Source organism: Lactuca sativa, chromosome 2, assembly GCF_002870075.4.
Source record: "Lactuca sativa cultivar Salinas chromosome 2, Lsat_Salinas_v11, whole genome shotgun sequence".
Classification (NCBI taxonomy): domain Eukaryota; kingdom Viridiplantae; phylum Streptophyta; class Magnoliopsida; order Asterales; family Asteraceae; genus Lactuca; species Lactuca sativa.
The window spans coordinates 220,262,751-220,334,839 of record NC_056624.2 but is presented as its reverse complement, the minus strand read 5'-3'; the positions used below and the strand labels follow the sequence as shown (position 1 = coordinate 220,334,839).

General features: G+C 36.5%; 1 long non-coding RNA gene across 6 annotated transcripts; it reads left to right on the top strand.

Annotated features, from left to right (window-relative positions):
- The first annotated feature begins 31,624 nt into the window (after positions 1-31,624).
- LOC122196799 (uncharacterized) lies at positions 31,625-39,754 on the top strand. Of its 6 annotated transcripts, XR_008230461.1 has the most exons (5): positions 31,625-31,821; positions 31,939-32,432; positions 32,558-37,083; positions 38,367-38,432; positions 38,639-39,753. It is a non-coding gene; the product is annotated as an uncharacterized LOC122196799 (long non-coding RNA). The 6 variants fall into 6 exon arrangements; XR_006188866.2 differs by having other exon boundaries at positions 32,558-32,662; positions 35,232-39,754; XR_008230460.1 differs by having other exon boundaries at positions 31,939-32,237; positions 32,316-32,432; positions 32,558-39,752.
- The last annotated feature ends 32,335 nt before the right edge of the window (positions 39,755-72,089 follow it).

Genomic DNA, 72,089 nt, shown 5'->3' with positions numbered 1-72,089 from the left:
TAATTCTGAAATTTATTTCTCTACAAAATGGCCATATTTTTTTTGGATTTTTTTTTAATTTTTTATATTTACAAAAAAAAACCCAGAAAAAAATTCTCCAAAAATTATAAAAATTTAAGAAATACTTCTACTGACTATTCTAATGACTTTGTAAAAATATTCTTTCATAAATAAGGTGTTTTAGATACCAAACTTGATTTTAAACGATTAAAAGTTAAAAAAAATGTTGATCATAATATAATCCAAATAGAGATGATTAAAAATATTTATGATTCAATATGTTTATGATCTTTAATTTGTTATTATCTAAAAATATTATGATTCAAATATTTAACGATCCTTAATTATTATATTTTTTATGATTCAAAAAATATAATGATTCAAATGTTGTATTGAACAAAAACTTTATTTAATTCAATATATTATTATTATTATTATTATTAGGGGTGAGATCCTCAATCTTCTAAGGATCCCGGATCTCAAAGAGCACTTAGGATCCTAAGCCACTTCAGGATCCTGACTATTATTATTAGGCTAAAGGAAATGGAGGTGTCAATGGAGGTGTTAAGGAAAGTGCTAAAGGTGCTACACCACTCTCTACCTTATACCAATGAGGATGCTAAGAAAGAAATGTTGTGGGTGTAGCGAGAAAAGAGAGGAGAGAGAAAGTATGAAGGTGTGTTGTGATTGGTTGATTTGTATTCCTTTATATATTTTATTTTTTTTCTCCTCAATTGAACTTATTAAATTGTCACACTTCTACTCCCTATCTTTTTTGTGCTAGACATGCTAAGCCTAGGTGTCATGAAAAAAACTTAAAAATCCTATATGGCAACATGCTAAGAGTGTTACCACTCCCTTTAGCCTTACCATTATTTAATAACACCTATAACAATTATAATCTCATTTCTTATTGACACGTGTTCATAATTAGTCAATGGAAGACTTATTCTCAACAGAGAATCGTCTCAACTAAGCTTAAGACCCGGAATACCAAGTCAAACAACGTTCCCATGCTGATCTCTGGAGAAACTCTCAAGACTCCACCTCATGCTTCACTTCATTCCACTTCGGATGATGAACCTTTCGAAGAAGTGCTGCTGACTGAAGATGGTGCAAATGTTGTTGATACAAATGTGCCTTCTTCTATTCGTTTTCTCTCTAAGCCATCCTCATCCAAGTCTACATTTGATTTCGGATCCTCCTCCTCCACTCCTGACAATGAATCTGATTCCACTCAGAAACTTCATGATGACGCGAACCTAAAATCCTAGTCCTTCAGTTACTCCACTCAATCTTGAATATCACAAGCACAAGCCTCAACACTCCAATTCTGACTCCGGATCCTCCGCAGGTAAATACATTGACCCGTTTGCTCTCCTTGAAATCCAATCCAAGACACCATGAAGAAAGTCAACTCTATTCAAACCTTTGTAGCAGGGCTTAACTCCAAGCATGATGAGAAAGTATTTGGATTGGATTCCAAGCTCGATGCCATCCTTAAATCTCTGTCCGAAGCCAATAATTACGGACCTACTATTGCGGAACATGAAGCCCAGCTGGATCAACTCATCTCTATACGGCTCAAGCATACCATTGAGGAAGTTAAAAAGAAGTATGATGAAAGTGTCGATCACTACCTTGACACGATCACAAAAATGTTGAAGGTCCATGACATTATGTTGAATGCTTCCAATGAACTTATAAAGCAAACACATATTCATCATGAGAAGCAGATCCAACGCCTGGAAAAGGAGATCCAGAAGAAGGATGAGATGAACCTCATCATGCAACAAGTCCTTCTCAAGCTGCTGAGAGCCTGTTGGAACATTATCGATGTTCCGAATCACAAATTCAATGAGATTCTTTCTGTTCTTGGTGCCTTATTCGATCATCTCAAATCCCAAGCTCCCACTGCTGAAGCCTACGACGCTCTCAACCTTCAACTCAACACCAACTTCCAAAAGGTGTTCAATAAGTTTTCTGATATGAAGGATACACTCTTGCTTTCACCGGTTCTGCGGGATACCGATGCAAGAGGGGGAGAAGGCCCAAGCAAAATCTGGAAACTTGCCTCAGAGTTTACACTCCGAGATGAAGATGAAAATTCCGATGATGAAGTCCACGTTCTTTTCGGAATTCTAGGAAATAATGATAATGATGATTTTGGGAGCAATGAAGAGGAGATTGAGTATGTCACCAATGCGGTCATCAGAATCCCAACTCCAAAGAAATTTTCTACAAAGGTGCTTACGGAGAAAGAGCGGAGAATCTGGTCCGCGGTTTCAAGGCCATCCACTTTTTCGGATGTACTTCAAAGAAGTATCCAAATGGCCAAAGCTAAAACAAAGTTAACAATTGATGCCTTCTGGGCCACCCCATCTATGCTGCCATCGATTCCGGCCCCAAAAATTGCTCTAATTGACGAAGGTTCTCCCCTTCGGACTCCCGACAACATTCCGGAAGAACCTATTCAATCCTCTCCTCCAAAGTTCACTATTGATGAGAACATGATGCATGTCATCACGATTCTCAACAAAGACAAAGGTAAGAAGCCCATCATGGAAGAACATCAAGATCTACACTCCGGACCTCCACCAAAGCAAAAAATTGGATGGTCTCAGGAGGAAATCAACAAAGCCTTATAGGATCGCATCCATATCCAAGCTCTCATAGACAATCCTGATCCAATGCGCGGTATCTATCCTCTATGCCGTGAAGGCATTCTTCGTGATTCAGACATAGTACCTTTCATGTACTACGATGATCCTACAATTGATTCGGAACAACCTGATCTGCCTCTCTCTCTCTATACAAAAAATTTTACATTAAGTTTGCTCCCCTCCACCCCAAATGACGATCCGAAGATGATCATCTGGACAGAGCGTGAAAGATTGAAAAACTTCTACTCCAAGAACGCACAACCGCAAAAGGATGCGTGGACAAAGAAAAGGATAACAAAGATCTCTGGGTTCGAAAAAGATCTTGGTGAAATATGAACTCAATTGCCCGCTATTCTGATATCACATCGTCAGGAACAAGCCAACATACCTGACCATTACTGATGCTGACTATCTTGCAATCAATCTGAACGATATTCTGACCATTACTGCTCATCTCCGAAGTCTCCAAAAAGATGATATCACCATGGGTGCTTACCACACTGCCTTAAGCTTTCTCAAGGACTATGTCGCGGAATTTCTTCGATGTGACTATAAGTCAACTCACTTGTTCGGAACTGAAGACTTTGTTGCCAAGATTGATTATGTGCTTCCTGAAGCTGAACTGTTGGCTGAAGGACCTATTGATGATCCGGTTCTAGGGTTTGTGTACAAGACAAAGAAGACAAACAAAAAGGAATTTTTCAGAGTCCTTGACAAACACCTAGTTCCAACAGGAGCCCTCAAGAAGTTTATCAGTCGAGCATCCAGGTCCGAAGCTCCTGAACATGTCAAGGCAAAGTTTGTAAGTTAGTTGTAGTGGTATGTTGAAGTCAAGGATTGGTTGTTCAGATCCTACACCTTCATCAAATAAGAATCAAATTGATCTGATTTGATTGCTAAGTTCACTTAGGGGAGATTGTTAGAACCTGAAAGTGAACCTCTAGCAATCTCAATCACCTTTGAAGATCTGAAGTCAGTCAGAGTTCCAAAATGAATAAGTTGGTGTCTGGACTTGAAGTCTTGCTTTGGAAGTGAAGATATCCGGAAGAGAAGATTGGTTTTTATGTTTCGAACCATATGAAGGCATTCCGGAATGGATGTTTTGTCCGGAATGTTTACTTATCTGAATCAATGTTTTGTCCATGTGCATTTATTGTATTTGTCTTTTATCTTAATTTAACTTGTCATAGGACTCACTCTATTTTGTCAAACATGGATATTCAGAGTGTTAGATGTAACTCTTTTATCCAGTCCTATGTTTGCAAGTGGTTTGTACAATGTAATATGTTCTCCTATTTATAGGAGCTTTCAATGTTAAATCAATGACAAATCATTTTAAAACATATCTAGCAATATTCCAGCTTACTTCACTTTCTCTCTAAAACATTCTTCTTTTTCTTTTTTTATTGTCTTTACCTTGATCATTATCTTCACTCTTCATTAATATCTTGAATACTTTGTTGATTACATTAACTTATACCTGACTGGTCTTTCCAGTCTTGACTAGAACATTCCCTAGTAAGCAAACATTGATCTTAAACATTAACTCAAGGTTTGAGTTTTCAAACCTTTTCCCTGCGCATCAGATCATCCTTGTTCTCACATATTGTATCATCACATTTGAATATAACTGAAAACATAGCAACCAACATCATACTTTAAAGATACCAACATACATTATTTACAAATTGTATTTGTTCACAAATTTACACAAAACTGACAATAAATATGATGTTCCAAAATTTAGTAAATATCCAAAATCCATAGCCCGGATACCTGCTCACTGAGTCCCTGAGAATACAAGTCGTTTAGAAAAGTGTCAACTAAAACGTTGGTGAGTTCATAAGCATATTTGTATAAAAGCTTTGTAACATCTTCGATTGTAATAATTTGTAAGACTCCAGAAAATCTAATATTTTATGTGAAAATGGTTTGTAAGTCTCGTTTCAAAACTGTGAATAATTGCATGTGTGTTCTTTGTTTTCTTTTATTCGTAATTGAAAAGAGTGTGTGTTCCCATAAAATCCCATATTTTTCTGCTTTATGAAAATTGTAGTCTTAAAACCCTAAGACCGGGATAGTGATAGTAATGTACAAAATGATTCGTAGTTTTATAGTTTATAAAACAGTAAAGTGTATAATTTCGTAAATCCAAAATAACATTGTTAATCCCTATGCGAGTCGTTATGACCATGCTTAATATGACTGATATGCCTGTCATGACGTTCTTAAGGCGTCAGTTTCGATAAGATATTTGTCACCCTAGACTAGCCCCGTCTAGCTGTAGCGAACAACTCAGGTGTGGGGGTGTCAACCATGTATAGATCTATACATAATTACCTCGCTCTCCCTCCAGGAGACTCTGGTTGTAACTACAGGACTTACAGTGTACGCTAGGTAGGTACGACAAAGGAAAGTGTCACAAGTGCCTTAATAGACTTACACGAAATTTAACTCCCATTATTGAATAATGAAAACAACATTACTAGTGTAAACTCATGACCGCATTTTTATGACACGCATTTTACAGCTTTATGACATACAACTTATAACTTGTTCTTTTAAAAGCTTTATGACGGATAAATTATGACACACACATTTTTTTGTCACGACTAGCATGTTAGCTAGGAAATTCTGCTTTCATTTAACATCAACTATTGTAAGACTTGTACTCTAAACATATATCATAATCTATGCAATTAAAAACATCCATTTGGATCAAAACTCCTGAGTGAAGTTCAAAACCTAATGCAATACATCTCATATACTTAACTATGGGTCTGAAACCCTAAATACCCTGGTTTGAATTTAATATGGACTAGGATTCTCTTATTGGGCCTAATAGGCCAGTAAACCTTTTATTTGATGATTTTGGTCTAATGAAACCCATTTGGGCTCTGGTTGGGCCCACATTCGTCAAACCATAGCAATTAGGCCATGTTGGGCCTAAAACAACTTACTTATTCTCATGGGCCTTTATAGGCCATGAATCACCTTAAGGAACTATGATGGGCCATAAACCCCACCCCTTTACCACCTTTGGGCCGTGAACCCTCAAGAAGAGCCCAATGGGCCGAAAATTCTCAACTTGGGCCTCATAATGTCAAACATGAGCTAGTATGGCCCAAAGTTTTCCTCTCTTCTTTTCCCCTCTCATTCTTGACCCACTATAAAAAAAAGGAAAACAAATGAGAGGGAAATAGAGTTTGACACCTCAATATTACCTTGTGGATATCCATGCAAGATTTCATGTATCCATGTAAACCTCTAATCACTCTCTTCATAAGTTAACTCTCAACTCTCCCACCTCTCTCTATCTCTCGGCCACTCTTTCCCTCTCCACCCTCATTCACCATTTAAAATCTAACTTACTCTCTCTCAACCTCCAACATCCTCCGACCTTCCACCTCTAAAATTTTTTGAGTGTGTGTGTGCTTCTAGAACTCCTCATCAAAGGTCATAATATTGGTAATTTATTCTCACATCTAAGTTTTTAACTTCATTTTATGATAATCTTCACTCCTTAACACTTCATTTCATGATCCATGCTCTTAGAGCTTCATAGATCTCGAAAATCACTTCAAGAATGCTTGTTAAAGCCGAATCCTCTCCAAAAACCAAAACCTTCAAAGCAAAGTGAGTTCATACCCCCTATTTTTGGTTTTCACTATGTTTTGGGGTAGAATACAAGTTGTTGTGTGTTGATCTATGTGTTTATGCATGCATATGTGTGTTTTCATGATATATGTTGTGTTTATGTTATAAAAACATGCTAGGTCTTTACTAAACTCGAAATATCTACTATATTTGGTGATGTTTATAAACTAAACCATCTTATGTGACATACTATGTGGTGGAAAGATTAAACATCTTAAAAATGTGTGAAAACTAACCAAAATCGTATAAAGGACCATTTTTGACAAAATAACCAAAAAGTGAGGTTCTTATGTAACTCACGGTTTTGAGAGGACCAAAAGAGTCATTTTTATATCAAAATGGATCTTTATGATATTCATGGCCTTAAAGGGGGCCAAAAGTGCAAATTTTCACAAATGGGCTTCTATATGGGCCTACATGGCTTCAAAGAGGCCAAAGATGTCAATTTTCACATAAATGGGTTATTTATGTAACTCACGTTTAGTAGGGGTGTCAAAAAGGACTTTAGCTAAATATGGTTAATATCGACATTTGAGACCTTATAAGGACCAAAAATGTAAACATTTTCATAAATGGGCCTTATTTGGGCTTCTCACGATTTTAGGCAAAAATTTGTAACTTTTTGGACTTTTATGGGCTTAAATGTCATTTTTAACAAAGTTGTGCCAAAAATGTAAATTTTTTATAAGAAGGATTAAAGATGTGAAATTATAAAAATTTGGGCCAAAACGATGAAATTATCTATAATATGCCGAAAATACACATTTTTATAAAAATCAAGCCAAAAATGATATTTTTGACAAAAGTAAGTTAAAAATGTTATTTTTACAAAAACTAGCCTTAAATGCAAGTTTTTTTCTAAATAGGGACCTAAAATGTTATTTTTACCATAAATGGGCCTTAATTGCAAGTTTTTGGCTTAATGGGCCAAGAATGTCATTTTTATAAAAGATGGGCGTTTTATGTCATTTTGGTAAAAAGATTGAACTAGAACAAACAATAAAATAACAAATGGGTTAATTTTATCAGTCTCATGTTATTGGGCCTTAGTAGCCCATTTATATGCTTGATAGGTACTGAATACTCTTTATATGTTTATTGGGGCTTATTGACCCACTAACATGCTTGACGGATCTTGGATACTCTTTTCGTATTATTTGGGCCTATAAATAACACACATGTGAGATGGGCCTTAGTGTCCTTTTATATATATTTTGGGCCCATGTTATATAATCTCATTCCTTACGAGCCTTGAAATGACTTACATGTTTAGTGAGCCTTAGTTGTTCACTTACATGATTCATTGGGCCTGGAGTGTGCTTTATATGTTTCTCTTCGCGTAAATTTTGATTAAGGATCTAGTGAGACGTGTCGGTTGACATCTATTGTGTGTACGATCATAGCCTATGGTTATAACCAGAGTCTCCTGGAGGGAGAGCGGGAGTTTGTGTATAGATCTATATGGGAGTGACACCCCACACCTGAGTTGTTTGCTATAGTTAGACTAGGCCAGTCTAGGGTGACAAAAACCTTACCTTATTCCGTCCGCATCCGAAAAACGCCATGATAAGCGAAATTGTCATTATCTAGTATGGTTATAGCGACTCACTTAGAGGAATTAACTGTTGGAAAAGTGTCTAAGGCTGCAACTATATTAGGCAAGTATTTGACCCGGTTGTGCATGGTCCTTTTGGGTTGCCTTCACCATAGCAACTTGATAGGATGATTTATTAAGAGAGAGTAAATATTATTAGTATATTATGAGAATAATATAAAGAATAATATATTGTTATTTGATTAATATAAGTCATAGAATTAATTGGAATTAATTTGGTGACTTAAAGAGATTAATTAAATAAGAGGGTATACACTGTCAGTTGTTTGATAGTTAAACTTTAGACTGTAAATCCATATAGATATGGATTGGACGGATTCTAGAAGCTAAATGATAGCTCAAATCGTCCAAGAGTTATCTAAGGAATGGATTTGGATAGCTTTAAGAGAAGATTATCCAATTAGGGTTTAGGTTGTAACCCTTAAGGAGTCTACAAGTATAAATAGACCCTATGGCATAAGGAAATCGGTACTTGATCTAAAGTATAGAAACCCTGGCCGATTTCCTCCCCTCTCCTCTCTCCCAAATCATCCTCCTTGCTATTTGGTGTTTGTAAGCCATTAGAGGAGTGACAATTGTGACTCTAGAAGCTCCAAGACAACAAGATCAACAAGGAATTCAAAGGTATGATTCTAGATCTGTTTCAATATTGTTATTACACCTAAATAGTCATTAGAAGTCTTGGATTCAAATTATGTTTAATTAGAAAGCCTAGATCCAAGCATTAGGGTTTTGCATGCGCACATAGGAAAGTTCTTATGGCTAAAACCCATCATTAACATTATAAATTTACGGGAGACCATTCTATTTTCTAATTGGATTACTCGGGAACATACTCGCGCCGGTACTCAACCTCGGGGATTGGTATACCAACATTCTCTTTTACAGACAACATAGGGTTATCTGGGGGCATTTTCTGTACATTCTCTTTCATTTTCTTCATTTTCTTTTGCATACTAGTAAACAATAACACACATGCATTAATACAAGATTGAACACAAATATACTGAACTATTTTCAGAAAATATAGGATTTTCTGGTGATTACAAAATTAAACAAATCATTTTCTCAAACATGCTTAAGAACTCACCAACATTTTTATGTTGATCTTTTAAATTAACTTGTATTCTCAGGAAACCGTTGAAGCAGGTTGGGCAGAACAAACTAATGGATATTTTGTATATTTTGTTTCATCATACTTTAATTATTTTGGCATGTAATATTCAAAAAAAATACTCGATGTAAACAATGTATGTTGTTATATTACATGTGTGATGATGATGATCTTATGTTTCAATTATATACTATGTGATGATACTACAAGGATGAAGTCACTAACGAGCCCCCGGATGTTTCCGCCGTCTGGTTCGGGGGGTGACATTTTTCTATCGTATTATTTCTGTTTTGCACACCGTTTTAGTTAAATTATTTATAACAAATTTTATAAATAATCATTAATGTACTTATCTACTTGTAATATATGTTGTGTAATTAGCAGAATCTTTCAAGTTTTTCAAACATTAAAATGATGACAACATATTACGACTATTTTACTAATAAAAATAGTTTTTTAGTAAAATAATCAAGTTTGTACTTTGTTTAACACACCAAAGTTTAGTTTAGGGTTTTTGTAACACAAAATATACCATTTTGTCGTGACTCTAGCATGTCACGATTTTTTTTACAAAATACACATAAAATCTGGAAACTTGTTACATCAAAACATTTATGTAAGTAATAGTGTTAAAAGATATATGTCCCAAAAGTTAACATATTTGAGTATAAACCCATATTCTTGTCATTTTTGAATGTACAACCCATATCCACAAGGTTTAATACAACATACATGTGAATAAACACATTTCTCATGATTTTTATGAAGATGCATAAGATAAACTTCATGTTCATGTAACTACCCAAGGTTAAACACATTACACATTGGTCCATGCAATTATCCAATGGTTAAATGAGGTTTGAATTGTATCCCCCCCCAAAGAGTATGAAACACATGAAAAATAGTGGGGTATGAATCTCACCTTGGAGTTTTCGAGTGGTAGAAGAAGAAGAAAAAGGAAACTTCGAGCCTAGCTTGTGTTCTTGGTGGGATTCTTGAAATGGTGATGTTTCTAAGAGCTTAACACATAACAAAAGTGTGTGAATGGAATGTTCTTAGCATATACATGTAATAAAACACTTTGAGTTTGACATGGACTTACTAAGAAGCCTAGGATCGATCTTTGATGATGATGAACTCGAGATTTCTGAGAGAAGAAGGGTGATGTTCTTGAGAGCTAAGTGAGAACTTTGAAGTTGTGAAGTGTGTGTGTGTGTGATCGGCCGTACCTAAGGAAGAGAGAGGGAAGGAGAGTTGACCTTCTTCAAGTTGATGGGATATATGATTTGATGCATGAAGGTTAAAGGCTTGGAGGCATGCTAGACAAAAATGAGGTGGCAATGTTTATTACCCAATGCTTTTTCCTTTTTTTTTATTAACCGATAACCGACCCATATGGTTCTCGGACCAAAAAGGTGGCCCAAAAAGAAATGGTTTTGATTTTTGGCTTGGCCAAAAGAGTTTTTGGCCTAATAGAGGTTTTCGGCCTAACAAGGCCAACTGAAGTGTTTTCTGCCCAATGGAAGGCACAATAGTGGTTTTCGGCCCACTAATGGTCAATAAAAGTTTTCGGCCCAATAAGGCCCAATGAAGGGTTTTTCGGCTAAATGTAAAGCCCAATAAAAGTTTCTGGCCCATTAGGGCCCAAAGAAAGGTCTTTGGCCCAACAAGACCAATTGAAGAAGTTATCGGCCTAATAGGGCTCATTGAAGAAATCTTGGTCCAATAGGGGTTTTGGAATGAGAATTCTTGGGCTAAGGCCCAAAATTGATTGGACTTAGCTATTGGATCGGGTTTTGAACTTGCATGAGGCTGTTTCGACTTGAATCACAATGTATGAACGTATGAACTTAAATAGCATTGTAGTTTGAATTTCACTAAATGAAATGTTGCAAGGTTACATGGAGGAAATTGTCTTGTAAAATGATCAAAATCTTAACCCTAATTTGCTAGTTGTGACATATGGTCATTTTGAAGTTTAACATCAAAATCTTAACTTGAAAGCACAAAATAAGATCTGATCATTTTATTGCATTCAAACACTCTCAAATACTCGAACACAAATGTTCCCACTATCATCACTAACTACCACCATTGCCACCACCCATCATCGGCGTCGCTATAGACCACCATCGCTGCCATAAACGATTCTTTATGCCGCTTCTTACCGTTGTCATCATCGTAGACCACCACCATCTTTTTTCTTTGTTTTTTTCGTGAACCATCACCAGATCTACATCAGATTTGATGTGTTTGATGTATTTCAGGTCTAGATCTGGAGTGTGTGGTTCACTTTATGGTGACGAACGGTGGTTCCACCACCACATTAGATCTGCTCCACCACATCCTCCTCTTCTCATCAGTGAGGCCAGATCTACAATTTCTGTCGAATCTCTTTCCTTTTTTCTCCTCTGACGACTTCTTTCGTCTTCATCTCCCCCGACTTGAATAGGTGAAGGTGTAGGTGTGTGTAGTATTTGTGCAAACATGATTGGACAAAAGTGTTAAAGGTTTTCAATTCTCCATATCAATTGCTTCCATGTCATACGAAAACACAAACAAAATGACCAGGTATACATTTTTTTTATTGTTTACAATTCACTAGTCTGACATATATAAATAAGTAGGAATAGTTCTTAATATATAAACATAGAAAGTTTTAGGAAAACATAAACACAATAATGAGGTATATAATTTTTTATTGTTTACATTTCATTAGTATGAGATATAAATAAGTATGAATAATTCTTAATAAACATACAAAATTTAATCGTTTCATAAATATATTATGATAAAGAATTTTTAATATAAGATTAATTAAGTTGAATTTAAAAATGAAATATTATCTAGTCTTAAAATTGGAAAACAATGTTTGATTAAACGTCTCAACAATTTTATAAGTTATTAAGTTGTATTAAACTGTAAATGGTAGTCCTGAACTTGTATTTCAAATTCTATAAATGAGAGTGTTGAAGTGCTTTATTAAATTATGAATGAAAGTCTAAAAATATAAGTTTTAAGTGAATGAAACTCTTAAAATATAAGTTCTAAGTTGAGAATATAACTATGAATGCATAATTTTGGTATATTAAAATTTGAATTATAAAGTTAGTGATTTTTTTGTATTAAACAGTGAATTGACTGTATTTAGTTGTGCATTATTTTTTATGAATTTTGTGTTTCTTCTGAAATATGAGATGAAAGAAGCCTTTATACACATATGATTTTCTATAATTTTGAATAAAGCATATAAAGTTTAAATTTTGAACATTGTATAAATTAAACTTTGAAAGAAACATTAGCCTCTATATCTAAAAGTATATGTAAATATATAACTTTTGTGTATTAGAGTGTGAATTTGTTATATTAAGTTGTGAACTGTTGGGTCAAAAATATGGTTTATACTTTACTTTTTTAGAAAAATGTATTTTTGTGTCTTGGACCGTAAACAATTTGGTGTTTACGGCCCATGTTCCCCTTGTGTATATATAGGTGTTAGGGGTGAGGAGTAGGGATTGATGAACAGTAAGGAGTGTACGGCCAAGAGATAAACTAGAGAGAAGTTTTGTGTGTGTGAATCTTTTGTATCCAGATCTTCATTCTAATCAATTCATACATAGATTCATATTATTCTTCTTCTCATTCTCTTCTATTTGATCTGACATCATTCGTTTGATTGGGATTCCGCACCATCAAACGGATCTGATTGATACACAGGCAAATTAGGGACTTACAATTGGTATCAGAGCTTGGTTGTATCAGTCAATTTTGTCAGATTTGGAGCATAATTTGATCTTATTTTTGAAATATTCTTGCGTTTTTGGATAGATCTTTGAAAAATAAAAGGGGTTTGTTCTTCGCGTTTTTCATAAAAACAGGTTTTTGATCGAGTTTTGGAGCAAAAGGGGCAAAAATTGGTGTTTTTGGTCGAAACCTGCGAGGGTGTGGCGGAGTTTGTGGCCGGCGGCTAGGGTTTCGGAGTTCACGACCCGGAGTTTGCGGCCCAAGGTTCACGGTCCGAGTTTGACGCCTCGGAGTTTACGGCCTAGCAACACATCAGCCCATAGAGTGCGGCCTATACTAAAAAAAAAGGGGAGGAATTTTCGAGGCTCCAAGGATTCGAACTTGGGTCTCCTCCAAACACAGCCACACACTTTACCAATTCCTCTAGCACAACTGATGTTCTATTACTCCTGGATTTAATTCTTAAACACTCCCTGTCGTCTTTCGCATTTTTTACACTTTTAACCCAAAATTCAATTTCTTTTAGTTTTAAATTCTATTTTCATCCAAAAAATAAAATAAAAAATAAAAATAATAATAAATAAATAAATAAAAAATAAAAACAAAACAAAAATTAGAAAATTTAAAAAAAATTAAAAAAAAAACATTAGAAAATCAGAAAATTAAAAATATGGTTTATACTTTACTTTTCTAGAAAAATGTATTTTTGTGTCTTGGACCGAAAACAATTTGGTGTTTACGGCCGTATACGTGTTTACGGCCGTAAACCCATTTACGGCCCATGTTATCCGGCCCATGTTCCCCTTATGTATATATAAGTGTTAGGGGTGAGGAGTAGGGATTGATGAACAGTAAGGAGTGTACGGCCAAGAGAGAAACTAGAGAGAAGTTTTGTGTGTGTGAATCTTTTGTATCCGAATCTTCATTCTAATCAATTCATACATAGATTCATATAAAAAAAAAAACAAAAACAAAAATCAAAAATCAAAAAAATTCAAAATCAAAAATAGTGTTATTTCTGTTTTACTTTTTGTTCTAAGTTTTCTTTTAGTTTTTTTTGTCTTGAAAAGTGATTTCAGGTGAAGATGAAACTCATGGAGACTGTATCGAAGATTTCTGAGCCAAGGCTTCGTCCGTGAGCATCGAAGAATTCTCATTCGAAGGAGCACGAAATGAAGACTATTCTTTCAACATTCAATCCTTCAACCCCAGAAGCAAGGTGAAGCAGAAATTGAAGATTATGTGACGGATTGCGTTGAAGCCTCCTCAACCAGTCTGCTGCTATCTTAAACCTGCTGAAGCGATCCTGAAGATTATTTCTCTCTGATGTTCTCTCTGAAGATTCTCAAGCTGAAAGCGCCATCTTTCAAGAATCAGTACAAGAAGCCTCCTCACAATGTGCGTTTAGAGTCAAATCTTGAAGAAAAGCTCAAGTGCTCAAGATGAAGTGATTCATTGAAGATTCATCAAGTACATCTTGAAGTTGTGAAGAATTTGAAGATAAATGCTGAAGCCAATCTCCCAATGAAGATTAACAAGAAATGCCAGCTACTTTTTAGGGGGAGCTTGTTGGGTCAATTAAGAAAAGAAAGTTATAAACCAAGGGGGAGATTGTTATGTCAAAAATATGGTTTATACTTTACTTTTCTAGAAAAATGTATTTTTGTGTCTTGGACCGTAAACAATTTGGTGTTTACGGTCGTATACGTGTTTACGGCTGTGTTTACGGCCGTAAACAGGTTTACGACCATAAACCCATTTACAGCCCATGTTATCAGGCCCATGTTCCCCTTGTGTATATATAGGTGTTAGGGGTGAGGAGTAGAGATTGATGAACAATAGAGAGTGTACGGCCTAGAGAGAGAGAAACGAGTGTGTGTTGTGTGTGAATCTTGTATTTGGATCTACATTCTAATCATCAAATAATACAAGATTCATCATCTTCTTCTTCTCCTTCTCTTCTATTTGATCTGACATCATCCGTTTGACTGGGATTCCGCACCATCAAACGGATCTGATTGATACACATGCATTTTGGGGACTTACATGAACTTTGTGTACTAAACTATGGACTGACTGTATTAAGTTGTGAATCGATTGTATTAAGCTAAGATTTGTTTTTAATTTCATATTAAATTGTGAATCGATTGTATTAAACTGTGAATTCTTTTTGAATTTCGCGTTAAACTGATGAGAATTGTAATCGAGATTTAGAAAGCAATCATGATTTAGATGAATGAGTAATGAATGATATGAACACCAAATGTAAATATTAATCAGCAAGTTTTTTATTGAACAAAGAATTCGAATACAATACTGATTACAAAAATAAGCAGAAAGACTCGTATCTCTACTTCTATCCTCATCTCCTATTTATAGGAAACATGAGTGAACAAAAAATATTAAGTCTAGACATTAGGCTTCGATACAAAATGACTTAGTAAATAAACATGCGAAATAGAATAAACAAAACTTTGACTTTTACAACAAAATGACTCAACATTCCCCCCCCCCCTTGTAAACAGTTGAAGTCACTCAATTAGTGAGAACTTGAGCAACATAGTGCATTGTCCTTCGTATTTCTGAGTACCAAGTAATTATCTTCTTCAGCTCCTTCTTGTCTCCATCATTGTTCTTGGTGCAGTTATTCATACGAACAATAAAGTTTGTATATTGCGAAGTTATATATCTTTCAATATCAGTCACTTGAAACAAGAATCTCTTTGCCTTTCCCTTGTGTCTTTCCCAGCGAACACCATGCCAAATGGTTTAAGACAAATTTCACCATCAGCATATTTCATCAACTCCTGTTGTGGCTTCGTAGGTTCCATGGAAACATTAACATTTCTTCCAACACCTGAAGCAAGCTCTTTATCAGTTAAGGCCAAGCAATCATAGTAATTATCTATGAATATCTTGAGATGCCCGAAACCAAGTCTGAACACATCTAAATCAGTTTCCTTCAGTTGGTTTTCTTCCATATCCTTCAAAATTAGGGCAACTTGAATGAGATCATTGAGTTTCATCAAAGGAAAGTCGGCAATTGAGAAATCAAATGGTTTGTTGTCTGCTCGAACTACAAAGTAACGAAAGTTCAGAAGCAGATTCTCGAACATAACATCTTTCTTGATAGCTGTCACTCTTTTTATCTTTATCAAAGACCAAACTTCATCTTGATTTTTCCTTAGCACATCATGAAACCGAATTTTCAAGTAAGTGTACTTATCAGGATCTTTGAATCTTTCACTGAATTTGTATTGTGCCGTGATAAACATCATTTCGTTAATTGGGAAGTCTAGTTGACACATGTCTGAGTTCGAAGTGGCATAGCTTTTCCTTGGCTTTTTCTCAAATGCATACATGTGATTCCCCAACACTCTGGATTCAATTGATTCGAATGAGTATAACTTTGTAGGATCCCCTTTGTTCATTGTTGGTGGGTCATTTTCTCTTAGCCTCATTATGCTTTGAATATGCCTCTGTTTCTCTATCTCAGCATCGATTTCAACTTTCTTCTCCTCCTTCGACTTTTCATAAGCAATACCTTTTCCTTTCCCAATATTTGAAGTATCAGGCTTCGCACTTGAACTTTCTTTATCTGTTGAACCAATTTTAATTCCTTTAGGAATTACTTTTGTAATTGGTTTTGATGTTACTACTGTTGAAGAAATTGAGCTGGTATTCAAAGGTAATGTTGTTTTCAGTTGAGTCGAATATATTTTCCCAACAACTTTTGCATCCTCCCCTTTACTTCCTTTTACTTCTCCCCCTTGCACCCCTGTGAAAGCAGGTGGGGAATTCTTCGGTAAAAGCGAAGTAAAATTTGTTATGGGAGCCAAAGCCTTCTGAATAGTCTGTTCCAACGAAGTCACTTTCAGCGTTAAAAATTCAGGAGTTAAAATTTTCTGAGAAGTAGGCTTCGACATAATGGCTTTTAGTTCAGCTAACAACTCAATGAGCTTAGTAAACTGCTCCTTGTCATCTTTGCTCTTGGCTTCGATAGTTGGCACAGTTGATTGATAGTCTTTAACAATTGTTGTGAGTGCATCAGCCACAATGTCAACACGTTGTTGTACTATTAAATTTTGTGAAGTAATATGTTGAAGCTCTTTTGCAATTTCTTGCTTCAATTCTTCGACTTTCAAGTTCACATCCTCCCTTACTTTCTTGACATCTTGGACAAAAAGAACATGACGTTCTTTTAACATTTTTCAGTTCTTGTAAGGCACCATAAAAGTTTTTCCCTTGAGCTTTAAGTCGAAGCTCATTGTTTTTATCATTACCATCAATCTTCTCTAGTAGTCCTCTTTCAGCTGCTTTTATCATCGCGTCAACCTCCATACTAGAAAGAGAATGCTTCACACCAGAGTCAGCTTGTGACTGAAGAATGGTATTTAACTTGCGATTCAGAATTTTGAATTGTTTACCCGACATAATCATGTGGTTAGGTATCTCATTCTCCTCTGAATCACAGTGAAGATCTTCAAAAGTTCCTCCGAAACCACCTCCTTTAGTTTCATCATCAGAATGAGCTTGAAAAGTTATTGGTTGAGGATCCTCAGGGGATTGAGATGGAAATAGAGTCGTGAAAGGATGTTTCAAAACATGATCAAATATGGGTGAAGTTGTATCACATGGGTTTGGAATGGGAAAAGGTGGTAACGAAGTATTTAGGCTTTCAGATGAGATAGGTAACGAAGTGGACAAAATGATAGGTAATGATGTGTCGACACTCGTGATAGGTGCCCCCGTATCAGATACGTTGACAACCATATCAGAAGTAGGTACCTCCTCATTAAATGATTCAGTAGAGACTACTTCGAGTGGAAATGTAGTTGTGGTAGAAACATGCGAAGTGATTTTTGAAGAAATAAGGGAAGTAATTACCATCATTGAAGTCGAAACAATCGGAGTTTCAGGAACAATTTCATCTTATGAAGAGCCATCTCTAACAACAAGCTTCCTCTTCTTATACAATTTCCCAGTAATGTGCTTTGCAACATCATGGGCTCGCCTTTTCTTGGACATTGGAGAAGTAGGTGCAAGAATTTCTCTGATAACAATTCCCTTACTATTCACTTGAGTTTTTCGAATGGTTGGAGAAACATCAGATGAAGTCCGCTTGTGAGACAATTTGCGAAGCTTATTTAAAACTCCTGATTTTGAAGTTATTATCTCCTTTGCAGGCTTGTCAGATCCAACCTCCTTCTGAATATCATCCCCTACTGTAGACTTAGGTAATTCAGTATGTATTTGCTCCTCATTCTTTGACTTCTTTGCTTGCTTGGAAGACTCACCTTCAACATTTAACAAAACTCCAGTTTGAACGTCTGGATTGATAGTCTTCATATATCTTACGAGCACTTTATGAGAAGAATGTACTTTGCGAAGCATTGTATCAGGAATTCTTGCAATGTTCGTAAAGATATTTTCATCATCCTCCACTACCTTAGGGCATTGATACTTGGTGAATTCTGCAACCTCTGCACCTTCAGGAACTTGAATGCCTGCTTTTTCATAAACTTTTTGAAGAATCAAGCTGCAATAATGAGCACACGAAATCCCCTTTTCCACAGTTGTATTTTCAAGACTCTTCATAAATTCTTTCCATAATTGAGTCCCATAATCCACATTAAGATCATAGTAAAGCCCCATGACCATAGCATATACTTCCATCCTGCCTCTGTCAAGACCTACACTTCGACCTGTTAAACACCTGAGGAAAATTCCAAAAAGAAAATTCCACATACATGGCAAGCCTGACTTTCTGAAATCACTTATTTTGTCCAATGGTGGTTGATGCCCCATTTCATTAAACATGTGAACAATCTGTGCATTGTGAGGTTTGAAGAATGGTGTTGAGTTAGGAATCTCCAAGTAACCGATGAACATTGACTTTGTCAATCAAATCCTTCTATCATTCACCAAATTGAAAGTGATGATATCTGTTGCTTTGTTGTATGAAGCTGTGGAAGCCGCCATTGATAACCAAGTCATCGGAACAGAAAATGAGTTAAACATCACCGTGGGTAAAGGTTATCGTTTCAGAGCAACAATTAACATCTTCAACTCCTCTGGATACGTCGACACAGCAGCGTCAACCTGATAATTTGTACTTTGGATTTTCATTAGAGGTTGTGAGAGAATTTCTTTAGTGTTGGATTGATTTGCTGCCATTGTTGAAAATTGGGAAGAACTTCAAAGAAGTATTCTAGGGTTTTTGTTCGTCTGAGAATTATGAATCGCATAAAGATTATAGTGAAAGATTCCCGTTTTATATATTGCCCCAAAGATGAACCATTGTTGAATTATAGACTAGGTTACGTGTTCCTGAAAACTCGTAATCACTAGCCGTTGTAATGATCATGCCCTATTAAATGCCTTGAAACTAAGGCCAATGGTTACTTTAAACCCTTTGCAATCTCAGCTATCAAAAATGAACTCTTCATTTTGAGGTAAGGCTCTTTCATTTATGGGATGTTAAACGAAGTCATATGCCAGACTTGTGAAATCGTTAGCCTAAGTTGGTAGTACTTACAACCTCAAGGATTTCGTGAGTGCATGTGATTCAAACGAATGAGATAAGAAGCAATTTTAAGAAAAATTTGGGATTCTGTGATGTCAAATTTTATTGACACGAAGCAGTAAAATCCCGGGAAAAGGTTAGTTCGTTAATTACCAAGAGAGGTAATCAACTGCTTTTGTGTGTTCCCATGATATACAATCGACTACTTGTAGAGAAGTATCGAATGACTTCTTTTATAGGCTCAATTTGGTGGTTATGCGAATTTCGTTACATATCAACCTAAACATAAGGTGAGTAAATGTAACCGAAATTAATTGTTTGATCGTTTTGATCAGGGACAAGATTGCTTTGGATTATTTTGAAAAATGACAATGGATTCAGATATATACTCACACGAAAATCATATTCATAAAAAAATTAAGTGCTGGATCCTGTTGGGAAACAAACATCGTGGGCTTCAAGCATTTGATCAGGACCACTCATACGAATGAATATGATTTGGAGTATATGAAATATCAGGTACAGAAACAAAGGTTTCGTATAATTTTGGAACATAGTTCCCCGTCAATTCCTTAATGTGTGGGGATTTTGGGTTTTACTTACTTCATGGACTCATGAAATAAGATCATTAACACAAATTGATGACATGTCTAAATCACGATTGGTTTGATCAAGTGACCTCAAGGAAATGTTTTTTTGTGTGTGCATCGTGTTAATAATTTTTGTGATGAAAAAGATTGGTTGTAAGATCATATGTACCTCTGTTATTTTTGGACCAAACAGAAAACTCTTAACTCATGTGAGAAGAGTAAGGTAGCTCGTTGGACTTATGCGAATGTAAGCCTAATTGGGAAGAAACTTTCATAAGAAAATTTCGTTAAGGCTTTCGTTTTATACACATAGAGTCATTTGAGGCTTGGGTCGACATGCAACATCATGCTTCTAGGGACACCCTAACTATAACACCCCGAGATTCAGGTGCATATCTTTCATCCTTGTTCTTTACTGTATTGTCATGTTTAGTCCTTGAGTGGAGGATGTATAGCAAGTGAGTACGCTGGGCGTACCAAGGGGGTATGTTGCGCGTACTCACGCGCTTAATTTGGACACGGAGTTGGCAAGGTACGCTGGGCGTACCTAGAGTTACGCCGGGCGTACCCGACCCAGGTGCAAAAACCCTAATCCTCCTTGTGCACTATTTAAAGGGTGTTATGGCTCATTCCTTAGCCTCCATATCAGTGAGTGAAACCCTAAAAGAGAGCCCCATCGTTCTTAGTGTGTGAGAGTGTTGATTTGAGCTTGTTGGTGCTTTAGAGGCTTGGTGAAGAAGAAGGCAAGGAGATCTTGGAGGCTAAAGCTTGAGGTGCCATTTTGGATCTGAGATCTACAGAGGAAAGAGCTACTCTTGGAGGTATAAAGTTCAAAACTTTCCTCTTCTTTGGTTGTTGTTGTATGTGTCCTTTTTAGGGCTAAAAACCCCAAAGGTGGAGAGTTTATGAGTGTAAAGTACTCCATGGTCCGAGATCTGTCCCTTTTCAGTGTTATTAGTGATGTAGAGCCATAAAGTTCCCATCTTGGATGTTACTTTGGAGTCATGCATGTGTTTTAAGCCTTCTAGAGTTGAAGGTTGGATCATTTTGGGAGTTAGTGACTTGTTCAGCCATGCAAAGGCTTAAAGTCATCAACTTTTTTGATTAAGGGGCTTAGAAGGGGACAGATCTAAAATATGGATGTAGGTCTTAACTGATTAAGACCTCAAGAGCAAGAGGGCTGATGCAGGGGAGTACACCGAGCATAACTCCTAGTACGCGCCGCGTACTGGGAGGCGCTCCCCGATTCTGTGGTGCGGCCGGGTACGCCCAACGTACACATCTGGTACGCGCAGCGTAACCCGGAGAGTTGACTTTTGGTTGACTTTTAGGGTATGGTCTATTGTGGGGCCTTTGAGCTATGGGAGGGGTAAAATGGTCTTTTACCCTTCTGAGAGCGTCATAAGAGAGCATAGTCTAGCCTTGAGAGTTATACTAAATATAGTATTATTTTTATATGATTAGACGGAGGCTAGGCCAACATTTACCGAGTCAGAGATTTACCGAGATACCCGAGGTGAGTCTTCTCATTATACTTTACCTAGTGTGGTAACAGAGTTAAGAGATAGAGTATTATAGAGTTATATGCCAGTGTGATTGCATGTTATTATGTGTTATGATTTATTGAGATATGTGATATGCATGATTCAGAGTTACAGAGTTGGGACTTTCGGGTCCCCAGAGTTAGGGCCAGAGGGCCCACAGAGAGTTGGGGCTGGAGGGCCCCACTGAGACACATTGACCAGAGGGTCAACAGAGTTACAGCCTCGAGTGGCTATTATGTGATGATTGTGGTATTTTGGGGAACTCACTAATCTTATGCTTACAGTGTTCAGTGTTATGTGTTTCAGGTACCAGTGATGACCACGGGAAGGCGCCGGCTTGATTTGTACACACATATGGGATTGGATGTATTTGATCTTGGGAGATATTTGTGAAACTAAAATATGATGTTATGACATTTTATGAATGAATGGTTTTAATTAAAATGTGTTTTTCAAATGCGAAAAATTGTTTTAAATTTCACGGTGTTACACTAACTAGTATATAGTTCAAAGAAATGATACCTTCCCATAGAAACCTAAGCATGCCCTCTTTGAATTTTGCTCCAACTAATACTGAAAAACACAAATCTAAAAGAACAAAAATCTTTTTTTATTTTTATATTTTTGAAAAGAAACAAAAATATTTTTGTGATTTTATATTTTTCAAAACAAAATTTAAGAAACAAATTTAAGAAAATCTTTTTGGAATTTTTAAATTTTTAGAAAAAGAAATACAAGGCAAAAGAATATCTAACAACAAACAAATGAAAATATTTTTGGTTTTTCGAGTTTTCTCAATGCAAAAAAAATAAAATGAACTCATGTTACCTAAAATGCGAATGCGAAACATTGCGACGCCTCTTAATGCACAGTAACTTCTGAATGATTCCGACTCAGAACCGCTGAATGAACATTTCTTTACTTAACAAACTTCTTTCATCCTTGAGTGATATTATTTGGCATTGAATTCGCATCGAGCATTCCTAAACCTGCTAAAATTCTCACAAAAGATTTTTCATCAAGAGCTTTAGTAAAAATATCAGCAAGTTGTTCAGTGGTCTTAACAAAATGTACTTCAATATTCCCTTCCCCTACATGATCTTTGATAAAGTGATATCAAAGAGCAATGTGTTTTGTCATTGAGTGCTGTACATGATTGTGACAAATGCGAATCGCACTTTGAGAATCACAATACATGGGAATCTTTTTCATGTTTATAGCATAATCACGAAGTTGACTTTGGATCCAAATAATTTGAGAAGTACATGCAACAACTGAAATATATTCCGCTTCAGCGGTGGAGATAACAACACAAGTTTGCTTCTTTGATTGCCAACTCACCAGCTTCCCATCCAAAAGTTGACATCCACCACTCGTACTTTTTCGATCAAAAGTACATCCCCCTAGGTCAGCATCAGAAAAAGCTTGAATGAAAAATACCAAATTTGAAGGATACCAGAGTCCTAACGAAATGGTCCCCTTAAGATAGCGAAAAATGCTTTTCACTGCAGTTAAGTGGGGCTCTATGGGATTTGCTTGATACCTGGCACAATTACAAACTGAAAACATAATATCAGGCCTACTTACAATTAAGTATAATAAAGACCCTATCATGCTTCGATAAAGTGTTAGATCAACAGCAGGAGCATCTAACGAAGGAGTTAGTCTTGTTCCCACTGCCATTGGCACTCTAAGCCTTGTACTGTTCATCATTCCAAACTTCTCGAGCAGATTCTTCATGTATTTTTCTTGATTGATAAAAATTCCATCCTTATTATGTCTTATATTCAAACCAAGAAAATTATTTATTTTTCCCATCATGCTCATTTCGAATTGACTTTTCATAAGATTTTCGAATTCAATAAACAATTGAACGTCAGTTGAGCCAAAAATAATATCGTCAACATAGATTTGAACAAGTATTAGATGATTACCCACTTTCTTTCGAAATAGTGTGGGATCAATTGATCCTTGCTTAAATTTTGACTGTTTCAAGAAATTGGTAAGAGTTGCATACCATGCTCTTGGTGCTTGTTTTAACCCATAAACTGCTTTGTCTAGAATATAGACATGATCAGGATGTTCCTTACTTACGAAGCCCGGTGGTTGTTCTACATAGACAGTTTCTTCTAGCTCTCCATTCAAGAATGCACACTTAACGTCCATTTGATAAACATCGAAATTTTTGTGAGCTGCATAGGCTAAAAATATACGAACTGCCTCGAGTCTTGCGACATGGGGTAAGGTTTCTTCATAGTCAATTCCTTCTTGTTGCGAATATCCTTTTACTACAATCCTAGCCTTGTTTCGAATAATATTGCCATCTTTGTCGGTTTTATATTTGAAAATCCATTTTAACCCGACAACCAAAACATCAGAAGGTTTAGGAATAAATCTCCAAACCTTGTTTCGTTCGAATTCAGCCAGTTCAGATTGCATAGCAACAACCCAATCTGAGTGTTCCATTGCATTCTTTATTGTCTTTGGCTCTATTTTCGAAATAAAAACATTAAACATACACAATTCTTGATTCGCATCAAGTACCTCGTTTCTGGCATGAATCTGAGCTCTTGTCAACACATCGTCTTGAGGATTCCCTATGACCTGTTCTTTGGGATGAATTTTTGTCCATTTTTCCATTGGTGAATATGTTGGATCGAAGCCTAATGGTGCATCTTCATACACTTCTTTGATTTCAGTTTTAGCAACTGAAATATTGTCTTCAAATTCATACTCCCCCTCAACTGAATCTTCAAGCTCCCCCTCAACTTGATTATTGTCTTGATGCTCCCCCTCAACATGTTGATATTCATGTCTTTTCTCCCCCTCGAAAGTATGCCCACCTTGAATACTGATTTCATCAGTCGTATGCTCCCCCTCCATACGAACTTCAGGCATGCTTTCGCTACTATTTGAGTCAGATGTACAAGTAGAGTCATCATTGTGTTTTGAGGATTCTGGTGTTTGATTATCAGCAGCATGAATGTCAGCATCGATTTCCCTATCAGGAATACCAAATATTAATTCATAATCAAAATCAATAGTATTTTCATTTTCAACTTGATTATTTGAATCAACTATGATGGGGTTTTGTTCAAATTTGCGACCTATCTGCTTAAGAAAATAGTCATCAAAGATAAGTTGAAAGTTTCTTCAAGTTTTCGTGTTCGCTTGTTTAACACTCTGTATGCAACAAAATTATGCAAATATCCTAAGAAAATGCCTTCATCTGCCTTCGCATCAAACTTGGAGAGATTATCTTTTAAGTTCATTATAAAACACCTGCAACCAAAAACATGTAAAAATTTTACATTAGGTTTTCGATTGTTTAGTATTTCATATGGAGTAATATTGAATCTTCGATGAATGAATGAACGATTCTGAGTAAAACATGAAGTTGACACAGCTTCAGCCCAAAGATATTGAGGTAAGTTCGCATATGTCAGCATAGTCCTAGCCGCTTCGCATAGAGACCTATTCCTCCTTTCAACCACGCCATTTTGTTGTGGTGTATATGGTGATGAAAAATTATGTGAAATTCCCTTAGCTGTGAGAAATGAATCCAACTTTTGATTTTTAAACTCAGAACCATTATCACTTTTGATCTTGCGAACACTCTTTTTTAAGACTTATCTCAATCTTCTTGATAAAGTCGATCATCGTTTGAGCAACCTTAGATTTTAACCTGAGAAAAATTACCCATGTAAATCGAGAAAAATCATCAACAATAACTAAAATGTACCGCTTTTTATTGAGTGTCTCAACAGTCGACGGTCCACATAAGTCGATGTGAAGAAGCTCCAACGGTTCTACGATATTCGAATCTATAATGATTGGTTGTCATTTTCTGTGTTGTTTTCCTTGTTCGCAAGCTGCACATAAAGTATCATTATCAAATTTAAGTACAGGGAAACCTTGAACCAAATCTTCAGTGACAAGTTTATTGATATTGGGAAAGTTCAAGTGAGACAATCTGCGATGCCATAGCCAGCTAATATCATCTGAAGCCTTCGACAAGAGACACACTGCTGGTTTTCCCACAATCGGTTTGATGTAGAGAGTGAACATATCTCCATATCTTTTTTACTTGAGAAGCACTTCATTTGTATTCACTTTTGATATGATGCTACCTTCTTCATTAACCACCCGATTTCCAGTGCCCACAACAAGTTGCGAAACACTAATCAAGTTATGTTGAAGACCTTCGACATAAGCAACTCTATTTACTGTGAATTGTCCATTTGTGACTTTTCCATTGCCTTTCACTGGACACTTATGATTGTTGCCAAATTTGACTACTCCAACATTTTCCAAGCTTCTATAATCTCGCAAGTTCTCCTTTCTTCCAGTCATGTGACGAGAGCAACCATTGTCAATATACCATTTCGAATTGTATTGCTCACCACACATCATCTGCAGTTAATGAAAAAATTTAGGAACCCAAGACTTTTTGGGTCCTTCATTAGTATCATTAAACATATTCTTAGAATTTAAAACCCAGGTTTTTACTTTTTCCTTTACAGTTTGAATTAAATCAACATCATCAGACCTAAATATTGAAATAAAGTTGTTCGATAGTTTTGGGCTTTCCTTAATTTTCACCTCAACCTTCGCAACCTGCTTAACTTTCTCAACTGGTTTCCATTTTTGTACTGGAACATTTGAATCATAAGAAGATGAACTATCAATAGAAGATTCATTCACATATTTTTCGAATGCAGTCTTGATTTGTTGTTGTGAAAATTTGCCATTTTGAAATTCCTTTTCCTTCCAGCCAATTGTTGATCGAATTTACATCAGATTTTCCTTTTTTGTAAGAAACTTTGGTTGGTTTTGTGATCGAATGATTTGGAAAATTTGGTTGTTTAGGTGAAAATTTTGTTGTTGTTTGGGATGTTACATTCAAAATTGGTGAATTATTCGTTGATTTTCTAACATTTTGAAACTTACGATCATTCACAAAGTTATGCGAAGTCTCATATTTTCTAATGTTATCATATTTTCGAATAGATCCAACATTTTTATTTATCAAATCTTGTGTTTTAACATCATTAGGCTTTTCGTTAGAAACTATTTGCCAAAAAATTGCCTTTTGTGCTTTTCTTTTCGAAACATTGTTTTCACATGAAAATTTTCCAACCATCACTTTAAATTCGTGAGAATTCAATTTCACTTCTGATTTTGTTTTACCATCTTTTTGAAACGCTTTCTCTTCTTTTGCATTTTTAACCACCCATTTTTGTGATGATTTTTGATTTGAAAAACATAAGAATTTTGAGTTAAATTGTTTTCTACCGTGTTTTGATTTGCAAAGAAACCTTTGGTAGTTGATCGTTTATTATCATTTTCAACCATTTTGTTAAATTCAGGCTTGATTTTCTCAACATTTCCGACAGTTATGAAAACTTGGTTTGGAAAAACCATTTTATCAGTGCATGTAAAATTCGGATAGACAACTGTGTTGGTTTCCAGGTAGTGTGCACCTTTGTCATTATGAACTTGGTTGAATTCCTTCGAGTCACAATATACTTGTTCAACAACAACACGTGTAGGTGATGTTTTAGTCGAAACATTCTTCTCTTTCTTACATTCACATGGAGTTTTCTCTTTTTCTTCTTCATCATTAGTGTCATATGTTTGGCTACTTCGAACTTCCACATCATCAAAGTCAAAAAGTTGCAAAGTTGAGGGTTTGTCAGTGTCAACCTTCACTATCGAATCATCTAAAATTTCTTTACCTTTGACGTTAGATGTTATATTAATTACAGACAGTTTAGAACAATCAATCTCTTCTTTCTCTTCGATTTCACTAATTTCACTCACATTATCTGAATTATCATCGACATCAACATAATTGAGTTGAGAATCAAGAGTTGAAATCTCAGTTTTCTTTAAAATCCTAATTTGTTCATTCTTCGTTAAACTATCATTTACAAATCTACCAATTCATCAGCATCCAGAAATTCATCAATTTTGACAATACCATATGCAAATCTATCATCAGGTATTCTGTTAAACTGAGCAATAGTATCTTCACAATCATATGATATAACATCAATTTTTTCACGTTCAAAAGCAAGAAAATGAAGTAATTTTCTATGTTGTTCTTTGCTTATTTCGGATGAATGATGTAAAGCAGTTAACTTCACATATAGTCTCTTAGCTGAATTACAGTAGATGTTTCGTTGAGCTAACAACAATCTAACTTCTCTATCTAGACTATCTCTATCACAATTGACATTTTTTATCTGTAGTTCAAGATAATCTACCCTGCTTCGTTTTATGTCTAACTGTCTTCGTGTCTCAGCTAGTTGTGTTTTTAGATTTTGAGCCTCAGTACTAGCAGACACAATAACAACATCAAAATAAGCAACAATATCATCAAAAGCAGTTATTTCAGCATCATAAGCAATTAAAGGAATATTAAAAGATTCAAGAATAGCACGTACCTTGGTGGTCATAGGATACTTATCAATATATTTGGACACGAAGCAATGTCCAGAGATTTCTTCTTCTTCTTCTTCTTCGCTATTCTTCTCAAAACTAGCAAACATCGCACCGTGTGTAGGGTGCCTCGTTTCTTCATCATCTGAACCTAAAGACCAGATTTGGTAGGTTCCACTTTCATCATTGTCCATTTCTCCCTTAGCAACCAAAGATAACCCTTTTTCTTTTGCACGAACTTCCTCAAGCTTTTCAGCATAGTAAGCTTCGTCTTTAACTTTGGATTTCTTTTCATCCTTCTTCCTTAGCATGCAGTGAGCTGCGAAGTGGTTAGCTCCATTATAGTAATGACAATTGACTCCTGAGTCACCTTTCAGCTTTTTTCTCTGCCTTTGATTCCTTCACATTTTCATCCACCTTTTCATACTTCTCATACTTCTTCTTCTCCTCATCTCCAGCCTTTACTCCAGTTTTCACAAAACTGCTCTTCGCATCTCCTTGCATACCTTTTGGTTTGAATGGCTTCTTAAAAAATTTCTTTACTCTGTTGTTTGAGTAAAATGAAACTGCCTCATCATCATAATTCATCAGGAACCCCTCATCATCCGATCCTTCCTTTTCAACAGACTCAAATTCATTCATTTTCGACACCAACGCCAGTGGTCCACCCAAACTTTGTTTCGACTCTTCTAACATTTCAGCCACTTCGTTTTCGTTTGTCTTTAGCTGATTGTATAAATCATTCAAACTCGAAGTGTCAAAGCTCTGCTGATTCTTTATCATCATGCTCACACTTCGCCATTCTTTGTGAAGCCCCATGATGAATGTAAGATTGAATTCCATAAGAGACCTTGTGATTCCATATCTGTTGCATCGATAAATGAGTTTATTCAGATGATCATAATAATTTTCAATTGTCTCAGCATCCTTCTGTCTGAACTCCTTAAGCTCAACAAGACATTGTTTAACATAATTGATCTTTGTCTTTTCACTTCCATGGTATTTTTCTTTCAATGTGATCCATATTTCTTTTGCTGTTTTACAACCATGAATGTAGTTGTAAACCACAGGTGAAAATGCACCTCTCAGCTCTCGCATACATCTCTTCTCATTCTTTTTCATATGATCACCTTGATTACTGACTTGATCTGAAGTTCAAGAGGCTCCTAATGTTTGAACATTTGCAGGAGGTAGAACTGGTCCATTGATACAATTCCAGAGCTCCTCATCAATCCCATTCAGATAATCTTCCATTCTATCAGCCCATTGATCATAATATTCCGGAATCAACATCGGAATTTTAGTAGATGAACCAAGCAAATGAGAGTATGAGGTCATAGTGTTCATGTTAAAGTTTGCCATTGTTGAACATGAGGATTTTGATGAAAAACTTGATGAATTTGTGAATTGATCAAATGAATTGATCACAAATTGCTAATCGATTACTCGACTGAACAATTCAGAAGCAGAATTGATTCAAATCTGAAGATCAAGAGAGATTTTCAGAACCAAAAGCGCGGAAATATTTTGAATAAACTCGTAACTCAAAATGCAAATGATTCAAGAATGAAAATAAGATCAATGCTGTTTGAATCCTGCTCTGATACCAATTGATGAGAATTGTAATCGAGATTTAGAAAGCAATCATGATTTAGATGAATGAGTAATGAATGATATGAACACCAAATGTAAATATTAATCAGCAAGTTTTGTATTGAACAGAGAATTCGAATACAATACTGATTACAAAAATAAGCAAAAAGACTTGTATCTCTCCTTCTATCCTCATCCCCTATTTATAGGAAACATGAGTGAACAAAAAATACTAAGTCTAGACATTACGCTTCGATACAAAATGACTTAATAAATAAACATGCGAAATAGAATAAACAAAGCTTCGACTTTTACAACAAAATGACTCAACATAAACTATTATTCACAGTTTAATAAACAATGAATTTGTTATATTATGTTGTAAACTTTGTGTACTAAATTGTGAAATAATTCTATTAAGTCGTGAATCGATTGTATTAAGCTGTGATTTTTTTTTCTCAATTTCGTGTTAAAATATGAATGATTTACGTATGAATGTTCTTGTGAATATATTTATTTTTTATGTTGTATAAGTTGGTAAGAATGTATTAGCTTTTATAATTATTTTGCATTAAAATATGAATTAGTGAATTAATTGGTTTATAAAAATATGAATATAATATTTAAATTGTCAATCTATGATTTTATATATAGATCTGATTTGATGGAATGATTATTGCAAAAGTAGCACAAGTGGTAGGTGGTGGTAGATTTGGATTTGACTTCATTGTATATGTATATTATTGTATAATGGATTGTATTAATTTATAAATTTTATATATTAAACTGAGAATGAATTATATTAAGTTGTGTATTTTATATAAATTTGTTTTAAAATATGAATGAATGTATGCACCAAAATAATAGAGTGTAAACTAGTGTATTAATATATTTATTAAACCGTGAATATGATATTTTGAACTATGAATATGTTTTATAACAATACATTTTTTAGAGATATCTACCCTTTAGAAGAGAGAGATTTAAATCTGTCACGACATAATTCTAGTTTTTTTTATTGTTAAATTTTACATATTTTGCTGCAAAAATGAAATTGTATGTGTTAAAAACTATTACCAAATAAACCGGTCATAATATTCGTTCTATTAAGTTATGAATACGACCAGAAGAATGCCATTGAATTTGGTGTTACTTCGGCGGCGGTCCGACAGTGGTCCGACGACGGTCCAATGGTGGTTCGGCGGCGGTCCGATGACAAGTGGCAATTAGTTGTAAAATTGAGAATGAAAAAGTTTACTTAATATAATATTAATGTTTGATTTATCTAAAATACCCTTAATGAAAACATTTAAAAAATGGTTCTTAGGGTTTTTAATCTTTTGCTGGCTCCGAGCTCCTCAGTGTGCCCTTTAATGTTATTGCCTTTTCAATATGTATATATATATATATATATATATATATATATATATATATATATATATATATATATATATATATATATATATATATATATATATGATCAGGTGATGACTCATTTTAAAGTGAGAACTCGTAAGGACATTTTAAAAAATTGAAAAAAAATCTAACAAAAATACAAATCATCAAATCGAGCATAGATCTATGCCCGGGAGAAAAAGAATTGGCAAAAAAAATGGATCATTGAAATTGAATCATGGATTATAATGATGCAAAATAAAAAATTAAAATTGAATCATAGATCAATTTTAATGATGCAATTTCTTTTTTCAATTTTTTTCTTGGACATAGATCTATGCTCGATTTTATGATCTGTATTTTTTATATTTTTTTTCAATTTTTTTAAGATGTCCTAACGAGTCCTCACTTTAAAATGAGTTATCACAGAAATCGGACCATATATATATATATATATATATATATATATATATATATATATATATATATATATATATATATATAAGCATTTAGCATGTTTTGCTGAATTTTAAGAGGTACAAATCTTATTGCCATATGTACAATCATTTTATGCATTAAAAATTATTGATCAACAGTATTAAACACATTTTGAATAGGTCTCCCTTCTTATCTTAAAATTGAACTAGTAAAAGATGAACATATATTCCTCCTGCCACTTGAATTGGTCAAGTGGGAATGCCCTATAAAGCCTCCTTCAACCGTCGGTCTTCAAGAAACCCTAAAATACTCTCCCCCAAAACTCAGCCTCCAGTGGCACAATAAACCCGCCACGGCGCCTTTGTCACAAACTTCTGCAACCACCTCCATGATCTACACCCACTAATCACTATGTCCACCGCAATTACCACCCTAGAGTGGATGGTCCTGAAATCCATCATCTTCTTCACCATGCTCCATAGATACCCTTTTTATGTCGTAGGTTTTTCACCAAGTCCGCCTCTATTTCTTCCCCTAATATCAACCATTTGGTTTCTACATTCAATTTTGAATTATTTTTTCTTCATCCTTTATTCTGAAATTGGGGCTTTACAGGGCCACTAGATGCAAGCTGTGAAGAATTGAGGAGAGTTAGTATACTCAAAATAAGAAGAGGGGAAGCAGATCTATGTTCTTTCTTTTGTTGCTGCGTGAAAATATCTCCTATTTTGGAGGGCGTAACTCAAATAATGTTACATACATATTGCAATCTCATCCCTTTTGCCTGATTTTACGCTTGCATATTTGAGACTCTTCCAGAAAAATATGCAATCGCCATTTGATCCTCCCAACACATGATGCGCTCCTTCATTCCCTCCACCGAAAAACCCTTGGCTACTGACCTTCCCATCAAGGTGCCATCTCTGTTATTTTATACTTTTGGTTCAATATATTGCACATTACATTTACAGCTTTAATATTTCATATGTCAGAAACCTCTAACGATTACACAAATATTGAAGATAATATATTAGTTTTTTTTATTTCTATTACCAAGATCAAGAAAGTAGAACAATCAACGATAAAAGGAAAATATTTTCCTCAGTCAGGTTTGTGTTCTTCGCTCTCTCCTTTTCACTAATCCTAAAACACCTTCAATCATTTATTTCCTTTCCTTCATTAGTTGCAGCTGCTTTTCATCTTGATTCACGTAGTTGTTCTACTTTGATTTCAGATGGTGAGGATCTACCTTCCGTTCCATCCTTATTATTCAATGTGAATGATGGTGTAATAACAAAATGAATTGGTAGCAGAAAAACCAAGCAGTAGTTACAGGAAGGTATGAATCTTATGTTTTTTGGCTTAATATGTTTACACTTTACATTCAAAAATAGTCTTAGAAAATTAGATAATCTAAAAAAAATTAATTTTTTGCATTGCCTTACTTCATAACTCTTAAAATAGGGTTATATGATTTCCCAGGCTCAAATATTGTTATCCCAGGTTCGATTTTGACTTGATGTGTTTGGTGTTATAAGATGCACACTTTTTTTTTCCGCTTCTTGCTATGTGATAATTTTTCTGAAAATTGGTCACAAAACATATTCAATAACTGTTAAGATATTAGACCAAAATACCCCTATCATTTAGGTGCAGCTGCATCATTGAATCTATTTATTATTTTGCTACATTGAGGATTAGTTGTAGCAAAAACATGAGGTTTGAAATCATGGTTATGTAGCTGATGGAAAATTAGACCCAATTACCACTTTAATAGGAGGGTATCACATAAAAATAATGTTTTTGTTGCATATAGTTTGTGGTAGAAAATGTTTAGATACAATCAAAAAAATTGTGAATACCTAGGAAACTTTATAGTCTTGCCTATTGGATTTCGTTCCTTGTGTAACACCCAAAGTTTTGAAGACCAAGAAAGGAAAGAAAACCCTAAGTTTAGGGGTCGACTCGGCGAGTCCAAGGAGGGACTCGGCGAGTCCGAGCGGGATCCGGGTCGAGGTGTAAGTGACCAACTCGGCGAGTCGGCCAAGTGGACTCGGCGAGTCTGGTCTGTGTAAGGAAATCCCTAAATTCGGGACTTGGAGCCTATTTAAGCGCCTCATTCTCTTCCCTAGGGTTCCTTTACTGCCTATTTCACCCAGAACATTAAACCCTAGCCGCCATATCCTCTATTTGAGCCATTTGTTGCCTTGGAAGGTGCATTAAAGCTTGGAGAAGGAAGAAGGAACTTGGAGGAGCAAGAAGGGACTATAGATCTGGGATTGTGAGTTCATTCTGAGCATTTGGAGGTAATAAACTAGTTCTTGGACCCTTTTTGCACCTAGATCTATGTGTGGTTGTTGGGGCTTTTTATCCATAATGTTATTATTTTGAGTTAGAAGCCAGATCTGAAGTTGCTACTTCATATCTAAGCATATTAAGGTCTTGAGAAACATAAAGTAGCAGCCCTTGTGTCGATTATGGAGCTTTCTTGCCTTAAACCCTAGTTTATGGTGTATTTTGCCTAGATCTCCTTCTCTACACGTAAAGTTTGAAACTTTACGTGAGGAATAGGCTTGGGAAGGGTAGATCTACAGATTTGAGTCCCTGCATGACTCAAAAGTCCTCTGCATGTATGAAGGACCGGATGGACTCGGCGAGTCCTTTGAGTGGACTCGGCGAGTATCTTAAAGATGAGGAGGAACTCGACGAGTGGGATGAACAACTCGTCGAGTCGGATGAAGTTGGGCATGAACTCGGCGAGTTGGAAGAACAACTCGGCGAGTTGGATGAAGATTGCCTTGTACTCGACGAGTCTGTTCTTGGACTCGGCGAGTCAGGTCGCGGAACCCCAAACCCTTCGAGTTAAGACTCGAGTCAGCAAGTCAAGCAAGGACTCAGTGAGTTGGACAGGACAGGATTTGGGAATCAGTAGACTCGGCGAGTCAAGTCGCGATTGGAAGGACTTTGAGCATAAGAACTCGGCGAGTCAGTAAGTGGACTCGGCGAGTAGGGTTGACCTGGAAGGTTGACTTTGACCAGGACTTTGACTTATACCATAGTTGGCTTGGTAGTCTTTCGGGGGTCAGTTAGACTCAGTGTTGCATTGTTATTGGTAGCTCGGGGAGCGGGTGGAGTCGGAGTTCAGAGAGTTGCCGGGCAGCAGCTAGTGGGATCATCAACAAGTTCAGCCACTGCAGGTGAGTTTCCCTTTGTGTGAATGGGTCTAAGGCCACAATGTCGGCCCATGTAGTTATGAGTAGAAGACCCGGGGGTTAGCCTTAGGCACAGTATGCTAGTATGATATTTGGGATGAGGTCCAATGACAGAGGGCGGGTGCCCAAGGAATGGTTTATGTGATAGTTTATACTTGTTGTCTGTGTGATACTTGTATGTGCCTGATAGGGAGGTGAGTGTAAGAGAGGTCCCGTATCTCACCAATAGCAGAGTGTGGATGGTGTTCCACATCTCAGTAGCAGCAGATCAAGGGCGAGGCCCAAGTTAGGGAAGGAGTGAGGGTGGGCTGGGCCCGTATCTCACTATTAGCAGAAGTATGGACGGGGTTCCATGACTCATCAGTAGCAGGACACGGGTGGGGCCCAGAGATAGGCGAAGCCTTAGAACAAGATCTGTTAGTATGTGTTTAGCTTATGTGATGTGATGTGATATGTTTATGTGCTATTATATGTTAGTGGGCGGGGCCCTGTGACAGGCGAGGCCTAAGTGAAACAGATCTGTATCCGAGCGGGGCTCGAAGCCAGGCGGGGCCTGGAGCGGCGGGGTCGTTGTAGCGGGCGAGGCCCAGGATAGCGGGCGTGGCCCAGTATGTGCAGTATGTGGTTATGCATGGTATGTGGTAGGGTGGGGAACTCACTAAGCTTCGTGCTTACGGTTTTCAGTTTTGGTTTCAGGTACTTCCGGTAGCGGAGGGAGGAGCTCGGGGTGATCGCATGGCACACACCATAGTTTAGACAGCCTGGAAATATTTACTCTGATAACGAACATGTATTTTGGAAACTAATACTCTGTTTATGTTTTGAAATGATGAGTTTGCTTAAAGTAATGTTTTATTAAAAGAAATTTTTAGTCTTGAATTTTGGGACGTTACACCTTGGTTGACGATTTTACCCCTCTCATTTCCTCCCCTGTTTTGGATATCTCATAATGGGTCTTCATGGTGGTTGCAATTTGGAAGAAAGTAAACAAGCTCGTTTCTAGCTTTGCATAAGCCAAATCCAAAAGGAATGATTAAGTCTAATTAAGTGTAACGCCCGTAGATCCGGGCTAGTCAATTTATAGACAATAAGTGTCGAAAATGACTTTTCGGAAAAAGATTATTTATAATAAATAGTCTTAACCAAGTTGTATAATATATCTTAAGGTTTCCGTACATATAAAGAACGCCGAAATCCGAGTTATAACGAAGAAGTTATGACACGTCGAAGTTTCGTGACGGAACCGGCACGACACCTGGAAGTATAAATAGTGAATTTACAATAGAGCGAGATTTAACCTTAGCAATATAAACAAAAGTCATAGAATATGTTAAACCGAGAGCGTCCATAAAAAGAACGCTCAAATCTGACTTCGTATAAAGAAGTTATGATTTTTGCAGTTTCGGCTTAGCAATGTACAACTCGAAATTCGAATATTAGATCGAGTGGTTTTTAGCCGACACGACCTAAACAAGAATGGAAAATCTCGTTAAGAGTAGCGTAACGAGAAAAAGATGGGCGAAAACGGACATCGGATGAAGAAGTTATGAGGATTTAACGGACCAATCCTGTCCCGGCCTGTTAATAATATAAAATTTAAAATAAACTCAAAATTAGCCGATGAAGTCTAAACAAAAGTTGTAGAGTACGTTCCCGCCTTCGCGTGGATATAAAGAACGTAAAAAACGGAGCTCGTATGCGAAAAATACGAATTTTAGAAGTTAAGTGTACAACTTGCGAAGCTAATGCATGAAATGATGACGTGGCTGAACTCCCAGCCGTCGGATGAACTCGCTTCGGATGGTGACACCTGGTGCGAGGGTTACTCCTAGCGTAGCGAAGGGACGCCTAGTGTCCGGAGTACGCCCTGCGTCGGAAAGAAGTACGCCTCGCGTACAGCTGTTCTACTTGGTCCGAGGAGTGAACACATAGCACCACTGAGACTGCGACATGTGGAGACCTTATCCGAACTTACGCCCAACGTAAGGCTTCGGTACGCCCATCGTAAGTCCGAAGTCTGGGCTATAAATAGATGGCCAAGGCTTCCATTTCTCTTCACTCCAAACCCTCTTCTTTCTCTCACTACTTTCTCTCTCTAGCTCCTCTAAACCCCCCTAAACCCTAGATAAAACCCCTAGCACCCTAAGGAAGCCCCGAGGCTCCCAGAGTCCCAAGAAAAAGTGTCTTTCGGTTTCGAAACGCTGCTCCAAATAAAGTTCCGGTTTTCTTTAAAATCCGCTGTAAGTGAGCTACGCTTACGCAATTTTTAATATAGCTTTCAAATAATTATAGGAATGTTATTAGGTCCTTAAAATAATTATTTGGGCTATTATTATGAGTTATATTGAGTGTTATTTAACGCTTATATAATAATAATAATAATAATAATAATAATAATAATAATAATAATAATAATAATAGTCAGACTATTAATTTGTCGCGGTTATCGTTAGACTAAACCCTAGTGGTATTGATACTAGGTTTTATCGAAGGAAATTGTTTTGAGAGTATCGAAGCATTGTCCGAGTGCTGAGTCACCACCTTTCAAGTAAGTACATGGTCCCTTTCAGTTTACACATAGATATGAAGTATTTTTATATAAATTACGTGCTATGTGTGCATATTATCTGAATACTTGCTATCTATGCTGGATGAACGTTTTATACATGTTTTCAATGATTTATACTGTATAAGTATATTTATATCTACTAATATATTGGGGATAAAACATGGGTAGATGAAATAGTTGGTGTGTGATGAAATAAAATAATGAGAGATAGGTGATGATAGGAAGGTGATGATAATTAGGTGAGGATAAATAGGTGATGATGAATCGGTGATGTAGGATACTATAACCTTGTCCGACAATTTGGAGATGTAGTCATCTACCAGAGTATAGATGGCGACCACAGACTATTATAGACAACCCCGTGGAAACACCAGCAGACTCATAACCTGTAGGTGATGAATTACGAGTTCAGGCGATGTTGTAACTACGTATTCATGCGATGATACTCTAACCCCCTTACTATGAATTATGAGTTCAGCCGATGTTGTAACTACGTATTCATGCGATGATACCCTAACCCTTGGTGGGCACGTATTGAGGGAGTAATCCCTGAATCAATACTGTCTAGGCGATGTAGGCGATGATCCTTAGGGAAAGTCCTTAGGAACAAACATATAAGGAGATGCGATGTAAGAAGATGAGAGGTAAAATATGATGTAGGAGACGACCCTTAGGATAAATCCTTACGGAGGGTACTTAGGAATAAAGAAGATAATGGGGATGAGTAATTGTGTTAATTTTTTGATGATTGAACATAATAATTATATTATTGTGGGTTGAAAACCCTATGTACTCATCAGGTTTCCCAACTTGACCCACTCAATTTATTTATATCACAAGTGTCGATATGAAGTGACATTACACTGAGAGATTAAAGAGATGTAGATCACTAGTGTAAATAAATGTAAGTTCCGTTTATGCTTATGTTCCTGTATTGACAATGACATCCCAAACGTTTTAAAATGAATAAAATACGTTTCTTCAAAAATGCTTTGATAACGTATTTATCATATTTTTTTGGGAACAAATTCCGCAACATTTTTATGAAAATAAGTACTCTAATTTTTATAAAGAATAAACAAAATCGGTCTTTTCTGACCGTGAAAATAGGGATGTCACATTAAGTCCTTTGGTTCGGTTACTTTTCATAATCTAACTTACATTTTCACTTCTCTTTTGGATAAAAATGAAGGTAAGATGTCACAATAATAGAACTATATTCCTATTTCTTACTTTTCATATTGTCAATTTTGTATGTTTAGTGATCATATTAATAGGCTTTCTAACGTGCCATGAAGCAACTCGTGGGTCAGTGACACGACATCGAGGTAAATTACTGTTTTGGTGATTTCTTATGCAGATTCAAAACTTTTCCCTCCTCTTGAACCTATAGGTTAGAAAATGAGTTTGCCCTCCTTCATAAATAGATTGATGAAGATGTGGTTATTATTCCATTTCCTTAAGATGTTTGTCTTCAACCCACAACCCCACTTGATTTTGTTTAATAAATGCATAATAATATTGATTTTGCTAGACTTTGAAAGGAAGCTGAACCATTTGCCAAGCATTGCAACCAATAGTTGCCACAGAAAGAAAAGTTGTCTATTGATAAAAAGTAACTGGAAACATTAGACAAGATAAATCAGTCGATCAGGTAGAACAATATTTTTTCTTGCCATTAATCACTCTTTGATAGCCAATGCCATCACTCATCAGCAAATTAAGTTAAATTTCATAATTTGGAATGTATATATGTAGTTTTTTTGCTGTATGATCTTTTGATTTTTTTGGAATAGGAGTGCAACTTTTTATATTCATGTAATAAAAATCTGACAAAGGGTAAAAATATAGCACATATGTAACTATAACTATAATCGTGCATGTGTGTGTTGCTTTATGTGCATGTATGTATGTATGTATGTTATTTTATCCTCCAGGTGGTCATACAAGTCGATTGAGTTGGTCATGCAATTGTATTGTGTGTACATAATGCTGATTGGATCTTTATATAGCCCTTGGTGGTTTTTTAGGTTGAAGACAAATAATGGATCTATGGTTCACAAAGGTTTAAAAGTTGGTTGCTATTTAACGCCATCAGCATCTTGCAAAGCTTGGAGCCCTGATTCGTATACTTACCTAAACCAAAGTGGAACATTGAAATGAGCACTAAAAATGAAAAAACAAACAAACAAACAAACAAACAAACAAAACAAAACTTTTTTTGGACCTAAGCCAAATAAAATCATCAGCCACATGGAGTTAAATGGAGTTTAAAAGTTTTTTTTAATCTTGATTGGTGATTGAATTAACCGGTTTCTACTCTTGAATTTTTTTCGGTGCTTCCTATGGTCCTTTTCTGCAGATAAGGAGGAACTTTCCTGATGGAGAGAACAAAGTTCGCTGCTATATTGGTGTTTTTTTTCTCTCCTGATGCTTACTGTTGCTATGAGTTTAATTTGATGTTGGTAATTTCACATGGTGGTGTCATAATTGACCTTTGTTTTTTTCTTTTGTAAAAGTTTTTGTTTGATACTCTTGGTAACTTGCTGGAAGTTGGCTTTTATTTGTTTTATTATTGTTTGTCACAATTCAAAAAAAAAAAAAACTAAACATAATCATCTGATTATATTGTGTATCTTCTAGCGAATGTTTTTAAATGAATTTTTCTTTTTATAATTCTCTAACTGGAAACACGTTCATATTACCAATGTTTTGTGAGTTTCAAATTTAATTGTTTTGAGTGATTTTTGGATAAAATAAGTAGTTTATTTTCATTTAAAATGATAAAATTTTTTCAAAAATACTAAAAGTTTCAAATATACCTATATTATTTATAATTTCGTGTAGTTACTTATTTATTATATTACTTTTTAGGTCAATATGAAAATTAATTAACTTTGGAAACAAGAGCTTACAATTATAAGCATCAATTATAAGTTGTTTGGTTTCAAACTAAAAAACTTTTAATTTGATACATATGTTACTCATTAATAGATTATAAATAAATAACCATATAAACAAAACAAATAATGTTGACATATATTTTTTTATAACATTATCCAATCTAACAACCTACCTTTTCAAAAACTATTATTCCAAAAATAATAAAACTTGCAAGACATTAACTAATATGTGTATTTCTTTTGAATTCAATGGTCGTATATTTTTATTTCAACATAAATTCAACAGTTCAAAATTAAATAACTATACACTTGATCAGAATCCAACCAAATCAACAAAACACTTTTAGTCGTAACTAAAATGGATCGTGGTTTAAATCTAAAGAAAAATAACAACATATTTTTACATTTAGCACAAAAAATTATGTTGCCGATTAATATATTTCAATAGTAAATATTTATCAATGCATTATTGTTCTTAATAATACGGAAGGTGACTGAAATCAAACTAATTATCGCATGCCGCAATGGTACCCCTTCCCTCTTAAAGTGCCTTTGACCTAACGCTATTAGAAGTAGATAGTTTCTCCACAAAAGAAGGTTGGGGGTTTAAGTAAAAAGATGTAAGCTTATGAGTAAAGTAGTGTATGCATATGTAGACTGGTCTAAGATAAAAAAAAAATACCTTATGACGACTATACAACTAATCCACAAATGACATTATTCATAACACAAAGATTCATCAATCATGTGTTCCTACACATTGTTAAACAATCATAACTATTCATTTTTTTTCTTAACCATTTCGTATTTGCTATAGATTTTGTTGATAATTGTTTTGATATAGTAAACTATGTGCACAAAATAGTTAATCATCTCTAGAAACTGATTTCTGAAAAAACTATTTGTACCCGTTGCTTGGCGTGTGTAAACGACTAGTGTATATATATATATATATATATATATATATATATATATATATATATATATATATATATATATATATATATATATATATATATATAGATGATCAATTGAGAACACCAAAAAGGTTGAGAACGCGAGAATAATTCTTGACCACTCAATATGCAAGGGTATATTTGTAACCATGTATTTTCATTAATTAATGAGAAATTAAATTAAATCTATGTTTCCTTAAATTTAGGAATCATAGTAAAGTTTTCTTAAAAATAATTATTTTAATAGTAATGGAACGTAAATATCAATTTTGTCAAGTTTTCTCGATTATTTTTCAAATATCACATTAATATACTGTTTAATTCATAATTCATAGAATTAATAAAATACAATAATTTCAAATTTGATTGATTTTGGTATTTAACAATATAAGTTTGTAATCTCTTATAAATTTGAACAAATAAAAGCTTTTATATCACTTCATTCATACGGTTCACAATTTGTGTTCCATTTTCACACGTTGTCTCTCAAAATGAAAAACTCAATGTTTATTTCTTGTAGTGTTTGTTATATTCACTAACGAATAATAAATTTAAACAATAATAACGACATATTCATAATGATTAATGAATAAAAATATTTATTATACAACAATTATATCTAAAATACAGTATATTCATAAATGAATATTGAATCAATAAAAGATTTAAATCACAAAAAAACACATATTCACAAATGATTAATACATAAACAAAAGACTTACACATTAATAAAAAAAATACATCTTCATACACGATTAATGCATAAAAGAACTGTATATTCGTAAATGATTAATGCATAAAAGAACAATACAACAAAAAAACATTCTTAAATGATTATACAAAATACACCATTATAAATGGCTTCTATTCAAAATTCAAACCCAACTATAACAAAATTTTGTAGTCTATTTACTTGAAATTGAAAGCTAGTGCTCTACATAATATTTTAAGTTTAAATTTCACTATTCTCTAACAATAAAGATTTAAGAATACACATTGACTCCCACAAAACCAAACCTGCAACAATACCAATAAACTCAAATTAATAAGAAAATAATTAATGATAAAGCCCATAATGTGTTTAAAGGAAATTATGCTCCACTAGTTCTTACTTTTCAAAATTCTTCATCATTTGTTTTAACTCATGAAAATCAAATGTAAAAATCAATTAGACACAAAAACATGCAAAGATCAACAGGTAATAAAAAAAAGGAACAATCAATTTTGAAAGAATCAGCAACAACCTTTCGCACGATAAGGTTTTCATTTTTGGCATTAGAAATATACATGTGTATGCTCTTAGCAATTGTCTCTATCGCCGACAACATCCACAAAAAAAAAAAGAACAATCGATTTTAAAAAGAATCAGCCGCAATATGTTTCGCACGATAGGGTCTTCATTTTTGGAATCGGAAATGTACATGTATATGCTCTGAGCAATCGTCTATCGCCGACAACCCTGTTGTCATCGTTTTCGTCAATAACAACGCAGATCGGTGCTTTTGCTCGGCCGAAAAAAATTTCTATGGTGGACGAAAATGTTGGTGTGCAGATGAGGGAGGCGATTTTAATGAAGAAACCCTAGGTATATAGAGAGAGAAAAAGAAATACGGGAAAGTGGAAGTAAATGGGTGAGAGAGTGAGAAATTGTAGGATCATGGAAAGTTGTAATTACTAACATGCCCTTCTAACATTTTAAAGTTACACTTAAATGCCAAAATTTTTAGAATTAACATAAATGGTCCGTTTGATAATAGCCTTAGATTTCAATATTTATATGGTTCAGATTTATTCTCGTATTCTCAACATTTTTGGCGTTCTCATTTGATCCTACTCTTATATATATATATATATATATAGGGAAAATTGAATATACCCTTAAGGGTATATAAGCTTAGGTACCCGAACTCACTATACTACATCATTTTGTATTATATATTTAAATTGTAATTGTCTAATTGTTCTTATAATTTAACTTATAACTTGATTACTTCTAAGATTTTTATAAATTTCACATTTATCTTCCTCTTACATACTTTTCATTTTCAACCATAATATATATAGCCTAGTTGGTGTTCGGCAAAAAGATATGATATAAGAGGAAGATAATATTGAAATTTCGAAAATCTTCAAAGTAAATCAAGTTAGGGGTCGAAGTTTAAGAACATTATAATGAATATATCTAACAAAACTACTAATTATGGTGGGTTTGGGTATCTAAGCTTATATCTTCTTAAGGGTATATTCACTTTTCCCATATATATATATATATATATATATATATATATATATATATATATATATATATATATATATATATATATATATATATATATATATATATATATATATATATATATATATATATATATATATTGTCTTGGACCTCTTAATTAGTCCAACATTGAAGATATCCTCGTTTTCGTTCAACCGCAATAATTTATTTGAATTTTGAAGTAGCAATGTCAAACACGTATTGATGGTGAGTTTTCAATGATAGATCTTGTATTATAAAAAAGTGTGGAACACATAAATAATATTGTTATTATATATAACTTGAAATTGTAGATGCAGTGCATTTGAAAGGGTGAATGTAGTTTAAAATTAGTTATTAATATATTAATTAAGTCAATTTCGTTATCCAGTCATTACAGAAAGATAGTGAAATGATAATATAATATTGATCATCTTTTAAATATGTATATTTTAAAAAGGAATAAAATTAATAACAATGGGAACCATTATAAATACATGTGTTTATATATCTAACTAGTTATAATCCGTGTGTTATGTAGGTGATAGTAATAAAAATATTTATAACAAGACTAAGTTTAGCAATTTAAAATAACAAAAATAATACGTAGTAAATGACTTTCTATAAAAAATAAAAACAATAAAATTCAAATCTATTTTGACGACAAGGCTGTAATTTGTAATTTTTTCAAAGTATAATGTTACAATTGGAAGAAATAAAAATGTGATGCTATAATAAGTAAAACAACAAAAATACAATGTCAATTTTGATAATTATATAATGTCCTAACGAGGAAAATAATAATAATAGAACTTTATAACGATGTAAAATTTCCAAAGTAAAATACTTTAATAATAAAACTAAAATTATAATAGGTAATAGGTAATAGACAACGAGTTAAGGACCATGTCAATGACCAACTCCATTGGAAACTCAACACCAAAGTTCCCTAATCTGTCAATTTATGACTTTATTTTATGAATGTGCGAATATACAATAGTCCCAACTTGGTGTTCACAAGCCATCGAGGATTTCACGATGACGAGTCTTTCTTGTCAAGCTTACTCTTGGTACATTTCCTTAAGATGCTCATTAATTTCGTACGCCCCAATGCTTTCAAAATTATTTTGGAGTTCGAAAGAGATGGTTGCCAGGCAAGCAACTTTCATAGATTCATCGTAATGCTTGTTATAAGAAGCGACTTCCTCTTTGGACGAGTCATCATCTAGTAAAGGGAGATCTTGATCGAGGACATACTTTTTCCCTTGTACCTCAAGGTGATCCTCAAAGTATGAATTTAGTCCAAATAGTTTTGACCATTAAGCTTCTCCTTTGAATGGATTGATAAAAGTGAGAAGGTAGAGTGAGGTGGACGACGAGGAGAAGGAAGATTGTTGTTGTTTTCGTTCGACAAGTACAAGATGAAAGTTTACCTAGTTTGATTTCATCATTAAATAATTATTAACACTAAATGAATTATTGATTAAGGCTAGGATCCATGTTTGGATTCACGATGTGTAAAAGGATGTTGTAAACACAACACAAAGTTATTTAGGTAGTCAATGCATTTTTTCCAGTTTCAAACTCTTTGAAACTCCTAGATCGTTTGAGATTCATTGAAAATCATTAACATGTTAATCACATATGCTCATCTCGATTCTATGACGAGGATGCCATAGATCGTAGAATAAAGGATGAATCAACAATGCAAAACCATGAAACACTCGATACAAATTATTCTCATATTGGCGAATCGGTTAACCACACACGCTCCATCAATAGAATAATTTTACGTGTGACACATTATTTTAACTTATATTTGTGCAATAACGTGTCGGTTAACCACACATGATCTATCATCAAAATATAAACAAAATGTATGTTTTCATGGGTAGCACATGAATCATATTTTTTCAAATATAAAATTGGAATTTTGTTTTATTTCTTGATTATCAATTTTAATCTTGAACATTATCTAATGAAAACCCTTTCGTTAACTCCACTCTCAAAATGCAAAGAGGCGGTGAGGGTGGTAAGCATAATAGCTTTTAAAAACCGGCCCCATTAGGAATCATAAAGACATCCTTAAACCTCTCTTAAAACATTTTAGTAGGTGAACCTAGTCATGGTTCGTCGATAATGTTTTAAATAAACATGCGAGGACACATTTTGTATGCCCAAACCTTGTTGATTTGTTTGATTAAAGAAGAAAAGGTTGTACTACAACAGAAGATAGTTAATGATGCACTCTAAGCTTATCAGCCAATTCCTCCTCCCATTCCTTCTCCGAAAATTGGTCATGTTGATGATGGTCCTCTAACCACAAAGCCAGACGACCTACCTTAGGAACCTTTGATCTCTCCTCTTTCAGAATTATTCATTACTTCAATTAGTCAACAAGTCATCTCATCTACCATCACTCTGAATCCTCCTACCAAAGACAAAGGCAAAGGAATCTCCTTGAATTAGAAGATTCGAAGTAAGATTGCTAAGGGCACTTAGGGGAGATTGATAGTACATGAAAGTGTCCCTTAAAAATCCAAGATGAACAACAATTTTGAGATGGTCATGATTCCGAGATGACATAGAGACTCAGAGATAGTGTTTTTGTTCGTGATGAAACATTTACAAGTCATGGTTCTGAGATGAAGAAGTGATTTTGAGATCACTCCTCAATCGAGATGAAGAGTCTGAGACTATTCCTTATTCTGAAATGGAATGTTGTTTCAAAGTTGAAGTTAAGATACAAAGATGAAGACTCCAAGATGACTAGTTCCGAGATGCCTTAGATTTGGAACTTAGTCAACTTTCCCTAACATGAAGAAAGTTATTTTAGTTGTATCCCATTTTTAGCCTACCATCGATTTAGAGGTAATCAACTTTATCAGGATTTTTTTTACTGTTGCAAGCACTATCTATTCAATGTATTTGTCTTGTTGTGCTTCCTTTGGCTATAAAAGGAGTGTCAACCTTGTACCAAACTTACATCTTTTACACCTCTTTTGAGCATCAAATAGAATCCTTCACTTCACTCGTATTTCTGTCAATATTCTCTCATAGGTTCTTCTTGTTCTTAATTACTTTACTTTGTTTACACTTTACTTTATTTAATATTACTGAATACTTTGTTGAGTTATTTACTTCAAGTATTGATTGGTTTGACTAGACTTGACTGGATCATTAATTACTATCAACCATCGATATTAAAGGTTAATTCAAGGTTTGTGTTTGCAAACCTTGTCCTTTCATTTAATAGAGTTTACATACTCAGAATTTTAATTTAGTATTCTTATTATTTGTATTTTCTTAGTTAATGTGTTTTTAATTTTATATAAATTATTGTATATTTTATTTATATAATTTTTAAAATTTCTATATTTATTTAATGTTATATTTGAATTTAAGTTATTAAAAAGAAAAATTAATGACACATTGGAAATTAGGATGCTATATATGTTGCTTTCCCTTGGGTTTTGTATAGTTCAAAAGTCTGTAAATTAAAAGGTTTAAGTATAAAAATGAATAGAAAGCTTATGATAATGTGCTCGTTTGTTAAATTTTTCTGAAAATTAGTAAGGAAACTCGTACTTTGCAACAAGATTGATTTTTTTTTTCTTTTTTGCTAAACTTTAAAATTGTAACACCCGTGTTTCCAAGATAGACATTAATGATGATGTAATAGTCTTGGTCAGCCTTTGTAACTCATTTTGAAGAAATGAAAAGGGAATTATGTGATTATTATGTGAATTATGTGTTTTATGCTTAATTATTAGGAATTAATTAATTAAGAATAAAAATAAGCATCGAAAATAAATATTAAATAAAGCCGATATCTATTAAGAAAGTTGTAGTGGTCGCGACAAGGATTCCGGATATATAAAGAATACCGAAATCCGATATATAACGAAAAAGTTATGACCTGTCGAAGTTTCGCGACAAAACTGGTACGACGCCGAATGACGTAAAAAGTGAGTTTTTGATAAACTACTTTTTAGCATTGGTGATCTAAATGAAAGTCGTAGTGTTAGTTAAACCGAGAGTATGTATCAAAAGAACGTCCAAATCTGACTTCGTATGAAGAAGGTATGGTTTTTCTAAGTTTTAGCTTAGCAGTAGACAGCTAAAAACTCGAATTTTAGATCGAGTGATTTTTAGCCGACACAACCTGAACGAGAATCGAAGGTCTCGTCAATAGTAATACAACGGTAAAAAGACAGACGAAAACGGACGTCGGATGAAGAAGTTACGAATTTTTAACGGATTTCTTGTCCCGGTCTGCTAAAAATAATAATATTAAAATAAAATTCAAAATTAGCCGACGTCTAAACGAAAGTTGTAGAGCGTAATTTTACCTACGCGTGAATATAACGAACGTCAAAAACGAAACCCGTATGTGAAAGTTATGGATTTTAGAAGTTTTGGCTCAAAAATCAAGAAAAAAACACGAAATTCGAGGAATTTCGCATGGACAGACTTCGGCCACGTCACCCGGATTCTCGCATGCATGCCACGTGCTCGTTGCTGATTCGACTGAAGGGAGGCCCAACTGAAGCAGGATGCGTACCTGGTGACTCCTCACATCCGAAGACGCCTCGCCTCCATCCGACGCGTGCCCTCCTGACGTGTCCGAGCTTCGCAGGCGCGCCAACTTGCACCCCTCAGACCTAGATCTCGGTCTAATCAGAAGCCAACAACTGGAGCCTCGCACATGCGTGCCACCTGACCCTCGCATATGCTGACACCTGTTCGCTTCTCAGCCATCGGATCAGAAGTCTCGCCCTTAAAAATAGAAGTGTGCGAGTCCTCCCGGGTATATTTTGGAAAGGTGTCATTTTTCACCCCTTAAACAATATTTCTTCCATTCCAAGTTCCCCCAAAGCCCTGGTATTATACCGAATACCCAAAATACATTCCGAAGTGCCCGAAGACCCATAAAAATTTATCTTTTTGGTTTTGAAGCCCAACCCTCGCAAAGCCCGATTTCTCAATAAAACTCCCGGTTTTATTAGAAACGATCGTTTTAGGAAACGAAGTGCTGCCCGATTATCATTAAATCACGTGAGTGTGTAGTCACTTTCATCTTACACATAGATATGAAGTATTTTCTATAAAATACATGCTATGTGTAATTATATTAATTGTTTATTTGAGGTGACTGTTGAATAGATGTTTTATACTGTATATGTATTTTATCTACAAATATGTTGGGTAAAACATGGGTAGACGAAATAGTCGATGTGTGTTAAAATGATGAGAGGCCTCGATGTCATTGTTGTTGTTGTAGTCATCTAGCGGAGTATAGATGTCGACCACGGACCTTTCTAGACAGTCCAGTGGAACACTAGCTTTGCAACTTGTAGGTGTTGGTGAACTATATGTTCATTGGTGTACTCCATCCCCCTCATGGTTTCCTTTAGGACATGTATGGCTAAGGAGTCCCCTTAGTAGTAGTGTCCATCCCAATGATATTCCTTAGGCTAGGTCCCTTGTGATAGGTATTTAGGGATGTAAAGTGAGGATAACGGGATGGGTAATCAGGGTTATTGTTGACTGATGAATCTAATAGATTTAGTATTATTGTAGGTTGAAAACCCTATATTCTCACCAGGCTCCCAAGCCTGACCCACTCACCTTTTTATATTACAGGTAGTGGACCCCGAGCATAGTCAAATGATGATGATAGATTTTTGGATTATAGGTCAGTCGTTGTAAATAACTGTTGTAAGGCTTATAATGTCTTTTTTATGCTTTTGATCTGTATCGGAACATGACATCCCGAGGTTTTGATATAAAATGAAAAAAAATATTTCTTAAAGAAAGGTTTTGATAAATTTTTATCATGTTTTCTTTTGGGAACAAATTCCGCAACATCTTTTAAAAGGATTACTCTGAGTTTATTTTAAAAGCATAAATTAAATCGGTCTTTTCTGGCCAAGAAATTAGGGGATGTCACAGTTGGTATCAGAGCATTAGTTTAAGCGAACTAAGAATTTGTAAGATTTCTAGACTTAAACTTAGAATGCTAAGTGATGATTGTGAGATGAGTGTCTACCATATTTTAGACACGAGCACTAAAATATTTTAGGAAAGATGCCTAAAATGCTTTTATGTGCTAAATGTTATATGTTTGCCCTATATGCCATTATTTGCTCGGATCTATGGTCTGTTGCCGACCAGATCTGGAAACCTTATGTGTGTAGGATTCTAAGCGTAGGATTACGATATTAGAACTAACATGTAAACGTTTCGAAGTGATAATGAGAATTTAAATATCTATCGAGGATAAAGATCTAAATTCGCCTTATTTGGTATTTAGATTATAATGGCAAGAACCCGAAGTAGAGCTGGAAATGCAAATAGAAACCAACAACCTCAACCCCAAGTGATGGAACAGGTGCTTATAGCAGGAGCTGCACCAGAACCCATCACCATGGTTGGAATATGAGCCATGATTCAGACAATGATGGCTGAACAAAGGGAGGAAATGAGACAAATATTGTTGAACAATCGGAGTGAACCCTCAATCCCTGTTGAACAACCTGAATTAAATGACGATCAATCTGGAGAAGGAAACAACAGTAGATCTGTTGGTCATAGTGAGCCACGTGTGGTTGGGAGAAATAACCACGAAGATAGAGTGGAGAGAAATAGGTGCAAGTATAAAGATTTTATGACTTGCAAGCCATCAACCTTCACTGGAAAAGAAGATCCCGTTGGAGTAATGGATTGGATCTCGGAAATGGAGTTGGCTTTCATGACATGTGGTTGCCAAGGCAAGTTACAAACCACATTTGCAGTGCGGCAGTTCAGAGGTAGCGCTGCTCGATGGCGGAGCACTCTGGGGAAAACCCTAAGCCCTAATGAGCCACTGCAACTGACTTGGGCAAAGTTCTTGGTGCACTTCAAGCGCAAGTACTGCTCGGCCCAAAATGTGCTTGAGCTAGAAAACCAATTTCTGACGTTGAAGAAGGGAAGTATGACCGTTGATGAATACATAAATAGCTTCACAGACAAAATGGAGTTTGCTTTGCGTATTGTTCCAGATGAGCTGAAAAAAAATGACAGGTATGCAAAGGGACTTCCATTGGAGTACGCGGTGCCAGTACGTCAGGTACTTACATTGGAGGCAGATATCTGGGCTGCCAAGTCTGTTGAAGATATGATTAAGGGGAGAGCTGGCAGCAAGGTTGAAGTTGGCAAAAAGAGAAAGTTTGAAGGAACTTCAGGTTCCAATACAAAGAACAAATTCTTGATGACTTGTTCGAGGAAATTCGGAGGAGGAGCCGAAGCCAAGTGGTGTGACAATTGTAAGAAGATACATGCTGGGAAATGCAGCGAGGAAGTCACTTTTTACAAATGTGGAAAGCCTGGACATTATGCCAACGAATGCACCTTTTTTAAGAAAGTCTGTTTTGGGTGCTATGAAGAGAGGCACATTCTGAAGGATTTCCCAAAGAAGAAGGATGTAGCAAAGCCCAATCTTCCACCAAAGCCGAAGGAGAGAGCCTTTCAGATGACACTTGAAGCTGCGAAAGAAGAAGCCGATGTCGCTTATAGTACCTTTCTTGTAAACGAATTGCCTGCCCAAATTTTGTTTGATTCTGGAGCCAATTACTCCTTTATTTTGCATGAACTTGGTAAAAAACTAGCTTTGCATGTAGATAGACTAGTTAATGCTTTAATAGTCGAGGTTGCTAGTGGCAAGTTTATACCTGTTAGCCATCGTATGAAAAACATGTTCATTGACTTGAATGGGAATAAGTTCGACGAGGAATTATTACCTATCGAGTTAAATGGTTTCGACATAGTTCTAGGAATGGATTGGCTTAGCGCCAATGATGCCGAAATATTGTGTAGGAAGAAGATAGTAAAAATAAAACCACCGGGGAAAGAGTCGTTTATGGTGTGTGGAGACAAACGCAGAGTAAACTCTAGAATCATTTCCCTAATGAAATCCAGAAAGTGTTTGGCCAAGGGATGTACATCATATCTAGCATTCATGATCGATGCTAAGAAGGAAAAGAAGGAGGTGCAGAATATTCCGGTGGTATGTGACTATCCAGAAGTTTTTCCCGAAGATCTTCCCGGATTACCCCCTAATTGACAAGTAGAATTCTGTATCGACTTGTTACCAGGAACGATGCCAATAGTAAAAGCATAGTATCTATTAGCACCAACAGAGATGAAAGAGCTTATGACACAACTTCAGGAATTATTGGACAAAGGTTTTATTCGACCTAGTTCATCACCCTAGGGAGCTTCGTTGTTATTCGTAAAGAAGAAAGACGGGAGCATGAGAACGTTCATCGATTACAAAGAGCTGAATAAGACAACAATAAAGAACAAGTACCTGTTGCGAAGGATTGATGACCTGTTCGATCAGTTGCAAGGTTCGAGCTATTTCTCGAAGATTGATCTTAGGTCAGGATATCATCAACTAAAGGTAAGAGAGTAGGATATTGAGAAGAATGCGTTCAGAACAAGATATGGACACTATGAGTTCTTGGTTATGTCTTTTGGACTAACCAATGCTCCAGCAGCTTTCATGGATTTAATGAATAGGGTTTGTAAACCATTCCTAGATAAATCCATGATAGTGTTCATAGATGACATTCTGATTTACTCGAAAATCCAGGAGGAACATGGTAAACACTTGCGAGAAGTGTAAGAGGTATTAAAGAAGGAGAAGCTGTATGCAAAGTTCTCCAAATGTGAATTTTGGATTCAAGAAGTCCAATTTTTGGGTCATGTGGTTAACCAAGAAGGGATAATGGTTGACCCAACAAAGATTGAAGCTGTGATAAAGTGGGAACAACGAAAAAGTCCTACGAAGATCCGAAGCTTTTTAGGATTAGCTAGATAGTATCGAAGATTTATCCAAGGCTTTTCTTCGATCGCGACTCCATTAACAGCTTTGACCCACAAAGGAGCTACTTTTACTTGGAATGAGAAGCATAAGGAAGCTTTCGAGAACTTAAAGAAGAAATTGTGTGAAGCACCGATTCTTTCCTTGACTGAAGGAGTTGATGACTTCGCAGTTTATGGCGATGCATCTGGAGTTGGGTTAGGTTGTGTTTTGACCCAAAGGGATAAACTGATAGCGTATGCATCGAGACAATTGAAAGAGCATGAAAAGAACTACCCCACTCATGATCTGGAGTTGGCAGCGGTAGTATTCGCCTTAAAGATATGGGGGCACTATCTTTATGGTACTAAATGCAAACTTTTCACTGATCATAAGAGTCTTCAATATCTCTTTAATCAGAAGGAATTGAACATGAGGCAACGACACTGGCTAGAGTTACTCAAGGACTATGACAGTGAGATACTTTACCACCCTGGTAAAGCAAATGTTGTTGCTGATGCTCTCAGTCAGAAGGTAAACCTTGAAAAGAAAAGGCCAAGAGCGTTGGGAATTGAAGTTGTCTCTACAACTTTGGAAAGTATAAAGAAAGCTCAAGAGGAAGATTTAGAGAAAAATGACCGAAAGGAAGAACGTTTGGGCAAAATGTTAGTGTTTGATAAAAACGGTCAAGGACTGAAGGTATTCCAAGATAGGATTTGGGTACCTAAGACGGGAGGAGTAAGAGATCTTCTGATGGAAGAAGCTCACAAGACCATGTACTCGATTCATCCCGACAGCACAAAAATGTATAGGGATCTAAAACCCTACTACTGGCGGTCGACGATGAAGCTCGATGTTGCTAAGTATGTGGCCGAGTGTGTGATATGTGCTAGGGTTAAGGCACAACATCAGAAACTATATGGGAGTTTAGAACTTTTACCTGTACCTATGGGTAAATGGGAAGATATCACCATGGATTTCGTGACTAAACTGCCCAGAACAAAGGGACAGTCATGACATGATTTGGGTAGTCGTTGATCGCTTCACTAAGAGTACGCATTTCATAGCAGCCAACGAGAAATGATCTATGTATAAGCTTGCGAATTTGTACGTGACGACAATTGTAAGGCTTCATGGTGTTCCGTTAACGATTGTATCAGATCGTGACAACCGTTTTACCTCAAGATTTTGGAAGAGTCTACAAGAGGAATTGGGTACCAAGTTGTGTTTAAGTACAACTTACCATCCGAAAACCGATGGTGAGAGCGAACGAACAATTCAAACGTTGGAGGATATGCTGAGAGCATGTGCCCTGGAATTCCAAGGTAACTGGGATGAACACTTACCTCTAGTAGAATTTTCCTATAATAATAGTTTCCACTCGAGCATCAAGATGGCACCTTATCAAGCTTTGTATGGAGAAAAGTGTCGAACGCTGTCATGTTGGCTGAAAGCTGGGGAAAAGCAGTTTATGGGATCTGAAATAGTCCATCAGACTGCTGAAAAGTTGAAATTATTAGGGAAAGGATGTTAGCAGCTCAAGATCGACAAAAGCGCTATGCTGACAAGAAAAGACAACCAATATCATTTGAAGTTGGAGATTCGGTTTTACTTAAAGTCTCGCCGTGGAAGGGACTTATAAGATTTGGTAAAAGGGGAAAGTTGAGTCCAAAGTTTATTGGACTGTTTAAAGTTCTTCAGAGGACCGGGAATCAAGCTTACAAGCTAGAATTACCAGAAGAAATAGAGGGTATTCATAACACCTTTCATGTGTGTTATTTGAGAAAATTCACGGGAGATGTGCCTGGCATAATTCTAATTTCTGAATTAAGGTTGGATGAAACAAGAGGTTAATTGAAGAACCAAAGACAATCATTGACTGTAAGACTAAGAAGTTGCGACGCAAGATGGCCAATTTAGTGCTTGTGCGATGGAAACATACGAATGACCCAAATCTCACCTTGGAAACGGAAAGTGACATGATGAGTCGCTACCCGCATTTGTTTGCAGATGCGTGATTCCGGGGATGGAATCATCCTAAATGGGAGAGAATTGTAACGCCCGTGGTTCCATGATAGAAATTAATGATGATGTAATAGTCTAGGTCAACCTTTGTAACTTATTTTGAAGAAATGAAAAGGGAATTATGTGATTATTATGTGAATGATGTGTTTTATGCTTAATTATTAGGAATTAATTAATTAAGAATAAAAATAAGCATCAAAAATAAATATTAAAAAAGCCAATATCTATTAAGAAAGTTGTAGTGTTCGCAACAAGGATTCCAAATATATAAAGAATACCGAAATCCGAGTTATAACGAAGAAGTTATGACCTGTCGAAGTTCCGCGACAAAACCGACACGACGCCGAATGACGTAAAAAGTGAGTTTTTGATAAACTACTTTTTAGCCTTGGTGATCTAAATGAAAGTCGTAGTGTTCGTTAAACCGAGATTATGTATCAAAAGAACGTCCAAATCTGACTTCGTATGAAGAAGTTATGATTTTTCTAAATTTCAGCTTAGCAGTAAACAACTAAAAACTCGAATTTTAGATCGAGTGATTTTTAGCCGACACAACCTAAATGAGAATCGAAGGTCTCGTCAATAGTAATACAACCTTAAAAAGGCAGATGAAAACGGACATCGAATGAAGAAGTTATGAATTTTTAACGGATTTTCTGTCCCGGTCTGCTAAAAATAATAATATTTAAATTAAAGTCAAAATTAGCTGACGAAGTCTAAACGAAAGTTGCAGAGCGTAATTTTACCTACGCGTGCATATAAAGAACATCAAAAGCGGAGGCCGTATGTAAAAGTTATGAATTTTAGAAGTTTTGGCTCAAAAATCAAGAAAAAAACACGAAATCCGAGGAATTTCGCATGGACAGACTTCGGCCACGTCACCTGGATTTTCACATGCATGCCACATGGTCGTTGTTGATTCGACCAAAGGGAGGCCCAACCGAAGCAGGACGCGTTCCTGGTGACTCCTCGCATCCAAAGCTGCCTCGCCTTCGTCCGATGCGTGCCTTCCTGACGTGTCCGAGCTTCGCAGGTGCGACACCTTGCACCCCTCAGACCTAGACCTCGGTCCAATCAGAAGCCAACAGCTGGAGCCTCGCACGTGTGTGCCACCCGACCCTCGCATCTGTTGACCCCTGTTCGCTTATCAGCCCTCAGATCAAAAGCCTCGCCCCTATAAATAGAAGGGTGCGAGATCTCTCGGGTATATTTTCGAAAAGTGTCATTTTCACCCCTTAAACAATATTTCTTCCATTCCAACTTCCCCCAAAGCCCCGATATTATACCAAACACCCAAAATACATTCCGAAGTGCCCGAAGACCCAGAAAAATTTATCTTTTTGGTTTTGAAGCCCAACCCTCGAAGAGCCCGGTTTCTCAATAAAACTTCCGGTTTTATTAGAAACGATCGTTTTAGGAAAAGAAGTGCTGCCCGATTATCATTAAACCATGTGAGTGTGTAGTCACTTTCATCTTACACATAGATATGAAGTATTTTCTATAAAATACGTGCTATGTGTAATTATATTAATTATTTATTTGAGGTGACTCTTGAATAGATGTTTATACATGTTTTATACTGTATATGTATTTTATCTACAAATATGTTGGGTAAAACATGGGTAGACGAAATAGTCAATGTGTGTTAAAATGATGAGAGGCCTCGATGTTGTTGTTGTTGTAGTCATCTAGCAGAGTATAGATGACGACCACAAACCTTTCTAGACAGTCCAGTGGAACACTAGCATGTTTGCAACTTGTAGGTGTTGGTGAACTATATGTTCATTGGTGTACTCCATCCCCCTTCATGGTTACCTTTAGGACATGTATGGCTGAGGAGTCCCCTTAGCAGTAGTGTCCATCCTGATGATATTCCTTAGGCTAGGTCCCTTGTGATAGGTATTTCGGGACGTAAAGTGAAGATAAGGGGAATGAGTAATCAGGGTTATTGTTGAATGATGAATCTAATAGATTTATTATTATTGTGGGTTGAAAACCCTATATGCTTACCAGGCTCCCAAGCCTGACCCACTCAACTTTTTATATTACAGGTAGTGGACCCCGAGCATAGTCGGATGATGTTGAGAGATTTTTGGATTATAGGCCAGTAGTTGTAAATAACTGTTGTAAGGCTTATAATGTCTTGTTTATGCTTTTGAACTGTATCGGAACATGACATCCTGAGGTTTTGATATAAAATGAAAAAAATATATTTCTTAAAGAAAGGTTTTGATAAATTTTTATCATGTTTTGTTTTGGGAACAAATTCTGCAACATCTTTTAAAAGGATTACTCTGAGTTTATTTTAAAAGCATAAATTAAATCGATCTTTTATGGCCTAGAAATTAGGGGATGTCACAAAAAAGAACTAAAACAGAAGTACGATGTTGTAATTTGTTGTAATTGGTTGACTCTAAAAGTATAATGCTTAAAAACGAAGTAAAGTAGAAGTAATGATGTAATCATTAACAATTTATATTAGGTGCAAACAAATGAAAGTACAATGCTATCATGGACATACACATTGCTATTTTCTGTAATAAAATAGTGCAAGTATGTTGCTATTATGGGTTAGTGATTATTATTATTGATAAAATAGTAAGTATATTGCCTATATTTGTAAAAAATAAAATATGACATATTTACACTCCAACATATTACCAATATTGAAACTAATTCATTCTCATCAGAAGTATTTCTATTTTTCTCTTTTGGGTCGACCTTTTTTTTTCAGTTTACAATGTAAGTATAATTAATAAAATATTATTTACAAAATTGAAACATTAAACGCGAAGTAAAACCTTTTGTTATGAAATATATAATAAATCTACTGTCGCAAGAAACATCAATAAAGGCAAAAAATTCCCGAAAATATACGCAAAATGTTATATAGTAAGAAATAATTTAGCTTGCAGTTCTTTTAAACATCAAATTTGATGTGAACTAATAGTATAAGACCATTTTTTGGTGTTTTACCATTCACAACACCAAATTTTGCGTTAATGCCTTTGCATTTTTATAATTTAATGTTTCAACTTTTGATGTTATATACTTTTAATACATTATTTATATAGTAATATTTTATAGATTTATAATAGGGTGTTACTATACGCATTTCCTATACTCATGTAAATCATTGGGGGTACATCACATGGGTGATATATTAAGCATTTGGGGGGGGGGGGGGGGGGGGGGGAGGGGGGGTTGTCGTGAAGAAAAGAAACAACATATGCATAAGAGAAGCAACATCAATGCAAATCCTCATCATTGATTCGTGTTCCAGACACTGTCAACTACGAACCAATCCAATTACGTCATCAAAACTGTTGTTGTAAAAAAAAGCGTCAGAAAGGAATAACATATTATTAGAAAATTATGCATGTTGATAAAAATTGAAGGTTTAAATTATAAATTATATTATATATAATATACGCATAAGTATTAAAATGTGTCAAGTGAATATAGAACTTTAAAATGTAGTAAATAACCTACAGAAAACTAGAAGTCAAAGCTTTGATCAGTTTTTGTAATTTTAGTTTTTCTAGTAACAGTGCATTCCTGTCCTTTACGTGAAACCTTTAGCGTTCAATGCATTCGATACCCGTTTGGAGGAAAAGGTTATTTGTAATGATGAAACTTGAAACCGCCATAATACAAAAATGCAAATTTAAAATTGAACCATGCAATTACAGAGTAAGGAGTGGGATAATAAAAAAAATTATCACCTTTTATTGTACTATTCAACAAAGTGACAACTTTTTGACTAACAACAAAAAATGACCGACAATTTTGAAATGATTTGCTTGAGAAATTACCCTTTACTAACAAAAGAAGTTATGTTATTTACTAACTTACCAATTTATGCAATCAATAAGTTAATTTCAGACCAATTTATTCAACCAACTTGGTAAAAAAGAGTAAATTTCGAGCACAATACTAGTAGACCTTTAATATTATAAAATTGCTAGTTTTAGAATCAAAGATAATACCTTAATTGCCAATTCCTTCACGCCCTATACTAAAATGTCAAATACTTGATCTTTTTTATGAAGTATTTGTCACTAAGATCCTTGGAGCAAGGTTGGTAAGGATCACGGTCAAAGCGGACTTGCGATTTTACCGGTCAACAAGGATGACATATAGGATGGGCTTGTTCACCGAGTTGTCGAGCACAACCTTGGAGCCTTCAAGATTAGGGTAAGAGTTAGCTTCTCTTAACGTTAGTTAGATGCAATGTTTAGGCTATCATATCATCGTTGGATCAGGTATGTGAGTCTTGATCAACATGGGTAATGCTTAAGCACCTTAACTCCAAGTTAGGGCATCCTTTTCAGCCCCCAACCTCTCCATTTTGAAACCCTATCCCCTTTGAGTATTCTTGGTGTTCTTGGCCATTTAAAGGTTTATTTCTCATATTTTGGTGTGGAACTTGAAGACCAAGTTCTTGGAAGTGTTTTGGTTAAGAGCTCAAGTGTAGATCTAGCAAATGGACTTCATTTCTTATCCATTGTGAATAAAAATCTTCCATATTGATCTTTATTTTTCTACATCTTGTAGTTTGAGCATATTTGTCCATTTTGGTCGAGATGAGCTTGTGCTTTGGAGTTGAGTGAAATCCATCACCTATTGAGCCTATTTTGTCACTTAATAATCTTGTTGGACTAGGAAAGTTTGCATCTTGATCTTGATCTTGTTCTTGAAGCTATGCATGCTTTAAGAAGGTTTTATGCTATTAAGGACTTAGGTTCGTAAATCTAGATATGGGATGGAGTCCTAATTGATAAAGTTCGTTATCCATTAATTCCATAAAAAGAATTAGATATGAAATTATGGGCCTTGATCTTAAGGAATTAAGCACTAAATGGAGATTTTAGCATTCTGCCAGAAGCCACGATGTGGCCTAGGGGTTTGCTACGATGTAGCGGTGATCGGAGTCGCGACTGTTTCACCTTTTCTTTCTCACAAGGTGACACATAGAGTGCCACGATGTGGCGTTGACTTTGAATTCTGTTGACCGTTGACTTTGTGAACCTTTGACCGTTGAATTTAGCTAGTTTGACTTGGGGTCAAACTTGGAGGATTTGGGTAGCTGATTGAGGATTTATCTGTCTTGGTATCAGTCGGTTTAACCGATTGGTTAGTGCAAAGAGTTAGAATGGTGTTGTGCTTCTTCGGTTCCGTGATTCATGTGAGTTTCTCACTATGCCATGTATCTCGTTATATGTCCTTTACATGTTAGAATAGGGTTACTTTTAGAAGTAAAGTATGTTAGTGGCTAGGATAACTCATTTCGTATGTATGTGTAGTTTAGGAAACTTGGTGTCATGGTATGCTATAATGATAGGGTCTTTCATGTTGGTCGTATGGTACTATTAGGAGATATGTTTGGTTAGGGTAACTGGGATACACCAGTTATCAGACTATGTATGATTGGCCAGCGAAGGACTTAATGTGAAGTGGTCAACAACAGGGTAACTATGGAAGGCTAGTTGCTAATTGTGAAGTGCATTTACCACTAAAATGTAATTAAATTAACACCCTTGCTTTTACTTGAAGAAGTCAAAAATAAAATGAAGTGACAGACTCATAATTCGCAAAGGCAACAACAATTCCCTATCTGTTACGCACCTTGAGTGTGTTAAGTAGAGGGTACCTATAATTAAAATTCATAATACATGTCATTATCATAAATTACAAATGAACAAAATTAAAAAAACCCAATATTTGGCAATACTTACTGGGAAAGAACAAGTTATAGGTCATCCTCCATGTAATTAATTGGGACCTAACTTTGTAATAAACAAAGTCTAGCATGCTCCATGAACTATATTTTTTGCCTACTCATGTAACTCACAATCAACCAGCACATCAATCATGTACATGAAGCATATGAAACTTTAAAGAACACTTAAAGTTTACATTGTATGCACCTAAAATATTGCGAGGATCCGTAGTCATTTCCTCGTCACTTTTCCTCGATAAAAGAAGAAACATGGGTGAGTCATTGTTTGTTTTATTTTAACTTTTGAAAATTTATGGAATTGAAATGATTGGGAATATAATTAATAATCAAAACTAAACTTGTATGCATATATGTTATAACCATTTAATTGGGCATAACTATTTTTGTAAATTTTTTAACAAACAACCAATTTTGTAAATTTTTAACAAATCAACATATATGTTTGCAAGTACATATGTAACGAATCAAAAATTACAACAAATTTAAACTTTTAAAAACAACCCATAGTCATAAAATATGTACAAAATCAGTGTTTCCAAATTGTTTATTAATATCAGCATATCCCAAAATCGTAAAGCCGTAAAACAGTGGATGTGTACGGTCATGCCTTCTCCTTCCGGTGATCATCTGAAGTACCTAAAACAATAAACTAAAACACTAACCTAAAGCTTAGTGAGTTGCCCCAAAGTACCACCACATAAAACATATCAAACAAGCAGGTAACGGGTCCACAACCTTCCTGGTTGGATTACCCCTGACCCATAACCTTACAACTAGAATGCCTCGGCCCACAACCTTGCGGATGGAATGCGCAATACGTAACAGGTCCACAACTTTCCAAGTTGGATTATCCCTGGCCCACAACCTTCCGGTTGGAATGCTCCTGCCCACAACCTTTCGGTTGGAATGCTCTGGTCTGTTGACTTACATCACAAAGCAGTACAATCGCAACCCCACCATACCATTTTGATATGAACATAACAAATAACATATATCCAACAACAAATAATCATATAACCAATTAATAGACTAGCAGGAAGATATACATATCACTATTGTATAACAACATACTAGATACCAGGATACATAACTAAAGGGGCTGACATTGGCACCTTCGACCTATAAGAGCATTGAGGAAACTCACCACTCAATCTGGATAATAGCATATAAGGTCCCGACTCCGAGTCTCAGCTCTAACCATCACCTATCCAACAAATGACTAATTCTATAACACAATCCAAAATACCCTTAAGTTAAACTTGGTCAAAGTCAAAGTCAAAGTCAACACCCTTTCGAGCCAACCCGACTGAGTCGACCCAACCGAGTATGCTAGGCGTACTCCTCTATACATGGGGCGTAATTGGTGCTTGACCAACTTACAGGGCGTTGACTGCATACGCACATCATACCATCTGATATACACAACATACACACCATGTTCAGCCCTTTTTCCAGTAAGGGCTTAAAAATCCACATTTTCATGTCCAATGTCTGATCCAAGGTCAAATACAATCATGAGTCATAAAGCTTCCAACTTTATGACTTTTCATGTCCATTAAGTGCTTAAAACACAAACCCTCAACATCTTTGTAACGCCCACAGATTCGGGCTAGTTAATTTAGAGGCAATAGGGGTCGAAAAACAACTTTTCGACAAAAGATTGTTTAGAATAAATAATCTTAACCAAGTTATAGAATATGTCACAAGGTTTCCATACATATAAAGAACGCCGAAATCCGAGTTATAACGAAAAAGTTATGACCCGTCGAAGTTTCGCGACGGAACCGACACGGCATCGAGAAGCGTAAATAGTGAATTTACGATAGATCAAGATTTATCCTTAGAAATCTAAACGAAATTCTTAGATTATGTTAAACTAAGAGCGTCGATAAAAAGAACACCCAAATCTGACTTCGTATGAGGAAGTTATGATTTTTCGAAGTTTCGGATTACTAGTGTACAACCCGAAATTCAAATAATTGACAGAGCGGTTTTAACTGACACGACCTAAACGAGAATTGAAGATCTCGTTAAGAGTAGCATAACGAGAAAAATATGGGTGAAAACGGACATCGGATGAAGAAGTTATGAGAATTTAACGGACCAATCCTGTCCCGGCCTGTTAATAATATAACTTTTAAAATAAAGCCAAAATTAGCCAACAGAATCTAAACGAAAGTTGTGGAGTACGTTCCCACCTCCACGTGGATATAAAGAACGTCGAAAACGGAGCTCGTATGCGAAAGTTATGATTTTTAGAAGTCGGAGTATGAATTTGCGAAGGCTGATAAGAACTTGATGACGTGGCGCATTCTGGGCCACCCATCGCTGATGAACAAACGCGCTTTGGATCATGCCACGTAACCCTCGCTATTACTCCCTGCGTCCGAGGTTGGTACGCCCAGCGTACCTTCGCTTCTTATCCATCCGATGCAAGTGCGAGCCAGCTGGTGCGAAGCTGGCATGCTTATCCGAGCTACGCCCTGCGTAGCGCTGCTGAACGCCCAACGTTCATCCGAGGAGTTGCACTTATAAAAGGGTTGCGAAGGCTGCCGAGGAAATCACACCAAAAATCATTCTTTCTCTCTCTAACCCTTTTTAACCCCTCAAAACCCTAGGAAACCCCCTAGCACCCTAAGGAAGTCCCGAGGCTCCCGGAGTCCCGAGAAAAAGGGGTCTTTCGGTTTCGGAAACGCTGCTCCGAGCAAAGCCCGGTTTTCTTTTAAAATCCGCTGTAAGTGAGCTACGCTTACACAATTTTTAATATAACTTCCAAATAATTATAGTAATGTTATTAGGTCCTTAAAATAATTATTTGGGCTATTATTATGAGCTATATTGAGTGTTATTTAACGCTTATATAATAATAATAGTCAGACTATTAATTTGTCGCGGTTATCGTTAGACTAAACCCTAGTGGTATTGATACTAGGTTTTATTGAAGGAAAATTGTTTTGAGAGTATCGAAGCGCTGTCCGAGTGCTGAGTCACCACCTTTCAGGTGAGCGCATAGTTACTTTCAGCTTACACATAGATATGAAGTATTTTATATAAATTACTTGCCTCTCGGGAGGCACACCCGACAATTCCTCGGGAAAAACATCCGGGAACTCACACACTATCGGAACCTCATCAATTGAACTTGGCCTCCCAGCGGCCACTCGTGTGTCCATCACATAGGCTACGAACCCGCTGCAGCCCTGCTGCAAACTCTGTCTCGCTCTGGCAGCCGAACAAAACGCTGACCCACATCGGGTACCCGCACTGTACACCGTAAGTACTCCCCCACTAGGGTCTCGTATCGTCACCAACTGACGCTCGCAGTCTATAACAGCTCCAAATCGGCTCTACCAATCCATGCCCACTACGACACATACGTCCCCCATCGCAATTGGGACCAAATCTATCGGGAACTCCACACCGAAGATGTCAAGTATACATCCTCGAATCACATCCGTAGCATACACCGCTCGCTCGTCAGCTATAGAAACTCGCAGAGCTCGAATCAACGCCTCTCGTCGGATAGTGATGTGCTGACTAAACCTGAGTAGCGCGCACAGCGGCAGGGGCAGATCCCTGCTGTGCTCCCTGTGCTGTCCCCCACAGCTGTGGACACTCGGCCTTCCGATGGCCCGTCTGGTTACAATGGAAGCAAACCATGAATCCCTTGGGACAGTTCTTGGCTATATGCCCCTCCTTGCCACATTTGTAGCAAGCACCAGATCGACAAACTCCATCGTGTGAATCGGCGGGCTTTGCCCGCTTGGCTGCCGGCTGAGACTGTGCCGGCCGCCTGTCCATCCCCTGAGACTCGGCCTCCTTCCTGGCCTAAGTCTCCAACTCAATCTCCCTCTTCCGGGCATTTGCTTGAAGCTCAGCAAATGTCCGGTAAGTTGAGTTCGATACGAACTCCCGAATATCCCTCCTCAGAATGCTCAAATATCGGCTCATGCATGCTTGCTCGGTAGACACCTGCTCAGGGCAGAACATCGCCCTCTCATGAAACTTCCTGGTAATCACAGTAACTGAATCAATATCCTGCTTGAGGGCCAAGAACTCCTGAGCCAACCGCTCCCTCTCCACAGGGGGAACATACTCGTCTCTGAACATGGTGGTGAACCTCTCCCAGGTCACCTCAGAAATCTCTGCAAGAGTGAAGCTCGCCGTCACGAACTTCCACTAATCCTTCGCTCCCAAGCGAAGTTGGTTCAGCGCGAACCGTACCCTCAGATGCTCCGGACAAGAACACGTGTAGAAGCATCCCTCGATATCAGAAATCCATCTCATCGTAGCGATCGGATCCTGCGTCCCATCAAACTCTGGTGGCTTCGTGTTGCTGAACTCCCGAAACAACAACGAGTCACCTCCCTGAGGCCTGGCAGCAGCAACGACGGCAGTAGCTGCAGCAGCCGTAGCCTCAGTCACTGCTGCGTACCGCTCATCGAAGGTCTCAATCAATGCGGTCTTGATAGACCCAAACATCTCTGGAATCTCAGCTTGGATGGCTGCATCCACCTCCTCATGAATCAGCCTGCGGATCTCCTCCTCGCTAACACCCCTACTCTCAGGTGTGTGGCGTGTCTCAACCATGTTGTCTCTTTGAAATACAACATAAAATATCAGAGACCCGCTCGAGCATACTCGCACTCGATAACACATCCCTACTTGTTCCCTAGTACCCTAAAGATTCTTACTTGGACCGCGCACTGATACGGTGTCTTCGGTAGTACGGGCCCTTATACTACCGCCTACACCGCATTAGTATTCACCCTAAGTCCTCCTCCTTGGATCCCAGATCACAAGTACTCTACACCTCGCTATCATAGACTACCCTTCGGTAGATCTCTCATAAGCTCCTCACTACTATCTACTCACTCTCAAGCAACATAAATCTTCCTAGGCTAAGGCATCACAAATCAGTCCACTCTAGTCCTAATATGAATACCTAGCCTAGTCTAGCATGCATATCATATCATAACATATCTCATAACACATAATGTAAGGGTATTTTGGGAAATCACCGTTCGGGCGCTGACTGATCGTACACACTACTCTGTTCTACCTTTTTCCGAAATCCTTTACTCTCTTAGGAAAATTGTTTATTTATGAAAAACTTTCTCAAATCCTCAGTTTGAGTTCGGATACATCCGAAGTTGCACCCGAATCCCTCAAACCAAGGCTCTGATACCAACTTGTAACGACGGAAATTTCAAAACAATTTTTCACATTTTAAAAACACACTTTCATTCATAATTTTTATAAAAATGTCATTGTATCACATAACAACTCATAACATCACATCCCAAGATCATAATATGTAAAACTCCTCATGTGTGTGTACCGATTAAGCTGGCGCCTTCCCGCGATCCTCACTGGTACCTGAAACACATCACACAACACTGGAAGCATAAATGCTTAGTGAGTTCCCCAAAATACCACTTACAACACATACGCCTTTCCAGGCCATAACTATGTGGAACCTTCCGGTCCAAGTGTCTCAAGGGACTTCCGTCCCGAATCCCAGTAGACCTTCTAGTCCTACCCGTATCGACCTTTCGGTCTGTACCTCCTGACCTTCCGGTCCATGTCATCTTGACCTTCTGGTCCATATCATCTTGACCTTCCGGTCCTTATCATACATAGCATACATAACACATACACATCACATATCAACATATAGCATATATCTCATAGCATATAAGACCTTCCGGTCACACATATGTACCTTTCCAGGTAAAGTATAATGAGAAGACTCACCTTGGAATCTCGAATAGTCTCGCACTCGATCATACTGGTCTAGCCCCCGCCTAAACACATAACAATACTCTCAAATAAATAATGGCTCTCAAAGGCTAGATTAAATCCACTTTACAATTTCCACAGAAGGGTAAAAGACCATTTTACCCCTCCCTGACCCAAAAGTCCAAAGGTTGACCAAAACCCTAAAAGTCAACGAAAGTCAACTGGAGGTAGTACGCGACGCGTACATTCTCTGTATGTGGGGCGTACGCCAGCGAACCACAATCCGGGCTTCAACCCCTTACGCTGCGCGTACTGAGAGTTACGCCCAACGTAAGTCCCAGTTCAGCCATTTCATAGATTTTGGTCTTAAACGGTTAAGACACTCCTTCAACTTCCAGATCTGACTCTCTTACAACCTCTTATTCCATAAAGTCGGAACCTTTAAGCCTTTGCATGGCTGTAAAGGTCCCTACACCTTCAAACCTCTTTCCTTTTTCCCTCCAAAGGTCTAGATCTCATGAATGGCTCCATATTTACATCCAAGATTGCATTTTTATGAACATACAATACTTATAGTCCTGAAATATGATAGATCTAGGCCAATGGAGACCATTTGCTCATAAAGTCTCCATCGTGGGACCAAAAACCCTAGAAATTGGTCCAAGAAGCACACAACACAAATAACAAGGCAAGATTTGATTTTTTTACCTCAGGAAGAAGCTCCAACCTCTGAAAAGCTCAGATCTATTCTTTCCCACAAGCTTCTAGCCTACAAAATAGCCTCTTCTTCTCTTCCACCACCTTGAAATGACACTTAGAAGCTTAGAATACCAATACTCTAGCTAGAAACGAAGGAGGGCACCCTCTTTGGAATGGAGGCTGAGGTCAAGGACATAACATTCCTTTTATAGTGCACAAGCCCCAAATTAGGGTTTTCATCTGGGCTTACTACGCCCAGCGTAACCCTGGGTACGCCCAGCGTACCCAGGCGAGTCCGCATCCAAAATAAGCGTGCGAGTACGCGCAGTGTACTCCTCAGTACGCCCAGTGTACTCACAAGCCTAACATTTACTTAAAGGACTTAACTTGACAACTTGGGAAAAGGAGAAGGGTTAAATAGCTTTACCTGAATTTCGGGATGTTACACACCAAAGATGTTTTGGGCCACATATCTAGATGATAGTTAGCTTTAATTTACGTTATAGGCCTCCTTGTCTATTTTATTGTGAAATCTATCCAAGCGTCGTATTGTCAGTCCAAATGAGGTTTTCTAAGTCCAAATGAATCCACATTGTCTAGACCATTAGCCTTAGTCCTTTATGCCTACCAACACGTTGAATACAAAATTTAGAAAATTCAGCTTTAGTGCTTTACACGTATTTTGTTTGCCCTTTATCACTAACTCATATCACTTCCCAAAAGATTGTCACAACTTTCCTTTTCTAAAAGCAAAAAATGAAAGAAAGTAAGAAATACTAAATAAACTTGAAAAAAAAATCAGTCTTCGAAACATATCATCTTAAGAAATCCTACAAGCACGGGCTTGTTTAAAAATAGTTTTTTGGGGATGATTGAAAATCAACATTATTATCACAGAGAATAGAAGAGTCAGAAAATTAAAACTGTCATTCAGCAATTGATGTTATCCCCATTTGTGATTTGTCCTTTTCCTTTCCCGCAAAGGAGACATGCACTCCATTAAAATTTTGAATGTCATGCAGATGAGAGATGTCTCCCATCATGTGCCTGGAACAACCACTATCAACATACCGAAGTCTGATGATATTCCTCCATAGCTGCTCTGGCACAAAGTGCGAGATTAATTGGTTTTAGGAACCCAGTCCATTTTGAAACTGGGTTGAGCTTTCCCATCTACACATTATACACATTCCCAAGTCATATCGGGTTTATCAAGCACAGAAAATGAAGATATGTTAGAATTTTTAGGTGATTTGGGAGTGGAAACTTTTGGTACCCATCTGTAGTCAGGTTTAACCATTTTCTTGTTTAAACGAATGGATGCTTCAACACTTGTTTTGGAGCTTGAGACTGATTGTCGGGATGACTTTGACCTTACCCATCTTGGTTTGACTGAACTATATCTCAAATCAGATCTCTTTTCGGACGTGACTTTTTTGTTCTTGAGAGTCTGATTTTTGGTCTTGGCATTATTCTAGTCACCATAACGTGATCTCAAGGAGTGTCTATTGAACGATCTTCCTCGAGATATATTCTGCCTACCGTGGGCACGATTTCGACAATTTCTAGCAATGTGACTAGGAATTCCATAGTTAAAGCGGCTTGTCTTTTGAAAGGAATATGTTCAGAATTTGGTCCTTGTCCAATTGAATTTCCACAAGTACAAGCACATTGTTTCACCACTTTTTGTGACCTAAGATTGTTAGCAGTGTTATCACAAGCCTTAGAAGCAACAAAAAATAAAGTGTTAGTTTTTGAAGAGCCTTCATTAAAAATAGTATTATCTTTGTTTTTCTCGCACCCGTCTTGCACTGTTACTTTCTCTGCACATGAAGTAGAAACATTAGTATCGTTCACCTCAATATTCTTAGTGTTGCTAGATCGTTCAGTCTTAACTGAAACAGTGATAGTAGACTAACCATGTTGAACGTATTTTTCTGTCTCTATGGTTTCAGAAGCCGGAGTATAGTTATCATTGAAAGGAGGTGATACACTGTGATACCCTAGACCCTCACCATGCTTGTCTTTCCACTTTAATTGTTTTTCTATCATTGACTCAACAATCTCACTTGACACATTGAATTTCTTAAAATTATAGTCAACATCCTTAAATTTAGCCTTTAATGCATCAAGCTCGACAGTTAAGTTTCCAATTTTCTCTTTGGAAAAACGACAGTGAACACTTTTGGTGCTATATTCTTCTTTAATCTTGTTTAAATCTTTAGTTTGTGCTTATAGTTTTTCTTTATGCGATTTATTTACTTTCTTAATTTCATTTAAGGCCGAAAACCTTTCTAACTAATAATTCATTTTGTTCACGGTATTTATTTATTTTACCTTCATAGGACCGAGAGCAAGAAGCTTCGCTAACCACCTTGGTACTGTTGTAAGAACTCATTATTTACAAACAAAAATGGAATTTGATTGTGTAATTTGATTTTGACCGAAAACCAAGATAAATACCCTTTGACCGAAAACCTTGAAAGTCAACCAGTTTGACCGAAATCCCTGAAAGTCAACTGTTTGACCGAAAACTATATATATCCTGGCCGAGAACTCTTCCCAACCGAGAACTCTATATGTTGTTACCGAGAACTCTATTCAGCCGCCGAGAACACGAAAACCTAACTGAAATCAAGGTGTTGATCGTGTTTCCTTATCCAATGAATTCCAAATTTGGTAAATTACCAAAAACGATCTCTAACGCAATATCCTCCGTAATAAGTGAAGAACACTAAGAAAATGACGAACACGAAGAACAACAACACGATGAACATAATTTTTTTTCCCAACACAACCCAAAAACACCACAAATAAATTATTGTTTCGAAAGCAATTGATACCAAAACAACCTTAATTCGATTTTAAGGCTTTGATACCACTTATAAGTCCCTAAACTCGGATCTATCAAGGTATCAATGCAATAATTGATTTAATTTGGAATCTTAATCAAATAGTGATGCGAAACAATCAATTCAATATATCACGAACATGTTTCAATAACATGAATGCACACAATTCTATTGATAATTATCAAGTACATTCAATCATTCTTCAGCTATGAATCACCAGAATTCACCAAAAACGCATTAGCCTTAAAAGACTATACACAGACCATATATATACTAAACCGATAACCTAATGCCCATACATAATAAGCCCACTATGAACAACATAATATATTCAAAACAAAGCATAAACCACTAAATATAGCCCAACAAGACCTGGTGGCAGAACAAAACCTTAAACCAACCCTAGTGTCCTCTCCATAAACAACCATTTCTCCCCCACTTGGGGTTTGAACTACCACTCGCTGACCCTCGCAATCGATCATAACACCAAACCTGCTCAACCAATCCATCCCTACTATCACGCACACATCTCTCATGGGGATAAGGATCAATTCAATCGGATAAGGAACCCCAAAGATCTCTAAAACACAACCTTGATAAGCTCTGGATACAGAAAGCTCGTGTTTGTTGGCGATAGAAACCCACAAAGAACACTCGAACTCACTAAGGGGTATACCAAAATCCTTAGTAAAAGATCGAGACACCAAGGGCCGACTCGCTCCTGAGTCAAATAACATAAGAGTAGGAAAAGAGTTCACTGAGAACGTACCTTTCATGACGTCTGGCGCTGTTGTGGCCTCCTCAGTAGTGACCTGAAAAGTGCGACCTCAAACCCTTAGGGGCTCCGCCCTACCCCGGATCCCATCCATGATCCTCAGAGTAGCCGACGTTGGAGCCTGCGATGGTCTAGCAGCAAGCAAGGAATGTTGGGCCTTCATATGGCCCACTCGGTCACAGTGATAGCAAATCCTGGTGCTGGGTACTGGAGCCAACTGTCAGCAGTGCCTCGCAACGTAGTCATGCCTTCCACATTTGTGGCATTCAGAAGAAGATCTGCAAGCTCCATCATGAACCTTGCCGCACTTTCCACAAGTACGACGCCTCTGACTCCCAGATCTAACATTAGTATCCTTGAACCGCTTTGGTGCAGGTTGCGACTATGTCGGGGCCCACATTTGCTCCCTCACCTAGAGCTCCATCTCAATCTCACGCCGCCTCGCGGCCTCCTGCAACTCCATCAATGATCCATAATGTTGTGTGGACACAAATTGACGGATATCTGTCTTGAGCATGCTTAAGTACCGAGTCATCTGAGCTTACTCAAAAGCAGCAAACTCAGGGTAAAACACATCTCTCTTTGTAAACATCTTGGTGATCTCCTTCACTGATTCGATTCCCTGCCTTAAATCCAAGTACTCTAGAGCCAGCCTCCCCTGCTCCACTAATGGGACATACCTCGAGCAAAACATCTTAGAGAATTGCTCTCATGATACTGCAGCTCTCTGCTCTGGAGTGTAAGAACTAGTAATCAGTCTTCACCAATCCTTCGCTCCGGACCTAAGAAGGTTCAGAGCACACTTGACCCTCTGGTCAACTGGAAAAGAGCAAGTAAATAAAATTTCCTCAACATATGACAGCCACCTCATGGCTATGATAGGATCCTGAACCCCTTCAAACACCAGGGGCTTCGTGTTGTCGAAGTCTCGGTACTGAAAAGCCCTCCCAGTGCCAATCCTCATAGCAGCAACGACTGCGATGGAGGATTCAGCAACAATCTCTGAAAGTGCAGCATATTGGTTATCAAAGAAATCCATCATATCGGTCTTGATAGACCCAAACAACTTTGGTATTTGCACCCAGACAATAGAAACAACTTCCTCACAAATGATCTCCCTAACCCGATCCCCAGTCAATCCTGGCCCATCCTGGCCTCCTGGCCTGGCTCCTGATCCGAATCCTGTCTTAAATCGCCTCATGATCACCATACTGAAAATAAACCAGGGAGATATTAAACGAAACCCATATACTATCATAGGAATCATTTCCAACAAAATCCTAGGGGTTGTGACTTTTTTGCTACGCATACGGGTCTTGTGCTTCCAGTAGTACGAGCTTATACTACCTTCCACGCCTACCCGTATTTGTCTCATAAGATCATCACAACAAACCTAACTACACTCACCGAAATACACATACACTTTATTCTCACTTCCTAGGGAAAGGCTAGACATTCCTCGATTGATCGATTGACCACACATAACTCATCCATGAAACTTCCACTAACCCTGCAACACTCGTGTATGCTAATCATACATAACATTGGATCCTATAGACAGTTGAATAATTGATTATACCCTAAGCCCAAAACCAAACAAGGAACATGAAATTAGGATAAATAAAGCACTCTCGGACTATAAAATCTTAGTTGTGTACAATTTTGATGCATACACTAAGCAACTACAGTAATTATGCCAATTTCATATAAGGAGGAACCCTAGGCTAGCAGACATCATTTAATCAGACAATTCTATCATGCACTTCCTAAAAGGATCCTTAGCCTATCACTAGCATGCTGTTCTACATAACATAATAACTATTAAATGTGTCGTAACTTGGGGTATACTTACTGGCTCCGGATGATCGTACATATCACATCCTTCCTTGTTTATTTTTTAAAACAATTTTGAAAATCATTTTTAAAACATTTGTATTTCCTTAGTTTGACATTGGATTCACATGGGTGTTCCTCTAATTCGCTCAAACCAAGGCTCTGATACAAACTTGTAACGACTCAAAAATAAGAACAAATTTAAACTTTTAAAACCCATAGTCATAAAATGTTTACAAAATCATTGTTTACAACTTTTTTTTATCAATATCAGAGTATCCCAAAATAATAAAGCCATAAAACAGTGGATGTGTACGGTCACACCTTTGTATTCCCGCGATCATCAAAAGTACCTAAA